At 45.4% G+C, this 72,089-nt stretch overlaps 1 protein-coding gene across 1 annotated transcript; it reads left to right on the top strand.

Annotated features, from left to right (window-relative positions):
- Positions 1 to 37,545: 37,545 nt before the first annotated feature.
- Positions 37,546 to 56,500, top strand: LOC140463779 (probable G-protein coupled receptor 142). Its single transcript, XM_072558089.1, has 3 exons — positions 37,546 to 37,576; positions 42,330 to 42,494; positions 55,716 to 56,500. The coding sequence occupies exons 1-3, from the start codon at positions 37,546 to 37,548 to the stop codon at positions 56,498 to 56,500; spliced, it is 981 nt and encodes a 326-aa protein (XP_072414190.1).
- Positions 56,501 to 72,089: the final 15,589 nt, after the last annotated feature.

Below are 72,089 nucleotides of genomic sequence, written 5' to 3'. Positions count from 1 at the left end.
GGTGAGCTGGGTTTGATGATGTGCTGGGTCTGATGGTGAGCAGGGGCTGATGGTGAGCTGAGACTGATAGTGAGCTGGGTCTGATGGAGAGCTGGGACTGATGGTGAGCTGGGACTGATGGTGAGCTGGGATTGATGGTAAGTTTGGACATGGTGGGCTGGGACTGATAGTGGGCTGGGTGTGATAATGAGCGGGGTGTGATGGTAAGCTGGGGCTGATGGTGAGCTGGGGCCAATGGTGAGCTGGGTCTGATGGTGTGCTGGGCCTGATGGTGAGCTGGAACTGATGTTGGGCTGGGACTGATAGTGAGATGGGTCTGATGCTGATCTGGGACCGTTGGTGAGCTGGTTGGATGATGAGCCGGGGCTGATAGTGAGCTGGCACTGATGATGAGTTGGGGCTGATGGTGAGCTGGGATTGATAGTGAGCTGGAACTGATGGTGAGCTGGGTCTGCTGGTGAGGATGGTCTGATGGTTAGCTGGAACTGATGGTGAGCTGGGACTGATGGTGAGCTGGTCTAATGATGAGCTGGGACTGATGGTACGCTGGAACTGATGGTGAGCTGGAACTGATGGTGAGCTGGGTCTAATAGTGAGCTGGGACTGATGGTGAGCTGGGTCTAATAGGGGGCTGGGACTGATGATGAGCTGGGATTGATGGTGAGCTGGTTGTGATGTTGAGGTGGGACTGATGGTTAGCTGGGTGTGATGATCAGCTGATGCTGATGGTGAGGTGGAATTGATGGTGAGCTAGGGCTGATCGTGAGCTGGGACTGTTGGTGAGCTGGGATTTATGGTAAGTTTGGACTGATGGTGGGCTAGGACTGATGGTGAGTTGGGATTGATGGGGAGCTGGGTGTGATGGTGAGCTGGATCTGATTGTGAGCTGGGGCTGATGGTGAGCTGGGACTGTTGGCGAGCGGCTCTGATGATGAGCTGGGACAGATAGTGAGCTGGAACTGATGGTTAACTGTGTGTGATGATGAGCTGGTGCTGATGGTGAGCAGGGATTAATGGTGAGCTGGGCTGATGATGAGCTGGGACTCATGGTGAGCTGGGATTGACGGTGAGCTGGGATTGATGGTAAATCTGGACTGATGGTGAGCTGGGTGTTAATGGTGAGCTGGGTGTAATGGTGAGCTGGGACTGATGGTGGGCTGGGATTGATGTTGAGCTGGGATTGAACGTGAGCTGGGACTGATGGTGAGCTGGGACTGATGGTTAGCTCGGTGCAATGATGAGCTGGGGATGATGGTGAGCTGGGATTGATGATGAGCTGGGTCTGAAGGTGTGCTGGGGCTGATGGTGAGCTGGGATTGATGATGTGCTGGGTCTGATGGTGAGCTGGGGCTGATGGTGAGCTGGGATTGATGGTAAGTTTGGACATGGTGGGCTGGGACTGATAGTGGGCTGGGTGCGATGGTGAGCTGGGGCTGATGGTGAGCTGGGGCCAATGGTGAGATGGGTCTGATGGTGTGCTGGGACTGATGGTGAGCTGGAAATGATGGGGAGATGGGCCTGATGGTGAGCTGGAACTGATGTTGGGCTGGGACTTATGGTGAGATGGGTCTGATGCTGAGCTGGGACCAATGGTGAGCTGGTCGGATGTTGAGCTGGGGCTGATAGTGAGCTGGCACTGATGGTGAGTTGGGGCTGATGGTGAGCTGGGACTGATAGTGAGCTACGCCTGATGTGAGGTGGGACTGATGGTGAGCTAGGACTGATGGCGGCTGGGACTGATGGTGAGCTGGTCTGTTGATGAGCTGGGGCTGATGATGAGCTGGTGCTGATACTGATGGTGAGCTGGGACTGATGCGAAGCTGGGTCTGATGGTGGACTGGGACTGATGGTGAGCTAGGTCTAATGGTGAGCTGGGACTGATGGTGAGCTGGGATTGATGGTGAGCTGGGTGTGATGGTGAGCTGGGACTGATGGTTAGCTGGGTGCGATGATGGGCTGGTGCTGATGGTGAGGTGGGATTGATAGTGAGCTGGTGGCGAGCTGGTCTGATGATTAGCTGGGGCTAATGGTGAGCTGGACAGATGGTGAGCTGGGTCTGATGGTGAGCTGGACAGATGGTGAGCTGGGTCTGATGGTAAGCTAGAACTGATGGTGAGCTGGGATTGATGGTGTGCTGGGACCGATGGTGAGCTTTTCTGATGATGAGCTGGGGCTAATGGTGAGCTGGACAGATGGTGAGCTGGGACTGATGAGGACTGGGTCTGATGGTGAGCTGGAACTAATGGTGAGCTGGGTCTGATGGTGAGCTGGAACTGATGGTGAGCTGGGTCTGATGGTGAGCTGGGTGTGATGGTTAGCTGGGACTGATGGTAAGCTAGAACTGATAGTGAGCTCAGACTGATGGTGAGCTGGCCTGATGGTGAGCTGGGATAGATGGTGAGCTGGGTCGGATAATGGGCTGGGACTGATGGTTAGCTGGGCCTGATCGTGAACTGGGCCTGTTGGTGAGCTGGGACAGATGGTGAGCTAGATCTGATGGTGAGCTGGGACCAATGGTGAGCTGGGTCTGATGATGAGCTGGTTTGATGATGAGCTGGAGCTGATGGTGAGCTGGGTGTGATGATGAGCTGGGGGTAATGGTGAGCTGGGACTGGTGGTGAGCTGAGACTGATGGTTAGCTGGGACTGATGGAGGACTGGGATTGATAGAGGGCTGGGATTGATGGTGAGCTGGGATTGATGGTGAGCTGGGCGTGATTGTGAGCAGGGACTGATGGTGAGCTGGGGCTAATGGTAAGCTGAGTGTGATGATGAGCTGGGTCTGATGATGAGGTGGGACTGATGGAGAGCTGGGTCTGATGGTTAGCTGGGACTGATTCCTGGGAGGTTCCTGGTTACAGATGTTTCAGTAAGATTAGGGAGGGTGGTAAAAAAGGAGGGGGGTGGCATTGCTAATTAGAAATGGTATAACGGCTGCAGAAAGGAAGTTTGAGGGGGATCTGCCTCTGGAGGTAGTATGGGCTGAAGTCAGAAATAGGAAAGGTGCAGTCACCTTGTTGGGTGTTTATTATAGGCCCCCCAATAGCAGCAGAGATGTGGAGAAACAGATTGGGAAACAGATTTTGGAAAGGTGCAGAAGCCACAGGGTCGTAGTCATGGGCGACTTCAACTTCCCAAATATTGATTGGAAGCTCTTTAGATCAAGTAGATTGGATGGGGCGGTGTTTGTGCAGTGTGTCCAGGAAGCTTTTCTAACGCAGTATGTAGATTGTCCAACCAGAGGGGACGCCATATTGGATTTGGTACTCGGTAATGAACCGGGACAAGTGGTGGGCTTGTTAGTGGGTGAACATTTTGGTGATGGCGACCACAATTCTGTGACTTTCACCTTGGTTATGGAGAGAGATAGGTGCGCACAACAAGGAAGTTTTTACAATTGGGGGAAGGGAAATTACGATGCTGTAAGACAGGATTTGAGGAGCATACGTTGGGAGCATAGGCTGTCAGGGAAGGATGTGGTGGAAATGTGGAACTTTTTCAAGGAGCAGATACGACGTGTCCTTGATATGTATGTACCGATCAGGCAGGAAAGAAATGGTCGTGTGAGGGAGCCTTGGTTGACGAGGGAGGTTGAATGTCTAGTAAAGAGGAAGAAGGAGGCTTACATAAGGTTGAGGAAACAAGGTTCAGACAGAGCAGTGGAGGGATACAGGATAGCCAGAAGGGACCTGAAGAAAGGGATTAGGAGAGCTAAGAGAGGGCATGAAAAATCCTTGGCGGGTAGGATCAAGGATAACCCCAAGGCATCCTATGCGTATGTGAGAAACCTGAGAATGACGAGAACGAGGGTAGGTCCGATCAAGGACAGTGGTGGGAGACTGTGTATTGAGTCGGAAGAGATAGGAGAGGTCTTGAACAAGTACTTCTCTTCAGTATTTATGAACGAGAGGGACCGTATTGTTGAAGAGGAGAGTGTGAAACGGACTGATAAGCTAGAAGAGATACCTGTTAGGAAGGAAGATGTGTTGGACATTTTGAACAACCTGAGGATAGACAAGTCCCCCGGGCCTGACGGGATATATCCTAGGATTATGTGGGAAGCAAGAGAGGAAATTGCAGTACCGTTGGCAATGATCTTCTTGTCTTCACTGGCAACGGGGGTGGTACCAGGGGACTGGAGAGTAGCGAATGTTGTGCCCCTGTTCAAAAAAGGGAATAGGGATAACCCCGGGAATTACAGGCCAGTTAGTCTTACTTCTTTGGTAGGCAAAGTAATGGAAAGGGTACTGAGGGATAGGATTTACGAGTATCTGGAAAGACACTGCTTGATTAGGGACAGCCAGCACGGATTTGTGAAGGGTAGGTCTTGCCTTACAAGTCTTATTGAATTCTTCGAGGAGGTGACCAAGCATGTGGATGAGGGTAGAGCAGTGGATGTAGTGTACATGGATTTTAGTAAGGCATTTGATAAGGTTCCCCATGGTAGGCTTATGCGGAAAGTCAGGAGGCATGGGATAGAGGGAAATTTGGCCAATTGGATAGAAAACTGGCTAACCGGTCGAAGTCAGAGAGTGGTGGTAGATGGTAAATATTCAGCATGGAGTCCAGTTACCAGTGGAGTTCCGCAGGGATCAGTTCTGGGTCCTCTGCTGTTTGTAATTTTTATTAATGACTTAGATGAGGGAGTCGAAGGGTGGGTCAGTAAATTTGCAGATGATACAAAGATAGGTGGAGTTGTGGACAGTGAGGAGGGCTGTAGTCGGCTGCAGAGGGACTTAGATATGATGCAGAGCTGGGCTGAGGAGTGGCAGATGGAGTTCAACCCTGCCAAGTGTGAGGTTGTCCATTTTGGAAGAACAAATAAGAATGCGGAATACAGGGTTAATGGTAGGGTTCTTGGTCAGGTGGAGGAACAGAGGGATCTTGGGGTCTATGGACATAGATCTTTGAAGGTTGCCACTCAGGTGGATAGAGTTTGTAAGAAGGCCTATGGAGTATTATCGTTCATTAGCAGAGGGATTGAATTCAAGAGTCGTGAAGTGATGTTGCAGCTGTACAGGACTTTGGTTAGGCCACAGTTGGAGTACTGTGTGCAGTTCTGGTCGCCTCACTTTAGGAAAGATGTGGAAGCTTTGGAGAGGGTGCAGAGAAGATTTACCAGGATGTTGCCTGGAATGGAGAGTAGGTCGTACGAGGATAGGTTGAGAGTTCTCGGCCTTTTCTCGTTGGAATGGCGAAGGATGAGGGGTGACTTGATAGAGGTTTATAAGATGATCAGAGGAATAGATAGAGTAGACAGTCAGAAACTTTTTCCCCGGGTACAACAGAGTGTTACAAGGGGACATAAATTTAAGGTGAAGGGTGGAAGGTATAGGGGAGATGTCAGGGGTGGGTTCTTTACCCAGAGAGTGGTGGGGGCATGGAATGCGCTGCCCGTGGGAGTGGTAGAGTCAGATTCATTGGCGACCTTTAAGCGGCATTTGGATAGGTACATGGATGGGTGCTTAATCTAGGATAGAAGTTCGGCACAACATCGTGGGCCGAAGGGCCTGTTCTGTGCTGTATTGTTCTATGTTCTATGATGGTGAGCTGGGGGTGATGGGGTGAGCTTGGACTGTTGGTGAGCTGGGTCTGATGGTGAGCTTGGACTGATGGTGAGATGGGTCTGCTGGTGGGCTGGGACTGATGGTGAGCTGGGTCTGATGGTGAGCTGGGACTGATGGTGAGCTGGGTCTGATTGTGAGCTGGGACTGATGGTGAGCTGGATTGATGGTTAGCTGGGTGTGATGATGGGCTGGTGCTGATGGTGAGCTGGGATTGATAGTGAGCTGGGGCTGATGGTGAGCTGGGGCTGATGGTGAGCTGGGACTAATGGTGGTATATCTGATGGTGAGCTGGGTCTGATGGTGAGCTGGGTCTGATGGAAAGCTGGGACTAATGGAGGGCTGGAACTGATGGAGGGCTGGGGCTGATGGTGAGCTGTGGCAACAGGTGAGCTGGGTGTGATTGTGAGCTGGGGCTGATAGTGAGCTGGGACTGATGGTGAGCTGGGATTGATGGTGAGCTGGGACTGATGGTGAGCTAGAACTGATAGTGAGCTCGGACTGATGGTGGGCTCGGACTGATGGTGAGGTGGGACGGATGGTGAGTTGGGGCAGCAGGTGAGCTGGAACTCATAGTGAACTGGGCCTGATGGTGAGCTGGGACTGATGGTGAGCAGGGACAGATGGTGAGCTGGGACTGATGGTGGGCTGGGACTGATGGTGAGTTAGGACTGATGGTGAGCTGGGACTGATGGTGAGCTGGGGCTGATGGTGAGTCAGGATTGATGGTGGGTTGGGACTGATGGTGAGTTGGGACTAATGGTAAGGTGGGACTGATGGTGAAATTGGTCTGATGGAGGGCTGGGACTGATGGTGAGATGAGTCTTACGGTGAACTTGGACTGATGGTGAGCTGGGTCTGATGGTGAGCTGGGACTGACGGTGAGCGGGGTTTGATGGTTAGCTGGGACTGATGATGAGCTGGTGCTGATGATGAGCTGGGATTGATAATGACCTGGGGCTGATGGTGAGCTGGGGCTGATGGTGAGCTGGGTCTGATGGCGAGCTGGGACTGATGGTGAGCTGGGATTGATGGTGAGCTGGTTGTGATGGTGAACTGGGACTGATGGTTAGCTGGGTATGATGATGAGCTGGTGCTGATGGTGAGCTGGGATTGATAGTGAGCTGGGGCTAATGGTGAGCTGGAACTAATGGTGGTAGGTCTGATAGCGAGCTGGGTGTGATGGTGAGCTGGGACTGATGGTGGGCTGGGTCTGATGGTGAGCTGGGGCTGATGGTGAGCTGGAACTAATGGTGGTAGGTCTGATGGTGAGCTGGGTGTGATGGTGAGCTGGGACTGATGGTGGGCTGGGTCTGATGGTGAGCTGGGTTTGATGGTAAGCTGGGACTAATGGAGGGCTGGAAATGATGGAGGCCTTGGGCTGATGGTGAGCTGTGGCAAGAGGTGAGCTGGGTGTTATTGTGAGCTGGGGCTGATAGTGAGCTGGGACTCATGGTGAGCTGGGGTGATGGTGAGCTGGGAATGATTGTGAGCTGGGAATGATTGTGAGCTGGGTCTGATGGTGAAGTAGGACTGATGGTGAGCTGGATATGACGGTGAGCTGGGACTGATGGTGAGATGGGTCTGATGGTGAGCTGGGACCGATGGTGAGTTGGGGCTGATGGTGAGCTGGGACTGATAGTTAGCTGCGCATGATGGTGAGCTGTGCCTGATGGTGAGCTGGGACTGATGTGACCTGGGAGTGATATTGAACTGGGACTGATGGTGAGCTGTGACTGATGGTTAGCTGGTTCTGATGGTTAGCTAGGACTGATGGTGAGCTGGGACTGATAGAGAACTGGAACTGATGGTGAACTGGATCTGTTAGTGAGAATGGTCTGATGGTTAGTTGGGACTGTTGATGAGCTGGGTCTGATGGTGCCAATGGTCTGATGGTGAGCTCGGACTGAGGGTGAGCTCAGACTGATGGTGAGGTGGGACGGATGGTGAGTTGGGACAGATGGCGAGCTGGTCTGTTGATGAGCTGGGACTGATGGTGAGCTGGGACTGATGGTGAGCTAGAATCGATAGTGAGCTCGGACTGAGGGTGAGCTCGGACGGATGGTGAGTTGGGGCAGCAGGAGAGCTGGAACTGATGGTGAACTGGGCCTGCTGGTGAGCTGGGACTCACCATCAGGCACTGCTCAACATTAGTTCCAGCTCACCATCAGTCCCAGCTCACCATCAGTTCCAGCTGATCATCAATCCCAGCTCACCATCAGCCCCAGCCCACCATCAGATCCAGCTCACCATCAGCCCCAGCTAATCATCAGACCAGCTCGCCATCTGTCCCAACTCACCATCAGCCACAGCTCACCAACAGACCCAGCTCACCATCAGTCCCAGCCCACCATCAGCCCCAGCTCACCATCAGCCCCAGCTCATCATCAGACCAGCTCACCATTGGTCTCAGCTCACCATCAGTCCGAACTCACTATCAGTCCCAGCCCACCATTAGACCCAGCTCACCATCAGTCCCAGCTCATCATCAGACCCAGCTCACCATCAGACCCAGCTCACCATCAGTCCCAGCTCATCATCAGACCCAGCTCACCATCAGACCCAGCTCACCTTCAGTCCCAGCTAATCATCAGACCCAGCTCACCATCAGCCCCTGCCCACCATCAGATCCAGCTCACCATCAGCCCCAGCTCATCATCAGACCTGCTCAACATCACTCCCAGCTAACATTCGGTCCCTGCTCACCATTAGTCCCAGTTCACCATCAGTCCCAGCTCATCATCAGCCACAACTTATTATCAGCCACAGCTCACCATCAGCCACAGCTCACAATCTGTCCCACCTAACCATCAGATCCAGCCCACCATCATTCCCACCCCACCATCAGTTGGAGCTCACCATCAGGCGCAGCTCAGTATCAGTCCCAACTCACCATTAGCCCCAGCTTATCACCAGACCAGCTCATCATTAGTCCCAGCTCACCATCAAACCGATCTCACCATCAGACCCAGCTAACCATCAGTCCCAGCTCACCATCTCTACCAACCCACCATCAGACCCGTCTCACCATCAGAACCAGCTCAACATCAGTCCCAGCTCACCATCAATTCCAGCTCACCATCAGCCCCAGCTCACCAATGGACCCAGCTCAACATCAGTCCCAGCCAACCTTCAGCCCCAGCTCACCATCAGACCCAGCTCACCATTAGCCCCAGCTCACAATTAGCCCCACCTCACCATTAGTTCCAGCTCACCATCTGTCCCAACTCACCATCAGCCCCAACTCACCATAAACCCCAGCTCACCATCAGTTTCAGCTCACCATCAGACCCAGCACACCTGCTGTCCCAACTCACCATCAGCCCCGAATCACCATCAGACCCAGCTCACCATCAGTTCCAGCTCACCATCTGTCCCAACTCACCATCAGCCCCAGCTCACCATCAGCCCCAACTCACCATCAACCCCAGCTCACCATTAGTTTCAGCTCACCATCAGACCCAGCACACCTGCTGTCGCAACTCACCATCAGCCCCAGCCCACCATCAGTCCCAGCTCACCATCAGCCCCGAATCACCATCAGACCCAGCTCACCATCAGTGCCAGCCCACCATCAGACCCAGCTCACCATCAGCCCCAGCTCATCAACAGACCAGCTCACCATCGGTCCCAGCTCACCATCAGTCCCAACTCTCTATCAGTTCCAGCTCATCATCAGTCCCAGCTAAGCATCAGCCCCAGCTCACCATCAGCCCCAGCTCACCATCAACCCCAGCTCACCATCAGTTTCAGCTCACCATCATTCCCAGCTAACCATCAGACCCAGCGCACCAGCAGGCCCTGCTCAACATTAGTACCAGCTCACCATCAGTCCCAGCTCACCTTCAGTTCCAGCTCATCATCAATCCCAGCTCACCATTAGCCCCAGCCCACCATCAGATCCAGCTCACCATCAGTCCCAGCTCACCATCAGACCCAGCTCACCATCAGTCCCAGCTCACCATCAGCCCCAGCTCATCAACAGACCAGCTCACCATCGGTTACAGCTCACCATCAGTCCCAACTCACTATCAGTCCCAGCTCACCATCATTCCCAGCTAACCATCAGACCCAGCCCACCATCAGATCCAGCTCACCATCAGGCCCAACTAATCATCAGTCCAGTGTGCCATCAGACTCAGCTCACTATCAGTCCCAGCTCACCATCAGTCCCAGCTCACCATCAGACCCAGCTCACCATCAGCCCCAGCTCATCATCAGACCAGCTCACCATCAGTCCTAGCTCACCATCAATACCACCTCACCATCAGCCACAGCTCACCAACAGACCCAGCTCACCAACAGACCCAGCTCACCATGAGTCCCAGCCCACCATCAGCCCCAGCTCACCATAAGCCCCAGCTCATCATCAGCCCCAGCTCACCATAGGCCCCAGCTCATCATCAGCCCCAGCTAATCATCAGACCAGCTCGCCACCAGACCCAGCTCACCATCAGCCCCAGCTAACCATCAGACCCAGCTCACCATCAGCCCCAGCTAACCAACGGACCCAACTCACCATCAGTCCCAGCCCACTATCTGCCCCAGTTCACCATCAGCCACAGCTCATCATCAGTTGCAACTCACTATCAGTCCCAGCCCACCATCAGACCAAGCTCACCATCTGTCCCAGCTCACCATCAGTCCCAACTCACTATCAGTCCCAGTTCATCATCAGCCCCAGCTCACCATCAGCCACAGCTCACAATCAATTCCAGCTCACAATCAGTCCCACCTAACCATCAGATCCAGCCCACCATCATTCCCACCCCACCATCAGTTGGAGCTCTCCATCAGGCGCAGCTCACTATCAGTCCCAACTCACCATTAGCCCCAGCTTATCATCAGACCAGCTCATCATTGGTCCCAGCTCACCATCAAACTGATCTCACCATTAGACCCAGCGCACCATCAGTCCAAGCTCAACATTAGTCCCAACTCGCTATCAGTCCCAGCCCAACATCAGACCCAGCTCACCATCAGTCCCAGCTCACCATCTGTACCAACCCACCATCAGACCCATCTCACCATCAGAACCAGATCAACATCAGTCCCAGCTCACCATCAATCCCAACTTGCCATCAGCCCCCGCCCACCATCAGATCCAGCTCACCAACAGACCCAGCCCACCATCAGCCCCAGCTCACCATCAGCCCCAGCTCATCATCAGACCAGCTCACCATCGGTCCCAGCTCACCCAGTCCCAACTCACTATCATTCCCAGCCCACTATCAGACCCAGCTCACCATCAGTCCCAGCTCACCATCATCAGACCAGCTCACCATCGGTCCCAACCCACTATCAGTGCGAACTCACTATCAGTCCCAACTCATCATCAGACCCAGCTCACCATCAGACCCAGCTCACCATCAGGCCCTGCTCAACATTAGTTCCGGCTCATCATCAGACCCAGCTCACCATCAGTCCCAGCTCACCATCAGTTCCAGCTCATCATCAATCCCAGCTCACCATCAGCCCCTGCACACCATCAGCCCCAGCTCACCAACAGACCCAGCTCACCATCAGACCCAGCTCATCATCAGACCAGCTCAACATCACTTCCAGCTCACATTCGGTCCTCACTCACCATCAGCCACAGCTCACAATCAATCCCAGCTCACAATCTGTCCCATCTAACCATCAGACCCAGCTCACCATCATTCCCACGCCACCATCAGTTGGAGCTCACCATCAGGCGCAGCTCACTATCAGTCCCAACTCCCCATTAGCCCCAGCTTATCACCAGACCAGCTCACCATCAGACCCAGTACACCATCATTCCCAGCTCAACATTAGTCCCAGCTCACTATCAGTCCCAGCCCACCATCAGACGCAGCTCACCATCAGTCCCAGCTCACCATCTGTACCAACCCACCATCAGACCCATCTCACCATCAGACAAAGCCCACCATCAGCCCCAGCTCTTCATCAGACCAGCTCACCATCGGTCCCAGCTAATCATCAGTCCCAACTCACTATCAGTCCCAGCCCACCATCAGACCCAGCTCACCATCAGTCCTAGCTCACCATCAGCCTCAGCTCATCATCAGACCAGCTCACTATCGGTCCCAGCTCACTATCAGTCCCAACTCAATATCAGCCCCAGCTCATCATCAGACCCAACACACCATCAGTCCCAGCTCACCATCAGTCCCAGCTAACCATCAGTCCCAGCTCGCCATCAGGCCCTGCTCAACATTAGTTCCAGCTCACCATCAGCCCCAGCTCACCATCAGTCCTAGCTCACCATCGGTTCCAGCTCACCATCAGCCACTACTCACTATCCGCCTCAGCTCACCATCAGCCACAGCTCACAATCAATCCCAGCTCACAATCAGTCCCACCTAACCATCAGTCACAGCTCACCATCAGTCCCAGTTCAATATCACTCCCAGGTCACATCAGTCCCAGCTCACCATCAGGCACAGCTCACCATCAGGCGCAGCTCACTATCAGTCCCAACTCACCATTAGCCCCAGCTTATCATCAGACCAGCTCAACATTGGTCCCAGCTCACCATCAAACCGATCTCACAATCAGACCCAGCACACCATCAGTCCCAGCTCAACATTAGTCCCAACTCACTATCAGTCCCAGCCCATCATCAGACCCAGCTCACCATCAGACCCAGCTCACCATCAGACCCAGCTCACCATCAGTCCCAGCTCATCATCTGTACCAACCCACCATCATACCCATCTCACCAACAGACCAAGCCCACCATCAGTCCCAGCTAACCATCAGACCCACCTCACCATCAGTCCCAACTCATCATCAGCCCCAGCTAACCATCAGTCCCAACTCACCATCAGTCCTAACTCACCATCAGTCCCAGCTCATCATCAGACCCAGCTCACCATCAGACCCAGCACATCATCAGACCAGCTCACCATCACTCCCAGCTCACCATTACACCCATCTCACCATCAGCCCCAACTCACCATCACTGATGGTGGGCGGCACGGTGGCACAGTGGTTAGCACTGCTGCCTCACAGCGCCTGAGACCCGGGTTCAATTCCCGCCTCAGGCAACTGACTGTGTGGAGTTTGCACGTTCTCCCTGTGTCTGCGTGGGTTTCCTCCGGGTGCTCCGGTTTCCTCCCACAGTCCAAAGATGTGCAGATCAGGTGAATTGGCCATGCTAAATTGCCCATAGTGTTAGGTAAGGGGTAAATGTAGATGTAGGGGTATGGGTGGGTTACGCTTCGGCGGGGCGGTGTGGACTTGTTGGGCCGAAGGGCCTGTTTCCACACTGTAAGTAATCTAATCTAATCTAATCTAATCTAAACTCACAATTAGTCCCAGCTCATCATCAGACCCAGCTCACCATCAGACCCAGCACATCATCAGACCAGCTCACCATCACTCCCAGCTCACCATTACACCCATCTCACCATCAGCCTCAACTCATCATCAGTCCCAGATCACCATCAGACCAGGTTTCCATCACTTGCAGCTCACCATGAGCCCCATCTGACCATCAGTCCCAACTCACTATCAGTCCCAGCTCACCATCAGACTCAGTTCACCATCAGGCCCAGCTCACCATCAGTCACAGATAACCATCAGACCCAGCTCACCATCAGGCCCTGCTCAACATAAGTTCCAGCTCACCATCAATCCCAGCTCACCATTAGCCCCAACTCACTATCAGTCCCAGCTCATCATCAGACCCAGCTCACCATCAACCCCAGCGAATCATCAGACCAGCTCGCCATCAGACCCAGCTCACCATCAGCCTCAGCTCACCATCAGCCACAGCTCACAATCAATTCCAGCTCACAATCAGTCCCACCTAACCATCAGATCCAGCCCACCATCATTCCCACCCCACCATCAGTTGGAGCTCACCATCAGGCGCAGCTCACTATCAGTCCCAACTCACCATTAGCCCCAGCTTATCATCAGACCAGCTCATCATTGATCCCAGCTCACCATCAAACCGATCTCACCATCAGACCCAGCTCACCATTAGACCCAGCACATCATCAGACTAGCTCACCGTCACTCCCAACTCACCATTAGACCCATCTCACCATCAGCCTCAACTCATCATCAGTCCCAGCTCATCATCAGACCAGGTTTCCATCAGTCCCAGCTCACCACGAGCCCCATCTCACCATCAGTCCCAGCTCATCATCAGCCTCAGCTCACCATCGGTCCCAGATCACCATCAGTCCCAACTCACTATCAGTCCCAGCTCATCATCAGCCTCAGCTCACCATTGGTCCCAGATCACCATCAGTCCCAACTCACTATCAGTCACAGCTAACCATCAGACCCAGCTCACCATCAGTCACAGCTAACCATCAGACCCAGCTCACCATCAGGGTTTGCTCAACATTAGTTCCAGCTCACCATCAGTCCCAACTCACTATCATTCCCAGCTCATCATCAGACCCAGCTCACCATCAACGCCAGCTAATCATCAGACCAGCTTGCCATCAGACCCAGATCACCATCAGCCTTAGCTCACCAACAGACCCAGCTCACCATCAGTCCCATCTCACTATCAGCCCCAGAACACCCACAGACCCAGCTCACCATCAGACCCAGCTCACCATCAGTCCCAACTCACCATCAGTCCCAGCTCACCATCAGCCCCAGCTCATCATCAGACCAACTCGCCATCAGTCCCAGATCACCATCAGCCCCGGCTCACCAACAGACCCTGCTCACCATCAGTTCCAGCTCACCATCAGTCCCAGCTAGCCATCAGACCCAGCTCACCATCAGGCTCGGGTCAACATTAGTTCCAGCTCACCATCAGTCCCAGCACACCTGCTGCCCCTGCTCACCTGCTGCACCAGCTCATCATCAGTCCCAGCTCACCATCAGTCCCAGCTCACCATCAATCCCAGCTCACCATCAGCCCCAGCTAATCATCAGACCAGCTCACCAACAGACCCAGCTCACCATCAGTCCCAGCCCACCATCAGCCCCAACTCACCAACAGACCCAGCTCATCATCAGACCAGCTCAACATCAGTCCCAGCTCATATTCGGTCCCTGCTCACCATCAGTCCCAGTTCACCATCGGTCCCAGCTCACCATCAGCCGCAACCTACCATCAGCCCCAGCTCACCATCAGCCACAGCTCACAATCAATTCCAGCTCACAATCAGTCCCACCTAACCATCAGATCCAGCCCACCATCATTCCCACCCCACCATCAGTTGGAGCTCTCCATCAGGCGCAGCTCACTATCAGTCCCAACTCACCATTAGCCCCAGCTTATCATCAGACTAGCTCATCATTGATCCCAGCTCACCATCAAACTGATCTCACCATTAGACCCAGCTCACCATCAGACCCAGCTCACCATTAGACCCAGCACATCATCAGACCAGGTTTCCATCACTCCCAGCTCACCACGAGCCCCATCTCACCATCAGTTCCAGCTCATCATCAGCCTCAGCTCACCATCGGTCCCAGATCACCATCAGTCCCAACTCACTATCAGTCACAGCTAACCATCAGACCCAGATCACCATCAGTCCCAACTCACCATCAGCCACAGCTCACAATCAATTCCAGCTCACAATCAGTCCCACCTAACCATCAGATCCAGCCCACCATCATTCCCACCCCACCATCAGTTGGAGCTCTCCATCAGGCGCAGCTCACTATCAGTCCCAACTCACCATTAGCCCCAGCTTATCATCAGACTAGCTCATCATTGATCCCAGCTCACCATCAAACTGATCTCACCATTAGACCCAGCTCACCATCAGACCCAGCTCACCATTAGACCCAGCACATCATCAGACCAGGTTTCCATCACTCCCAGCTCACCACGAGCCCCATCTCACCATCAGTTCCAGCTCATCATCAGCCTCAGCTCACCATCGGTCCCAGATCACCATCAGTCCCAACTCACTATCAGTCACAGCTAACCATCAGACCCAGATCACCATCAGTCCCAACTCACCATCAGTCACAGCTAACCATCAGACCCAGCTCACCATCAGGCTTTGCTCAACATTAGTTCCAGCTCACCATCAGTCCCAACTCACTATCATTCCCAGCTCATCATCAGACCCAGCTCACCATCAGATCCAGCTCACCATCAACGCCAGCTAATCATCAGACCAGCTTGCCATCAGACCCAGATCACCATCAGCCTTAGCTCACCAACAGACCCAGCTCACCATCAGTCCCAGCTCACCATCAGTCCCAACTCACTATCAGCCCCAGAACACCCACAGACCCAGATCACCATCAGTCCCAGCTCACCATCAGCCCCAGCTCATCATCAGACCAACTCGCCATCAGTCCCAGATCACCATCAGCCCCGGCTCACCAACAGACCCTGCTCACCATCAGTTCCAGCTCACCATCAGTCCCAGCTAGCCATCAGACCCAGCTCACAATCAGGCTCGGGTCAACATTAGTTCCAGCTCACCATCAGTCCCAGCACACCTGCTGCCCCTGCTCACCTGCTGCACCAGCTCATCATCAGTCCCAGCTCACCATCAGTCCCAGCTCACCATCAATCCCAGCTCACCATCAGCCCCAGCTAATCATCAGACCAGCTCGCCACCAGACCCAGCTCACCATCAGCCCCAGCTCACGAACAGACCCAGCTCACCATCAGTCCCAGCCCACCATCAGCCCCAACTCACCAACAGACCCAGCTCATCATCAGACCAGCTCAACATCAGTCCCAGCTCATATTTGGTCCCTGCTCACAATCAGTCCCAGTTCACCATTGGTCCCAGCTCACCATCAGCCGCAACCTACCATCAGCCCCAGCTCACCATCAGCCACAGCTCACAATCAATCCCAGCTCACAATCTGTCCACCTAACCATCAGATCCAGCCCACCATCATTCCCACCCCACCATCAGTTGGAGCTCACCATCAGGCGCAGCTCACTATCAGTCCCAACTCACCATTAGCCCCAGCTTATCATCAGACCAGTTCATCATTGATCCCAGCTCACCATCAAACCAATCTCACCATCAGCCCCAGCCCACCATCAGATCCAGCTCACCATCAGCCCCAGCTAATCATCAGACCAGCTAACCATCAGACCCAGCTCACCATTAGCCCCAGCTCACCATCAGTTTCAGCTCACCATCAGCCCCAGCCTACAATCAGTCCCAGCTCAACATCAGTCCCAATTCACCATCAGTCCCAGCTCACTATCAGCCCCAACTCACCATCAGCCCCAGCTCACCATCAGCCCCAGCTCACAATCAGTCCCAGCTCACCATCAGTCCCAGCTAACCAACAGCCCCAACTCACCATTAGTCCCAACTCACCATTAGTCCCAGCTCATCATCAGACCCAGCTCACCATCAGACCCAGCACATCACCAGATCAGCTCACCATTAGACCCATCTCACCATCAGCCTCAACTCATCATCGGTTCCAGCTCACCATCAGTCCCAGCTCACCAAGAGACCCAACTCATTATCAGTCCCAGCTCACCATCAGACCCAGCTCACCATCAGCCCCAGCCCACTATCAGCCCCAGCTCACCATCCGCCCCAGCTCACAATCAGTCCCAGCTCACCATTAGCCCCAGCTCACCATCAGACCCAGCTCACCATCAGGCCCTGCTCAACATTAGTTCCAGCTCACCATCAGATCCAGCTCACCATCAACCCCAGCTAACCATCAGACCAGCTCGCCATCAGACCCAGCTCAACATCAGTTACAGCTCACCATCTGTCCAAGCTCACCATCAGTCCCAGCTCTCCTGCTGGTCCAGCTCACCAAAGGTTCCAGCTAACCATCAGACCCATCTCACTATCAGACCAGCTCACCATCATTTCCAGTTCACCATCTGTCCCAGCTCACCAACAGTCCCAGCTCATCTGCTGGTCCAGCTCACCATCAGCTCCAACTTACTATCATTCCCAGTTCACCATCAGTCCCAACTCACCATCAGTCCCAACTCACTATAAGTCCCAGCCCACCATCAGACCCATTCATCATCAGTCCCAGATCATCATTAGACCAGCTCACCATTTAACCCAGCTCACCAACAGTCCTGGCTGACCATCAGTCCCATCACACCATCAGCCCCAGCTCACCATCAGCCCCAACTCACCATCAGTCCCAGCTCACCATCAGTCCCAGCTCATCATCAGCCCCAGCTCACCATCAGCCCCAACTAACCATCAGTCCCAGCTCACCATCAGTCCCAGCTAACCATCAGACCTAGCTAACCATCAGCCCCAGTTCACCATCAGTCCCAGCTAACCATCAGACCTAGCTCACCATCAGTCCCAGCTAACCATCAGACCTAGCTCACCATCAGCCCCAGTTCACCATCAGACCCAGCTAACCATCAGACCTAGCTCACCATCAGTCCCAGCTAACCATCAGACCCAGTTCACCATCAGTCCCAGCTCACCGTCAGCCCCATCCCATCATCAGACCTAGCCCACCATCTGTCCCAGCCCACCATCAGACCCATTACACCATCAGACCCAGCTCACCATCAGTCCCAGCTCTCCACCAGCCCCAGCTAACCATCAGACACAGCTCACCATCAGGCCCTGCTCAACATTAGTTCCAGCTCACCATCAGTCCCAGCACCCCTGATGCCCCAGCTCACCATCAGATCCAGCTCACCATCAGCCCCAGCTAACCATCAGTCCCGTCTCACCTGCTGCCCCTCCCCTCATTCACTGTCTTTATTTCCTCTGACCCCCCTGGTTTGCGCCTCCTCAAAACACGAGCTTATCCAAACCTCTGCTGCTTTTATCCTAAGAGTCCTGCTCTGTTGCCCCATCAGCCCTGGATTACTTTGATTCCTAGTCTGGCAATGCAACACTCTTTAAATTTTCATTTTTGTTCCTCTCTATTCCTGTGATTCTGTAAAACCCCACAGAGTCTCTGCACTTTTCTCCCTCTGGCCATTCGCACAACCCTAATTTGTATTGATTTATCTTTAGTTACCTATGCCTCTAGGATTTGGAACCCTTCCTAAACCTTCCCAAATCTCCAAATCTTTCTGCTCCTTTAGGAGACTCCTTAAACAGTAACTCTTTGACCAAGTTTTTGGACATCTGTCCTAATATCTCCTTACCTAATTAGCGCCAAATTTCTTTGCTAGAATACCTTTGAAAGACTTGGAATGCTTCAATCTGTTAAAGGTGGAATATAGATGTTTGTGTGTTTGCTTTGGCCCTCTCCTTGACCCTCTCTCTCTCTCCTTGACCCTCTCTCTCTCTCTCTCTCTCTCCCCCCTTGACTCCCTCTCTGTCTCTCTCTCTCTCTCTCTCTCTCTCTCTCCTTGACACCCTCTCTCTCTCTCTCTCTCTCTCTCCTTGAGAATTCATTTGGGATTGGTGAGCAAAGCAGACTGGAAAATGCTTCCAAGTGAATGGTAGCCATATATTATAGTGTGTCTGTGTAATACCAATGTAGGATTTGAAATACATCGTGAGATGTGTCCACAGCACCTTTTTTCTTATCGTGTTCTGTCAGTATGAAGTAAAGAGATGAGTTCATTGTATCAGAGATAGAAATGAGCAGGAACAATCCTTGATCTCAATATTGACATTTTGGAGTTTTAATGGCTATTCATCAATTCATTTGAAGAGAAGCAAGGTCATTACTGACATAGACCCTCAAGTCAGAATTCCTTTCCTACAACAAAGGTAAAATACTGCAGATGCTGGAAATCTGAAATGAAAACACTAAGTGCTGGAGAAACTCAGCAGTTAATGGGGGGAAGAATAGTGGTAATATTTCAAGCCTATTAAGTGGGTAGCAGGGTGGCTTGGTGGTTAGCGCTGTTGTCTCACAGCGCCAGGGACCCAGATGCAATTCCAACCTTGGGTGACTGTCTGTGTGGAGTTTGCACATTCTCCCCATCTCATGTGTGGGTTTCCGCCCACAGTCCAAAGATGTGCAGGTTAGGTGGATTGGCCATACTATTGTGTCCAGGCATGCCAATGGGAAACATAGTGTTGGGTGATGGTCTTTGTAGGGGTGGTGTGAACTTGATACGCTGAATGGCCTATTCCCACACTATAGGGATTCTATGATTCTAAGTCTTTTCTTCAGAACTGATGACAGAGCTAGAAAGGTGATGGCCTTTATACTGTAGAGAAAGTAGGGGGAGATGGTGAGGTGGTGGAAGGATCAGGTGGAACGGATGAGAAGGTCAGGGCATTGTACAGACTGAGATAGATTAAAGATCATAGAGGAGACTAGGTGTACTGATGGCTGTAGAGGCATGAGATGGGTCTGGATTAGGTGTTAATGGCAAGATATTCATCAGGTCTGCCAAAAGCAAAACCAAGAAAACCAGACACATGGAACAACATTGGGAGACAATGTTCATGGACTGAAATTGTTGACCTTAATGTTGGATGCTGAAGGTAGTAAAGTGCTTCAGTGGAAACTGAAGAGTTTTTCCTCCTGCTTGTGTTCAGCTTCACTGGATGGAGCAAGATGGTGTTTACATTGACAAGCAACCAGAAGCTGAGGACCAAGCTACTGGACTGAGGCAGAGGCTGCACAGATCAGTCACCCAGTCTCCATTGTAGAGAATCGCCCGCTGTGAGCAGTGAGTGCTGTAGAATCGCCTGCTGTGAGCAGTGAGTGCTGTAGAATCGACTGAAAGACACACAAGTAAATCACCTAGAAGGAATGTTTGGGGATTTGCACAGTGAGGACAGAGGAAGTAAAAGGTCAAGAATCCACTTCATCCTGAGCTTATTACCTTTGAAGTTCTGCTTTTTCCTTTGGTGCCTTGTTCCTCAAGCTGCCAATGCAGAATCAGTTATATTGTCCTGTTTCTTACCTATTTGGACCAAAATGACTGAATCGTTCCTCTCCATTTCTAAGCTCTTCTCCAGACCTGAGCACGGTGCGGCACGGTGGCACAGTGGTTAGCACTGCTGCCTCACAGCACCAGAGACCTGGGTTCAATTCCCGCCTCAGGCGACTGACTGTGTGGAGTTTGCACATTCTCCCCGTGTCTGCGTGGGTTTCCTCCGGGTGCTCCGGTTTCCTCCCACAGTCACAAAGATGTGCAGGTCAGGTGAATTGGCCATGCTAAATTGTCCGTAGTGTTAGGTAAGGGGTAAATGTAGGGGTATGGGTGAGTTGCGCTTCGGCGGGGCGGTGTGGACTTGTTGGGCCGAAGGGCCTGTTTCCACACTGTAAGTAATCTAAGTAATCTAAAAAAAAAATTTGTTCCAAAGCCTGGCATCAAGCAGGCGATGCAGCCTCCTGAAGCCTCAATGTGGAGAACAGCAGTGTCAATCCCATTCTCTATACTTTCCCCTCCCACCACCAGATCCCTTTTCTCTCCTCCACCTTGAATAGTGTCCTGTACCACAGCACGGTGTTAGGTTCACTCAGCCACTCTGCAGCCCCCATTCTCAGCGAAACAAGCTGAATGAATCTCAAAGCAGTCAGATGATAGCAAGAGCGGATGCTGCTACACTCAGGGTTGTTGAGTCCACTACCTACCTCAGCTGCAATCCCCTTTTCCCAACAACTGATCACATCAGAAGACTCTGTCCTAAGTGGTGTGATGCCTTGGATCTGACCAAATCCCTTTAAAATATATCAAAAAGATAGCCTAGATTCTAACTTTTATCTTATTTAAAGGTGTGAGACACTGTCTTCCAGATATAATTCGATTGGTCAAACTACTCAGCTTTACACTTTTTATTCTTACACACAGTTAACATAAAAACACAAAACGAATTGGCATAATTTCAATCCTATTGAAATACTTAACAAAATAATATATAATTTAAATATTAATCATCAACTGTTCCAATATAGCAGTGTGCCAAAGACACACCGTTGGCAAAGGCAAATTCAGCAAAGCCAGATTTACCTCGTGTGCTGGCTCACTTTCTTGTCCAGGGGACAGAAACACCAAAAGAAACAATCTAGCAGCAGCGAGAGATCGCACGCACTTGACTGCACCAGAGAGAGAGAAAGAGAGAGAGCTCTATCTGAAAACTGAAAGAACTACGGCTGCTGTCTAAGTCAGAAACACAAACAGAAATTGCTGGAAAAACTCAGCAGGTGAGGCAGCATCTATGAAGAGAAATCAGAGTTAATGCTTTGGGTCTGGAGACCCCTCCTAAGAACAGAAGGGTGTGTTCTGAGGCAGATGCTGCCTGACCTGCTGAGCTTTCCCAGCAATTTCTGTTTTTGAGAGTGATATCCATCAGCTTCAACAGTTAATTCCAAACCCCAACTGAAGGCAACACTTAAAACCTGGCTCTGTGAGAGCCTGATTCCACCCACTCATGCTGCTTTGGGCTAATTTTTTTAAAAACTCAGGGAGCTCAAAGCTGTTTACCCACTGCTTCAAAAGCAGAGATTCTGTCGCCATTGTAACAATATCTCTCTGCAAGAGAAACAGCACAGAACCAAGCCTTCTTAAAGGCACAGTTCCATCCTGGTATAAAATATCCATGTACCCCACTCGCTCTCTGATGTGGCGCAGTGGCCTCCAGCTCAATGACTCCCAGCCAAAGCTCTTTGAACTGCAAACCTCTACTGCAGACACGTTTGCCCTGGACTTCACAGGCATCCAGGAGATCCCACCCACTGCAGCCTTGCGACATGATGTTTTCTGCACCTTTAATGCAATTTAATTAAATTTATATTATTCCATCTTTTGAATTGTTTTTTACACTAAATGTCAGCTTCTGTACTGTTTTAAACCTTAGAAATCAAAGAGAACTTTACTTTTAAGGTATTCACCAAATAGCTTCCTTCTTTCCTGTAAGGAGCATAAAGGCAATTCCTACAGAATAGAGAAGTGAAAAAAAAAAGGAACACCCTACACATTTTCCTTGACCTCATTTAACTCCCAGCACTTGGTTGAAAGTCACACTTAGTGCTACATTTTGCTGAGATGAACAAAAAGATTGTGAGCTAGTTGTCTTAATTAATTAACCAGCTGTTCTCTGGGGGCGGGGGGGGGGGGGGGGGGGGAGCGGGGTGGGGGATGTGGAATTTGTACATTCTTGCTTAAGCCTTGATGAAATTCAGAATTTAAAAAATAAATTGCAGCTAAGCATTAAGTAGATGTAATACAGCACGGAAACAGATCCTTCAATCCAACTTGTCGTAGTGTGGAATCTAAACAGACAGGGATTACGATTTCCCTTATTCACTCACTTCCTTGCATCCTGATCGAAATTGCATAAGAAATGATTTTTTCGTCCTCAACCAGTGTATTATATCCAGTTCTGTGGAGCCAACTTTACAAAAGATCAAGACAAGTGCTGAGGGTACAGAGTGGATGAGATTTATCAAATTGGTACAGGCTTGATGGATTCAGTTAGATCGACAGCTGAGTTGGTTCGGCTTCAGGCAAGAACAGTTAATGGGACATTTGACAAAAGGGTTCTCAATTACAAGAAACTTGAGGAGATGGTAGTGAGCTGCCTTCTTGAGGAGATGGTTGAGAGCTGTCTCCTTGAGGAGATGGTTGAGAGCTGTCTCCTTGAGGAGATGGTTGTGAGCTGCCTTCTTGGGGAGATGGTTGTGAGCTGCCTTCTTGAGAAAATAGTAGTGAGCTGCCTTCTTGAGGAGATAGTAGTGAGCTGCCTTCTTGAGGAATGGTTGTGAGCTGCCTTCTTGAGGAGATGGTAGTGAGCTGCCTTCTTGAGGAGATGGTTGTGAGCTGCCTTCTTGAGGAGATGGTTGAGAGCTGTCTCCTTGAGGAGATGGTTGAGAGCTGTCTCCTTGAGGAGATGGTTGTGAGCTGCCTTCTTGAGGAGATGGTAGTGAGCTGCCTTCTTGAGGAGATGGTTGTGAGCTGCCTTCTTGAGGAGATGGTAGTGAGCTGCCTTCTTGAGGAGATGGTTGTGAGCTGCCTTCTTGAGGAGATAGTAGTGAGCTGCCTTCTTGAGGAGATGGTAGTGAGCTGCCTTCTTGAGGAGATGGTAGTGAGCTGTCTCCTTGAGGAGATGGTAGTGAGCTGCCTTCTTGAGGAGATGGTAGTGAGCTGCCTTCTTGAGAAGATGGTAGTGAGCTGCCTTCTTGAGGAGATGGTTGTGAGCTGTCTTCTTGAGGAGATGGTTGTGAGCTGCCTTCTTGAGGAGATGGTAGTGAGCTGCCTTCTTGAGGAGATGGTTGAGAGCTGCCTCCTTGAGGAGATGGTTGAGAGCTGTCTCCTTGAGGAGATGGTTGTGAGCTGCCTTCTTGAGGAGATGGTAGTGAGCTGCCTTCTTGAGGAGATGGTTGTGAGCTGCCTTCTTGAGGAGATGGTAGTGAGCTGCCTTCTTGAGGAGATGGTTGTGAGCTGCCTTCTTGAGGAGATAGTAGTGAGCTGCCTTCTTGAGGAGATGGTAGTGAGCTGCCTTCTTGAGGAGATGGTAGTGAGCTGCCTTCTTGAGGAGATGGTTGTGAGCTGCCTTCTTGAGGAGATGGTTGTGAGCTGTCTCCTTGAGGAGATGGTAGTGAGCTGCCTTCTTGAGGAGATGGTTGTGAGCTGCCTTCTTGAGGAGATGGTTGTGAGCTGTCTCCTTGAGGAGATGGTAGTGAGCTGCCTTCTTGAGGAGATGGTTGTGAGCTGCCTTCTTGAGGAGATGGTAGTGAGCTGTCTCCTTGGGGAGATGGTTGTGAGCTGCCTTCTTGAGAAGATAGTAGTGAGCTGCCTTCTTTAGGAGATGGTTGTGAGCTGCCTTCTTGAGAAGATAGTAGTGAGCTGCCTTCTTGAGGAGATGGTTGTGAGCTGTCTTCTTGAGGAAATGGTTGTGAGCTGCCTTCTTGAGGAGATGGTAGTGAGCTGCCTTCTTGAGGAGATGGTTGTGAGCTGCCTTCTTGAGGAGATGGTTGTGAGCTGCCTTCTTGAGGAGATGGTTGTGAGCTGCCTTCTTGAGGAGATAGTAGTGAGCTGCCTTCTTGAGGAGATGGTTGTGAGCTGCCTTCTTGAGGAGATGGTTGTGAGCTGCCTTCTTGAGGAGATGGTAGTGAGCTGCCTTCTTGAGGAGATGGTTGTGAGCTGCCTTCTTGAGGAGATAGTAGTGAGCTGCCTTCTTGAGGAGATGGTTGTGAGCTGCCTTCTTGAGGAGATGGTTGTGAGCTGCCTTCTTGAGGAGATGGTTGTGAGCTGCCTTCTTGAGGAGATAGTAGTGAGCTGCCTTCTTGAGGAGATGGTTGTGAGCTGCCTTCTTGAGGAGATAGTAGTGAGCTGCCTTCTTGAGGAGATAGTAGTGAGCTGCCTTCTTGAACCACTGCAGTTCCTGGAGTGTAGAGACACACACAGGACTGTTAGGATGGCAGCTCCAGAATTTTGCCCAAGCAACACTGAAGGAACAAAATAACGACAAGGAACAATAATGTTCAAGAGTTCATTTGCTGACCAAAGGGACATATTTAAGGTGATTGTAAAACAAAAGCAAAGAGGGAATGAGTTGTGATATAGAATGCATTGTCTGAAAGGTTGTGGACTTAGACTCAATGCTAACTTTCAAAGTGGGTTGGGGTATGTTCTTGAGAAATAGAAAAAATATAGAGCCATGGGAAAAGGCCAAGGGAAGGTCAATATTGAGAGTTTTTTCCAAGAGCAGGTAAAGGCTTGATGGGCTGAATAATCTCCTTCTGTGTAGTTTCATTCTATCTATAAATAATTAATATTTATTGGTTCTATCTAATATATCTGACTGTAGAAAACCATCCAAAGCACTAATAAAGTTCCAGTCAAATTTTCTAGTTTGATTTTCAGAATTTGGTTCAGATGGTCAAAACTTCACAAGTTACCTTCAGTGACATAAATCCAACATTGTCAAGGGAAACAGACACATATTGGGTGGCAAGAATGCGAGATTATCAGGTACATGTGTCCATTGACTGCATTGTCAAGAATTGCCGTAGTTCCTAATTACTGGATTAGTGGTGCTGGAAGAGCACAGCAGTTCAGGCAGCATCCAACGAGCAGCGAAATCGACATTTCGGGCAAAAGCCCTTCATCAGGAATTATTCCTGATGAAGGGCTTTTGCCCGAAATGTCGATTTCGCTGCTCGTTGGATGCTGCCTGAACTGCTGTGCTCTTCCAGCATCACTAATCCAGTATTTGGTTTTCAGCATCTGCAGTCATTGTTTTTACCTTGTAGTTCCTAATTACTCTAATTGCTACACAACTTCTCCAAATCAATTTCAATTACTTTATATATGCAAAAAGATTATCTATGATCAAGTTTTAAACAATAAAACCAAAATCCTTTTTATTATATTCCTGTATTCCTGCACTTGCATACACGTGAGAATAAAACTCTAAATCTAAATCAGAGTGGGTGTGAAATTTCCGTTGTTTTGTAGCCAGCATTGCTCCTGTGAAATATTCTGATGTTGACCACAGCAGTGTCATACCAAAAATATGCCACTTATATAAAATATACCCTGTGGTGGGGTGAGACTTTAATCCCCACATCCTCATTAATTTTGCTGGCACGTTCTGGCATTTCCTGTAGCTTTATCAAGTTAGCTAAAGCTAAGGATGTCCTGAGCTTCCATAGGGGACTAATGCTGTCCTATACTCTCAGAATACACCAATGCACTTCATAGCTAATAAAGAACTTGTCAAATTTGTTCGCCTCAATCAAACTCCCTTTAAATTCCCTGCAAATTATAATGCTTGCCTTAGGATTACTTTCTACTTCATTTGGATCCCCTGTGACCTTTATATCGGTGGTGCTTCTAAGTAAATTGAGATGGGGAGGGATTATGGATCATTTTCCAAAATGGTGTTTCACCAAGAAGCCTATCCACACCATTTTCATTGTTAGTCTGCATCTCAATATCAGATTTTATTTTGTTAATCAAGGAAGATCCAGGCTTTGTGTCTTTCTGACATCCTCAGCTGTGCATGATCTTCAGCACTCTGTTCACTTTCGGAATAGTAATTTTCCATCCTTGCAAATAACATTGAAAAAAAAACAGACATGCATTAATGTAGTGCCTTTCCCTAATTCCCAAAACACTTTCTGGCCAATGAGGCACTTCTAACGTGTAGTCACTGTTGCAATGTGGCAACAAGGTGACACACAGTGAGCACCCATAAAAGCAATGTTATAATTGCCAGGTCATGTGTTTCTGTGTTATTGGTTAAATATTGGCCAGAGCGTTCTAGTTAACTCTCGAATTCTTTCATGTGCATCTGCAAGGTCAAATGAAGCCTCGGTTTAACATTGCATTCAGCGGATGGGATCTCTGACAGTGCAGCACTCCCTTAGTATTGCACTGGAGTGTCCAGCTGGATTGTTGGGTTTAAGCCCAGGACTAGATCTTGAACTGACAACGACTCAGGGACAAGAGTGCTGCAAACTGAGCAATGGCTGATAACGTATGTTTCTGATTAGAATTTCTTGGTTTGTGCATCAAAATAAATTGGCACATTGTTTCAAGATACAATTTTAGAAGTCCTTTGGGCAATGTGATTTCCATTCATGAGTTGTGTCACAAATCAATTGACCTCCAACTGGAAGAAGAACTGGAGAAGGAAAGTTGCTTAAATTATTAAATGGGTTGAGGAATATGTGCAACTTTTAAAGAATAGATAATAACTGGTTTCCATGCTTTTCTTGATACAATGAAGACCTTTGGGTGAACTGTTGTCTAAAGATAGCAACATGTAAAATAGGTGATGGACGAGGCCATTCAGCCCATCAGGCCTGCTCTGCCATTCACTATGATCAAAGCTGACCAACCAACTCAGTATCCTGTCCCACTCAGACACTATATAATCTGTGGCACAGTGGCTGAGTTGTTAGCCCGGCTACCTCACAGCACCAAGGACCCGAGTTCGAGTCCAGCCTCACGTGGAGTTTGCACATTCTTCCTGTGTCTGTGTGGGTTTCCTCCCACAGTCCAAAGATGTGCAGGTCAGATGGATTGGCCATGGTAAACTGCCTATAGTGTCCAGGGATGTCTAGGTTAGATGCATTAGTTAGGGGTAAATGCAGAGTAATGGGAAATGGGTCTGGGTGGGTTACTCTTCAGAGGTTTGGTGTTGACTTGTTGGGCCAAATGGCCTGTTTCCACACTGTCGGGATTCTATCATGAGAGCAGATTAGACAATACTTGAAGATGGAAAAGAATAAAAAGCACAGATCAAAAGAATAAAAAGAACATATCAAAATAATGGAATGGATTTGTGGAGTGTGATGGACTGAAGACTTCTTCTGTGCTGATAACTCTATGACTGTAAATGACACTTGCCACTAAGAAACAAAACAATTTTTCTCAGTTCTGTAAAGCACGACTCTATAAGTGTGTAAAAACAATTATAAATCACAAAACTCAATTTACATATCAATAATGCCATGTGGATGAAAGCACTATCAAATTATACGTAATTTAAATTGCAAATTTACAGACACTTTAAATATGGGAAATAGACTCTCACTTTCTTAAATTTGTTTTATTTTTGTGGCATACAGTGTCAAGTTTTAATTGTCCCTTAATGGCCAATGATGACAGCCTTTTCTGATTTATGAAATTTCAGCTTGTTTCACATTTGCTGATCCATGCTCAGGGGCTAAACTAACATGAACCCTCTGCTTGATTGACCTGTCCCTTGGTGACAGCATGTATTCATGCTGCAAATTGCATTCAGCCTCATTTATGGTACTGTGTGGACTCTCACCTTTTTAACGTTTAATTGCCTGCATCTTTTCACCCTCCTTTCGCTTATCATCATTACAGGCTAGTGACGAAGACAGCAGAGAGAGAGAGAGTTGCTGTGCTGATTTAGCTCAGTGTCTCCCACACTAATTTTGTACAGCACCCAACCATCCATACCTCAGCTGCCAGCTACAATTGCAGCAGCACTTGATTGCCCCACAACGGAAACCTTTCAAAACCCACGGAGCTTTCAACTTTCCCTTCCACCTCAGACGTTAAAGCTGAGATGCACAGCTCCTTGAAAAGATTGCTGCAGCGAAGCTGTTAGTTAACGAGAAAAACTATGAGCCACAGAAACTTAACAAAAGATTACCACTGGCGAGCAGCAGAGGTAGGTGGCTTCCACGTCTTTAATAGATCGTCTTTTATTGAGAGCGTGCCTTTTCTACAGACACTGTTGAAAGAAGAAAGGGAGACCACTTGGGAAATAGTGGGTCTGAGTACCATGTCTTCAACTCTGGTTAATTATGAAATGTTATAGCCCTCTCAAATATGGATTTTCACTGTTGTGATGTAGAAGTATGTATGAGAAACATCAAACCTGTCTCTTTGAGTCTCTTTTTTTCAGCTATTAAGTGTGAAATGGTGCATTTCTTAGAAATTCACCTACAGGCTATAATCAGAATTTCAAATTAGTGGCTTGCTTCTGATTAGCTTGTGGGGAGAAGTTGGTGTACAAACATGAAGCACATCCAGAGCAACAGGTAAATTTACCAATTTCCAGCAGATTTTACTGCAATTTAACAAAATAACTTGTGGCAATTGAACATCAGGCAAAGTGAGATGATATCATTTTCAGGTCTCTGAAGGCAGTTTAATCATTATTTTTCAAAACACAGAATACAGTTGAAAGCTCTTGTGTGCACTCTGCATTCGCAGCTAGTTAGGTTTACCATTTACTCTTATTTTGCTATGTCTACTTTTCGTTTCAACATGATGTCTGCATTTCTCTCAAAATCTACTGAGCCTGTTGTCCCTTTTAACACACTGTGTCTGTCTGTCCTTTGCACTTTGTTATTTTTCAAGTTCCCACTCACCAGAGTATTTATTGATCCGGATTTCTTTCTCATCATAACATGTTTACGCTTCCCTTCCCATCAGGTTGTGTCATGTTAGCTCGACTCTTGTATCTCACTTCAGCAGTTTGTGTGAATTACTGTGTCTTTCCACAAGGTAATAAGACACTGAAAACAGAGGGAATTTTCTCCTCCCTGTGTAATACTCATTTCCACATTAAGGTTTCTTGGTTTGATTTGAGTGAAGATTTCACTCACCTCACAGAGTCATAGATTTTTTTTACAGCCAGGAAAAAGGCCCTTTGGCCCATTGTATTCATGCTAGGCATCAAGCATCTATCTATTCTAATCCCATTTTCCAGAATTTGCCCTATAGTCAATTATTAACAATTATAAAGAAATACTTCTTAAATGTCTTGAGGGTTCGCACCCCCACTACCTTTTTAGGTAGTGGATTCCAGATACCCACTACCCTCTGGGTGAAAAAGTGTTTCCTCAAATACCCTTTGCAACACTTGGAAGGAGAAAGTGAGGACTGCAGATGCTGGAGATCAGAGTCAAAAAAAGTGTGGCACTGGAAAAGCACAGCAGGTCAGGCAGCATCCGAGGAGTAGGAGGGTTGATGTTTCAGTAAACTTGAGATGGTGCAGAAAAGATTTACAAGGATGTTGCCAGGGTTGGAGGCTTTGAGCTTTAGGGAGAGGCTGGACAGGCTGGAGTTGTTTTCCCTGGAGCATCAGACACTGAGGGATAACCCTATAGAGGCATTTGAAATCATGAGGAGCCAAGGTCTTTTCCCCGGGGTAAGGGACGACAAAACTAGAGGATATTGGTTTAAGGTGATAGGGAAAAGATTTAAAAGTGATCTTAGGGGCAATTTTTTCATGCAGAGGGTGGTGCACGTATGGAATGAGTTTCCAAAGGAAATGGTGGAGGCTGGTACAATTACAACATTTAAAAGGCATCTTGATGGGTATATGAATAGGAAGGATTCATAGGGATATAGGACTGGTGGTGCTGGAAGAGCACAGCAGTTCAGGCAGCATCCAAATAGCTTCGAAATCGACGTTTTGGGCAAAAGCCCTTCATCAGGAATAAAGGCAGTGAGCCTGAAGCGTGGAGAGATAAGCTAGAGGAGGGTGAGGGTGGGGAGAAAGCAGCATAGAGTACAATGGGTGAGTGGGGGAGGGGATGAAGGTGATAGGTCAAGGAGGAGAGGGTGGAGTGGATAGGTGGAAAAGGAGATAGGCAGGTAGGACAAGTCCGGGCAAGTCAAGGGGACAGTTACTGAGCTGGAAGTTTAGAGCTAGGGTGAGGTGGGGGAAGGGGAAATGAGGAAACTGTTGAAGTCTACATTGATGCCCTGGGGTTGAAGTGTTCCGAGGCAGAAGATGAGGCGTTCTTCCTCCAGGTGTTTGGTGGTGAGGGAGAGGCAGTGAAGGAGGCCCAGGACCTCCATGTCCTCGGCAGAGTGGGAGGGGGAGTTGAAATGTTGGGCCAAGGGGCGGTGTGGTTGATTGGTGCGGGTGTCCCGGACTTGTCCTACCTGCCTATCTTCTTTTCCACCTATCCACTCCACTGAAACGTCGATTTCGAAGCTATTTGGATGCTGCCTGAACTGCTGTGCTCTTCCAGCACCACTAATCCAGAATCTGGTTTCCAGCATCTGCAGTCATTGTTTTTACCTCATAGGGATATAGGCCAAGTACTGGCAAATGGGACTAGATTAGGTTAGGCTAGCTGGTTGGTGAGGACGGGTTGGACCGAAGGGTCTGTTTCCTTGCTGTACAACTCCTTCCGTTAAAACTGTGCCTCTGACACAGTTAAGACTGGGTTACTGACCACTCTACATAGAATCCCTATATATCTTTTCCATGTCCCTCAGAACTTTATACATTTCAATCAGATCTTCCCTCATCCTTCTCTGTTGTAAGGAAAACTTTAGCCTATGTAGTCACTTATCATAGGTGAGTTACTCCAGTCCAGGCAACATCCTGGTGAATCCCCTCTACATGCCCTTCAGTGCAATTATATTCTTCCTAGAGTGAGGTGACCAGAATTGTACTCAGTATGCCAAATGTGGCCTAACTAACATTGTGCACAACTAGTGAGTTTTGAGAAGATTTGTAGCTCAGGTTGAGTTTCTGAATGTAGGTTTGCTCGCTGAGCTGGAAGGCTCATTTTCAGACATTTCGTCACCATACTGGGTAACATCATTGTGAGCCTCCGGATGAAGTGCTGGTGGCATGGCCTGATTTCTATTTATGCGTTTAGATTTCCTTGGGTTGATTTGGATCCCATTTACCACTCCATGGGTAAAAAAACAGGAAATGATGTCACCACAGGAAATGGCATCACTACATGAAATGACATCAGCAACCCAAGGAAACATAAACACATAAATAGAAAGTGTGCCATGCCATCAGTGCTTCATCTGGAGGCTCTCTGGTGATGTTACCTAGTATGGTGATGAAACGTCTGAAAATGAACCTCCCAGCTCATCAAGCAAATCTATATCCAGATCGTATACAGCTCCACCACAACCTCCCTGCTCTTGTATTCGATGCTTTGACTAATAAAAGTAAACATCATGTATGCCTTCTTAAGCACCATATCTACCAACCCTACTCCCTTCAAGGATCTATGGATATACACACCAAGTCCCCTCTGTCCCCAGTGTCTGGCCTCTCAGCCTATACTCCCTTGCCTTGTTAGTCCTTTCCACAAGCAATAACTACAAGTTTCTTCAAGCAGTTCTATTAGCAAGTAATATTCTAAATGAACATAAGAAACTTAGTACTGCAGAGTTTCAGGAGTCTTGATTTCCAATCAGGATGGGACCTGAGGGTGTGTGGAGGGTCAAAATGGGGAGCAAACCACCTCACCTCTACTTGGCATGTGATGCTTGAGGGATGACACAATGTCACTAACATAGGCTGAAGAAGTGGGAATGACACCAACACAAATGGGCAGGATAAAATCCACTGGGATGGGAGAAGGGTCTGGGCAGGAGTTCAGGCCTCCACTGCTGCTCCATGGAAGCTTACACCAACATTTGGGTTTGGGTTACAGAGTCTGTGATTAAGGATCAGCAGGTTAAATTACCATCTCGGCACTGGTGATGTTGGTCAGCATAATGGAACCAAGGTATGTTTCTAACAAAATAGCAGAACAGGGCAGAAGGGCTGAATGGTCTATTCTTCATGTCTCTACATTACTACATCCTGAATTATTAGTATTGATGATGGGATGGGAATGATGCTGAATGCCTTTCTCCCAGTGGGAATGGTGCAGGTGGCTGCCTTCAATTCATTCCCATGTCAGTGAGCTGGACTCCTGTCCACACCCTCCAGCCACTACCACTTAGGGCACTCATCCTGCATTGGGAATTTGCACAACTCAGCCCTCCTGACTCAGGGAGTGAAAATTTGACCTGATGTTTTACGCGGTTCAGAGTCGCAATTTTTCTGAAAGGTGCTCCTGTAAATTTTGATGTATCAAAGGTGCCATGTAAATGTTGTTGAAGTGAGCATACTATTGTGGGCTGCAGCAATATGTCTTCACTTCACATGACACAATCGATTTCAGGAGGATCTCTATCTGGTTAATGAAAAAGTGAAGAGCACGAATTCTTGATTCAGGCTGTGTAAGGAGAGGAGATGGCCTAGTGGTATTATCACTAGCCTGTTACTCCGGAGACCCGGATCATATTCTGAGGAATGGCGTTCACAATCCCACCACAGCATATGGTGCAACTTGAATTCAATGAACATCTGAAATTAGGAATCTAATAGTGTCAGGTGAGCTAGTTTGTAGTTCATTAACATCCTTTAGGAAAGAAAACTGCCATCTTGACCTGTCCTACATGGGACTCCAGACCCAGAGCAATGTGATTGACTCTTAACTGCCTGGTGGGCAATAAATGTGAATGAACAAAAAAAAATGTAAAACAAATTTTGAGCTTTCAATTAGCAAAATTTGAATGATAAGAAAATAGTCCAAATATTGGGAGATCCATACTGAAAATCCATCATGTGGCTCACCCAAATCAGCAGCTTAAATTACCATCTTGGCACTTGTGATATTGGTCAGTGTAATGGAACTGGGTATGTTTCTAATAAAATAGCAGAACAGGGCAGAGGGGCTGAATAGCCTATTCTTCTTGTCTCTACATTACTACACCCTGAATTATTAGTATTGATGATGGGATGGGAATGTTGCTGAATGCCTCTCTCCCAGTGGGAATGGTGCAGGTGGTGGGGGGGAGTGGACTAATGTTCATGCCAAATGATTCGGAAAAACGGCACATCAGTGCAATTATATTCTGCTCGTTTTAACCTACATCTGTTGACGTGTCTCAAAATCCCATTCCTGTAGCCGGCGAGGGAACTCATTTCCATAGTAATAGGTTAGCTTCTTGCTGAAAGACAGCAAGAGCATTTCGTAGTCCACACTGAAATGGGCTACTTACATAGTTTCAGTGTTCATGAACGGTTGTTTCTGGGCATTTCTGCATTGCAACAATTCGTACTGTTCTTTTTGCGGAGCCAAGTTTATCATTTGGAGAGTCTACAGATTGCAGACTGCCTCCATTGGCACTCATAGTTTGTCCTGTACTTTGTGTTATGCAATAAAGAAGTTATTTACACTACACAAGGAAAATGTCTCATGTGCAAATGATTATCAAGAGCAAGGTTTTCAACGTTGCTGCCCAGAGGGGAATTCTTCACCGGTATTCTTCGTTATGTCAGCTTTTGAATGTTTGTGAAAGAATTTAGTTTAACTACTTTGTGATGTACCATCAGTTTGGATTCAAACCCTTTGCAGTTTTACTGGTGCAAATTTGATAATGGGTTAAAATGGTCAAAAGTAGTAACCTATTTATAATGAGGTAAACCTGTTACAGGTATCATTACTGTTGTTATGGGTCGGACAATCCTAAGCTATGCATGAGATGTGAATTCAAATTCTACAAAGAATCCAAAAGAAATGCAATAAAATGCTGATGTTAGCATTGGAGATTGCAGGTGAAATCTTGTGCTGTTCCCAGATGTCAGAAAAAAATGAGTAGGGGATCTTAATTGTGCGGGAGGCCAATATCAGAATCCTGAAATCAGGATGGAAGTTTGCAATTCAGGTCTGACAGCTCAAAGGTAGACCAAGTTAAAAATCACACAACACCAAGTTATAGTCCAACTGGTTTATTTGGAAGCACAAACTTTCAGATCACTGCTACCTGACAAAGGAACAGCGCTCTGAAAGCTAGTGCTTACAAATAAACCTGTTGGACTATAACCTCGTGTTGTGTGATTTTTGACTTTGTCCACCCAGTCCAACACTGGCTCCTCCATATCACAACTCAAAGGGAACTTGAGCTTCCCAATGTCAGACATGCTCAGTAGAGGTGGGGCTGTCAGGAAAAATGAAGGTCCAATCTGGGATATCACGGATATAACAGCCATGGCGGATGGTAGATCTGGGCTAGCACTGGTCAAGAGGGACACCATAGGATGTGCTGGGTTGTTAATGAGGCGCGTTTGGAACCTTAGTGAGACAAAACTTGCCAGACCTTGCAGAGAGAAGTTCTCCATGATACTGACAAAAATGACACTTTGTGGAAGTATTAAGTTTCAGCCCAACACTTATCAAGAGAGCTTTTCCATTGTTAGTTGATCACAGATGTGTGAGGCAAGACCAGTTTCTAAATCATGCACTTCACAGAATCTTGGTCTTTGTTACTTGCTTATGCAGCAGCATAAGTAAAGCATCAGTATCTCACGAAATGAAACAGCACTCACCCCACCCTCCAAGACATCATTCCCCATCTCCATCTCCTTACCTCTCCTCTTCATTGTTAACCTTTTCTCTCTCCTGTATCTCATTATGCTCCATTTCTTCATGAGTACTTTACCATACTCCCACAATATTCCATCCTGACCAGAGAACTGCTTTTACATGCTGTTGATGGGGATCCCTGTTTCTGTAACAACACTCACCCCTACAATTTAGCATCATAATCTTCTAAATTGACAACATAGAGCACTGAGGGGAGCACAGGGTGATGAGTTTTATTAACATGCTCTTTCCAGTGGATCCAAAACTACTGCTGCTTGGTAAGTAGGAATGCGTTAGTGAATGTATATACTTGAGCTGTGTAACCAGTATTTGTGATAAATTGTGAGTTGAGAAACATTCATAGGAAAACCATGGGACCTGATTCTAACTGTGTATAAAAGTAATGTTACCATAGTCCTGCTCTCTCATTATAGACACACAGATAGCTGTGCTTTAACCTGAGGGTCACCACACCTCAGGTGAGGGGAGAGGTTGAGAAAAGCAAAGCTTCATAGGTACCTCAGCCAGTGCAATAATTGAACCCATGTTTTTGGTATCATTGTGCAGAGTAAACCAGCTATCCAGCCAACTGAGCTAACCACGTAAACTTGACAAGGTCTTGAGAGAGTTAGAATTAGGCCTGATGGTGGCTGAGAACAATGAAAGGTTTAATAAACATCTTGGTTTAGTTTGCATGAACAACATCTATTTACAAATCTAATTTTATTCAGAATACATCATTCTTTACTTTGCAAATGGGATGTGTGCACTGCTGGCTGGGCCAGCATTTATTGTCCGTTCCTAATTGGCCTGGAGAAGGTGGCATTGTGGTGATTTCTGGAACTGCTGCAGTCCTTGACAGTCCTTGGGTATAGGGACACCCACACAGCTGTTAGAAAAGGAGTTCCTAGACTTTGACTCAGTGACTGTGAAGGAGCCGTCATTTGTTTCCAAGCCAGAATGGATGACTTGGAAGGGAATTTATAGGTAGTGTTGTACCCCTGTATCTGCTGAACCTGTCCTCTGAGGTGGTAGAGGTGTCAAAGGAACCTTAGTGAGTTGCTTCAATGCATCTTGTAGACAGTACCCATGCTGCCACTGTGTATGACTGTGAAGGGAGTAAGGTGGAAGGTGATGGAGAATGTGCCAATCAATTGAGCTGCTTTGTCCCAGATAGTGTTGAGCTTCATGAGTGTTGTTGGAGCAACACTCATTCAGAGAAGTGGACAGAGTGCTACCCAAATCCTAATTTATGCATTTATATGACATGATTATTACTCATTATTTACCAGTTCAAACCCTAGATATTGTCAATGTCTTGTTGCACTTGAACATGGACTGCTTCAGTATCTGAAGAATCATGAACGCTGCTGAACATTGTGTAAGTCATCGGCAAACATCCCTACTTTATGACAGAGGGAAGGTCATTGATGAAACAGCTGAAGGTGGTTAGGCCTAGGACACTACCCTGAAGGACTCCTGCAGGGATGTCCTGGAGCTGAGATGAATGATCTCCAACAACCACAACCATCTCCCTATGTGTCAGGTATGACTCCAACTTTCAGAGAGCTTTTCCCCTCCTTCCCATTCATTCCAGTTTTGCTAAGGGTCATTGATGCGATATATTACTTTGATAAATACTGTCTTGATGTCGAGAACAGTCCCTCTCACCTCATGTCTTCTCATGCAATTCAGATCCTTTCTCCATGTTTGGATCAAGGCTGCAATGAGACCAAAAGCTGGCCTTGGTGGTCTCCAACGAGGTGTCACTGAGCAGGTTATTTCTGAGCTGGAGTTGCTTGATAGCATGGTTAATGACACCTTCCATCTCTACTGATGGTCTAAAGTAGATCAAAGGAGTGGTAATTGGCTGGATTAAGTTTGTCCTGTTTTTTTGTGTTCAGGACATACCTAGGCAATTCCTCACATTGTCGGGGAGATGCCAGTGTTGTAACTGTACTTGGGAGAGCTTAGCCAGGGGAGCAGCAAATTCTGGAGCACCAGTCTTCAGTACTATCCCTGGAATGTTGTCAGCATCCATAGACTTTGTGGAATTGAGTGCCTTCAGCCATTTCTTCATATCACTTGGAGTGAATCAAATTGGTTGAAGTCTGGTATCTGTACCTTCTCTTTTGCTGTGCAATAGCCCTGTCTATTTGACGTGCAAGTTGTGCAGCATTGTATCTTCATCAGGTTGACACCTCATTTTTCACTACACCTGGTGTTGCTCCTGGCATACCCCCCTGCACTCAATCCTGAATCAAAGTTGATCCCCTGACTTGATGGTACGGGGATATATATTGGGTCATGACGTTGCAGATTGTGTTGGGAGTACAATTCTGCTGCTGTTGATAGCCCACAGTGCCTCACAGACGCCCAGCCTTGACTTGCAAGATCTGTTCAAGGTCTGAGCCATTGGCATAAAGATAGTGCCATACAACATAATGGAGGTTATCCCCAGTGTGAATTGTCTGGTGATCACTCTTACCAATACCGCAATGGATGGATACATCTGCAACGGGCAGATTGGTGAGCATAAAGACAAGTTGGCTTTTCCTTTTTGTTGGTTCGCTCGCCCACTTGCCGCAGACTAGTCCAGCAGCTACGCCCTTTAAAATTTGAACAACTCAGTCCGTAGTTGTGCTGCTGAGCCACTCTGGTTTGTGAACATTTAAGTCCCCCACTCAGACTGCATTCTGCGCTCTTGCCACCTTCAGTGCCTCATCCAAGTGCTGTTCAACATAGGGAAGCACGGGTTCATCAGTCAAGGGAGAATTGTATGTGGGATTCAGTAGGAGGTCTCCATGCCCTTGTTTGACCTGATGCCATGAGAATTCATTGGCCCAGAGTCAATGTTAAGGTGCACCCGAGAACTCTGTGGGAAGCTAGAGAAGTGATTGCTGGGCCTCTTGCTGAGGTATTTGTATCATCGATAGTCACAGGTGAGGTGCTGGAAGACTGGAGGTTGGCAAATGTGGTGCCACTGTTTAAGAAGGGTGGTAAAGACAAGCCAGAGAACTATTGAATGGTGAGCCTGACCTCAGTGGTGGATAAGTTGTTGGAGGGAATCCTGAGGGACAGGATGTCCATGTATTTGGAAAGGCAAGGACTGATTCGGGATAGTCAACATGGGTTTGTGCGTGGGAAATCATGTCTCACAAACTTGATTGAGTTTTTTGAAGAAGTAGAAAAAAGATTGATGAGGGCAGAGCAGTAGATGTGATCTATATGGATTTCAGTAAGGCATTCGACAAGATTCCCCATGGGAGACTGATTAGCAAGGTTAGATCTCATGGAATACAGGGAGAACTAGCCATTTGGATACAGAACTGGCTCAAAGGTAGAAGACAGAGGGTGGTGGTGGAGGGTTGTTTTTCAAACTGGAGGCCTGTGACCAGTGGAGTGCCACAAGGATCGGTGCTGGGCCCTCTACTTTTTGTCATTTACATAAATTATTTGGATGCGAGCATAAGAGGGACAGTTAGTAAGCTTGCAGATGACACCAAAATTGGAGGTGTAGTGGACAGCGAAGAGGGTTACCTCAGATTACAACAGGATCTGGACCAGATGGGCCAATGGGCTGAGAAGTGGCAGATAGAGTTTAATTCAGATAAATGCGAGGTACTGCATTTTGGGAAAGCAAATCTTAGCAGGACTTACACACTTAATGGTAAGGTCCTAGGGAGTGTTGCTGAACAAAGAGACCTTGGAGTGCAGGTTTATAGCTCCTTGAAAGTGGAGTCGCAGGTAGATAGGATAGTAAAGAAGGTGTTTGGTATGCTTTCCTTTATTGGTCAGAGTATTGAGTACAGGAGTTGGGAGGTCATGTTGCGGCTGTACAGGACATTGGTTAGGCCACTGTTGAAATATTGCATGCAATTCTGGTCTCCTTCCTATCGGAAAGATGTTGTGAAACTTGAAAGGGTTCAGAAAAGATTTACAAGGATGTTGCCAGGGTTGGAGGATCTGAGCTACAGGGAGAGGCTGAACAGGCTGGGGCTGTTTTCCCTGGAGCGTCGAGGCTGAGGGGTAATCTTATAGAGGTTTACATAATTATGAGGAGCATGGATAGGATAAATCGACCAAGTCTTTTCCCTGGGGTCGGGGAGTCCAGAAGTAGAGGGCATAGGTTTAGGGTGAGAGGGGAAAGATATAAAAGAGACCTAAGGGGCAACTTTTTCACGCAGAGGGTGGTACGTGTATGGAATGAGCTGCCAGAGGATGTAGTGGAGGCTGGTACAATTGCAACATTTAAGAGGCATTTGGATGGGTATATGAATAGGAAGGGTTTGGAGGGATATGGGCCGGGCGCTGGCAGGTGGAACTAGATTGGGTTGGGATATCTGGTCAGTATGGACGGGTTGGACCGAAGGGTCTGTTTCCATACTGTACATCTCTATGACTCTATGATTCTATATTAGTAAGGAGAACTTTGCAGGATCAACAAGGTGGTGTTTGCCATTATCATGCCAGGAAACTAGGTCAATGTCAGGTTGGTTTGGCTTGGTTTAGATTCCGTAGCAGTTTGACAAAATAGAGTGGCTTACAAAGCCATTTCAGATGGCAGCGAAGAGTCAACCACATTGCTATTGGTCTGGAGTCACATGTAGATCAAGTAGGGATGGGAGATTTGCATCCGGAACCAGATGTCAAAATGGGCTTTTACAACAATCAATGATAGTTGTCATGGTCACCGTCACTGAGGTTAGTTTAATATTCCAGATTTATTGATGGAATTGTAATATAACAGCTGCTGTGTAAGGACTTGCACCCATTTCCTCTAACCATTAGAGCTGGACCTTTCACGTACTAGTCCAGGGACATTATCACGGTGCCATCTCCCTTTATACCATGCACTACAAACAAAAATCAGTGTGCCTGGACAACTAAATTGTAAAATTGAATGTGACTCAATGGTAACAGCCTGCATTAGAATAACCTAGAAAATGATATCTGACCCTCACCATCTGGGGAAATTTTGATCATTTTCAGATGTACAGCATTAACTATTCCTCAGAATTCCTCTTTTGTATTATCTTAATCATTCTAGATATTTTGTTACTTAGTCGTTTCGCTGAAATTTTGACTTTCAAATTCTGACTGTCATCTCTTGCTCCTTAAATGGGGATCCATTCCATTGTCGATAAGATGACTTTATCTCTTGCAGACATTTTACTGTATTACTGTCACCAAAGCTTACAACAGAGATTTGCAGCTTTCACTTCCGACTAGTGTAAGGCATCAACATTTCTACCGCAAATTTAGTGCAATTGTGACAAACATTGAAATCTAGGAGCTAATTGCCCCATTGGTGACAATAATGAGGAGATGTCTAATTCCCAGGGACTTGGATTCATACCAACATTCACAATTGCTGAGAAAACTGTCTCTGTTGCTGTTCTGCTGAATGCCTGAAAATTAATATCATTCCAATATATGGATTCCTGACTGATATTAAAAAAAATGAGCCTTACTTTTGTGACTGAGCTTGGCAATTCATAATATTAAGCGATTAATATGAAAAAGATTCTGCTCAAAGAACATCATTGTCCTAAATACATGTGGAATTTGATTGAGCGAATGTACCTGTCTAAGTAGATTACCAGTGAGAGATTCTGGAGATGCAGCCATTTAATACACATCGTGTAATGATGCAGGAAAAATAGGGCATTTCCTCATTTCCTAATGTGCAGTCTTCACTGAGTGAGCTTTGAAATTATTATTCTGACTTAATGCATTTTAAGAATAGCTCCTGCAATATTGAGTGGACGAACTTCAGTAGTAAAACCTTGTGGAGAATTTTATTAATTAATGTCATCTGATTAGATAGATTAGATTACTTACAGTGTGGAAACAGGCCCTTCGGCCCAACAAGTCCACACCACCCCGCTGAAGCGCAACCCACCCATACCCCTACATCTACCCCTTACCTAACACTACGGGCAATTTAGCATGGCCAATTCACCTGACCTGCATATCTTTGGACTGTGGGAGGAAACCGGAGCACCCGGAGGAAACCCACGCAGACACGGGGAGAATGTGCAAACTCCACACAGTCAGTCGCCTGAGGCGGGAATTGAACCCGGGTCTCTGGCGCTGTGAGGCAGCAGTGCTAACCACTGTGCCACTGTGCCACCGTGCCACCCACTACAATAACAATACAATAATACCTTACATTTATTTAGCCCCTTTAACGTGGTGCAACATTACAAGACACTTCACAGGACAGTTATAGAGCAAAGTGTGACAGCCAGCTATACAAGGAGGTCCAACAGTAAATGACTAAAATGAATTAAAGGTGTAGGTTCTAGGGAGTTTTTCATAAGCGGGGAAAGGTCGGAGAGGTAGAGGATTTTATAGGAACATAGAAGTATATTAACAAGACTAGGTCATTCGGCCCCCACCATTCAAATCAAGGCTGATATGTCACCTAACTCCATCTACCTGCCCTGGCCATATCCCTTAATGCCTTTAGTAACAAAAACTTATCCATCTCAGATTTAAAATCCACAGCAAATCGAGCATCAACTGTCATTTGTGGAAGAGAGTTCCAAACATCTACCATCCTCTGTGTGTAGAAATGCTTCCAAACATGTCTCTTTAACTGTCTGGCCCTAATGGTTAGGCTCTGCCCTTGTTCCCAACCAGAGGATCTAGCTTATCTACCCTGCCTTTTCCTGTTAATATCTAGAAGACTTTGATCAGATCATCCCTTAACCTTCTAAATGTGAGGGAAGACAGGCATAATTTGTATGATCTCTCCTTCTCACTTTACTCCTGAAGTCCAATAATCATTTTCGTAAAACTATGTTGTGCACCCTCCAAGGTCAATATATCCTTCCTGAAGTGTGATGCTCAGATCTGCTCCCAGTACTCCAAGTTCCAGAGTATCAGACCTTGGCTGTCAGTGATGAAGCAATTGACATCTGGGAATGCACACTGGGAATATTACATCAAGAAAAAAGAACATGAGAAAAGTAGATACCTCAAAGGAGCACAAGGTGATTCGAGAGAAAGAGACAGGAAGAAGTGATAGGGAAGGATGAGAACATGAAGGGTTCTGAATTTTAAAATGGAGGCATTTCTTTAAAAAGTGTCATTGCAGGTCAGCAAGCACAGGAGGGATGGGTGAATGGGACTTGGTGCAACTTAGCAGAGGGGCTCCAGAGACCTGGATGGTTTCATGTTTACAAATTGCAACAGTCATTAAATGCACCAATAGACTCTCCCATCTGCACAAGTTAGAATGGAAAGGCAATACCGAATATTCTTTACTTTGCAGATCTTCTGATGCGCTTCCTGACAAAGAACATGATTGAAGAGCACAATAGAACATTCTCAGATCCTTGGCAGGAATTGGGTGAAGCAAGTGCTGAGAGATCACCATGTGTTCTGGGAGTTGTCCCAGTCATTTACTACAGTGTCCTGCTCTGTCTGGGGTTACCTGGTGAGTGAAAACATCATCTCTTTCACATCAATCATTCCTGCAGTATTGAGAATTTATTCTCGTTCAAATGAACATTCGCAACTGCAATTTAGCAGTGTCACTGGTTCCGTTAAAGAGAGGATAGGCTGTTCAGCAACAAAGACTTGCATTTATGTAGCCTCTGCAATATAGAGACATCTTCCAAGATTCTTTAATGAAGTAAAATTAGAAGAAACAGTCAAAAGACATATGGGGGCAAATTAATCAGATTGACTGGCAAGAGAGTCAAGGGTTAAAGGAACAAGCTGGGGAGTTGGACATGAGATGATGTTGGATATTTTTAAACTTATAAAGAAAGATGCTTCCTTGTATCTTAAGTATAAAATTGCTTCTACTGAACAGTAAGAGGAAAACATAAATTCAAATCATCACATCAGCATTAAAAGGGAGATTTAGAAAAGAATTGCTTCTCAGCATGTGGAATCTTTTGCTGGGAAGGGGTATATAATTATAAGATTTGTGCCTTATTCTGTCCAATGAATCTGCAGCATTCTTATTAAAAATATCACATTAGTGCATCAACAGTGAGGCAATGATGTTCTGTGTTCCTCTAAGGCATGGTAGCATTTGTTTGCTGATGACTTTTTAAACTGATGGACGTTAATGCATCATTTAAGTACTGGACTCACGTGTGCTGGAATATTAAATTTGTCTGTAAATCCAATTTATTGCAAGTGCTCCACTGAGCCAATGGCAGCACATGCGGTGAAGCCAAATCGATAGCTTGCCAAGTATCAGCCATTTGAAATAGGTCACAGATGATGTGAAGCAATAAAATAAATCAAGGCAGCAATCTCAGCCTTCAGACAAATGGATAAAACAATGAACACTCCAATTCTTTCTAAAACTTTATTTTTTCTTCAGGCTGTTAAAAGCCATAATTGTTGAGGCATACTTATCAACAAACATCTTGTTGGAACAACCAGTCCTAACGTTCATGAAATTAGATTTGAGACCTTACCGAGATGTCTTTGACTTGGTGGATAAGTGCTAAGGTGTCCCAAAGCACGGAACATGTATAATGGATCCAAGAATCACATTATGTTCCAGATTCGGACAGATACATTGTTAATTTCCTTTACTTAATCTATAATTCAATTTATATTAGCAGCTCACCGGTGTAAGATCTCAGACCCAACCAAGATTAATGAAGAATGAGCTCCATTTAATGATTCACTGTATTATAATAGATTCCAATCTACAGCCGGAGCAAACATCAATTGTGTTGCAATTCAAGATTATAATATAGACTATACAATAAGATAATATATGTACAACTATTTAACTGATCAATTCATTTCCAATTTAATCCTTTCTTGCTGAGATAGCTAACTTCCCTCTGGCTGAAGCAACATGTGCCCTTTTTTCAATCGTTTTTCAGTTCATTCTTGGGGTCGACTTTGGTCGTTAAATTATTTTCTGATTGTCTTCTTTAATCCAAAATGTCCAATGGGACTTTTTGAGATTTTTCTTTAAACCATGGAGTGAAAGCCCATCCTGACTTGCTGACACAGTCTAGGTTTCTGGAGCCCTAACCCCCAAGCTTTCTCTTAGCTTGCACCTTCCCCCATGCATTTGAGATTCCCTTGTAACATTACATCCTTAATCTTTTATTGACAGAGGGAGAAGTGGAGCAACTGGCCCATTTCACATTCCCATCTCTCTTTCACCATAAATAGCAACTCCTTTCTCTTTTGTTCGGATACTCGCACAGTCTCTTTCACTCACTCCTCCTCCCCCTCGGTCAACAGCATGAAAGCCATCATTTTTGGTTCTGAAGAAGAGCCAAACTGGACTCCAAATACTAACTCTGTTTCTCTCTCCACAGATGCTGAGTTTCTACACTAATTTCTATTTTTATTTCAGATTTGTAGCAGCTGCAATACTTTGCTTTTATACTACTTTCATGTTCAATCCCTCTCATACTAAAGAATAGAATACCATTAGACCATAAGGCCATAAGACATAGGAGTGCAAGTAAGGCCATTCGGCCCATCGAGTCCACTCCGCCACTCAATCATGGTTGATGGGCATTTCAACTCCACTTACCCACATTCTCCCTGTAGCCCTTAATTCCTTGTGACATCAAGAATTTATCAATCTCTGCCTTGAAGACATTTAGCGTCCCGGCCTCCACTGCACTCCGCGGTAATGAATTCCATAGATCCACCACTCTCTGGCTGAAGAAATGTCTCCGCATTTCTGTTCTGAATTTACCCCCTCTAATTCTAAGGTTGTGTTCACGGGTCCTAGTCTCCTCGCCAAACGGAAACAATTTCCTAGCGTCCACCCTTTCCAAGCCATGCATTATCTTGTAAGTTTCTATTAGATCTCCCCTTAATTTTCTAAACTCCAATGAATACAATCCCAGGATCCTCAGCCATTCCTCGTATGTTAGACCTACCATTCCAGGGATCATCCGTGTGAATCTCCGCTGGACACGCTCCAGTGCCAGTATGTCCTTCCTGAGGTGTGGGGACCAAAACTGGACACAGCACTCCAAATGGGGCCTAACCAGAGCTTTATAAAGTCTCAGTAGCACAACGGTGCTTTTATATTCCAACCCTCTTGAGATAAATGACAACATTGCATTCGCTTTCTTAATCACGGATTCAACCTGCATGTTTACCTTTAGAGAATCCTCGACTAGCACTCCCAGATCCCTTGATTACATGCTGCACCTGCATACTAACTCATGGTAACTCATGAACCAGAATATCTAAATCCCACTCAGAAGTCGTTCTTCATTAAAGTAATACTTTGCTTTTTTCTATTCTTCCTGCCAAAGTAAATTTCACACTTTCTCTCATTATATTTCAACTGCCCACTCACTCAACCTATCTATCTCCATCTGCAAACTCCTTGTGCCTTCTTTTCAACATATCTTCCTACCTCTAATAAAAACTGCAAGTGTTGGAGAAACTCAGCAGTTCTGGCAGCATCTGTGGCGAGAGAAACAGAGTTAATGTTTCGAGTCCAATGATACTTCTTCAGAACTTTTACTTTCCTCCCCACCTTGGTGTTTTCTGTGCATTTAGCTGCCATGCTTTCACTCCCCTCCTCCCGGCCACTGACGTAAATTGTAAAAAGTTATGCCTCAACACAGACAGCTGTGGGATGCAACTTATTACCCCCTGCCAAATCAGGCAAAAACCCAAAGCCAGCGAGCCAATCTTCTACCCATGCCAAGTGTTCCCTTTATATCATACACTTGTATTTTCCACAACAGTGTTCTATCTCATCAAATGGTCTTCAGGAAATCCAAGTATAGAAGGTCTACAGGTTTCCCTTTATCCTTTATCAAGATGGCAGCTGAGTTAAAGCACAATGTCCGGGTTCTTTAGCCCAAGAGCTTGGAGCTCATCTACTCTGCCCATTTTATTTTGTTTTCTTTCTATGCTTTTTCTTAATGTTTCCATTTATTATGGTACCTTACCTTCTTTTAATAACTTCAGTGGAAAGCGTCTTCTCCCGACCCAGGCTCAGCAATAACGTGGCTTCCAAAGGCCCAGAATGGCAGTATAGGCTTGGTACCTGGTGTGGTGGTCTCTCAGTGTGTCAGTCTCTCGGTGTGGTGGTCTCCCAGTGTGTCAGTCTCTTGGTGTAGCAGTGTCTCAGTCCCTCGGTGTGGCAGTCTCCCAGTATGTCGGTCTCTTGGTGTAGCTGTGTCTCAGTGTGGCAGTCTCCCGGTGTGACGGCGTTATCCAGGAGGGTTGGTGTTGGCCTGATGTGGTGGTGTTGTTGCAGTGTAATGTTCTAGTCCCAGCATAGAGGTCTCACCTCAGTGTGGCAGGGTAGTCTCAGCTCAACCAGGTGTGGTGGTCTCAGCCTGGTCCAACCCAGCGTGGTGGTCTCAGCCCACACTGGCCCGTCCCAGTGTGGTGGTCCTGGCAAGGCCCAGCTCAGCTCGGTATGATGGTCTTGGCCCAGCTCGGCTCAGCGTTGTTGTCTCGGTCCGGCCCAGCCCGGCATGGTGGTCTCGGTGCGGCCAGGCCCTGTTTGCCAGTGTACCCTGACTGCAGGAGCTGTTAATTAAACTGCAATGAGCTTTTACTTTTTTTTTCCTTCTTATTTCTGATTTCTGTCATCAATTCAGGGACCATGGTGTGGTGACATATAAAACTTTTCACTGTATTTTTGCAAAACTACACATGACAATAAATTGCTATTCTATTTTATTATTGTTATTCTACTCACAGCGCATATTAATCCATGAAAGAATTCCAAAAAATTGGTTAAACATGATTTCCCTTTGAAGAAACCATGTTAATAACTCTTTCCAACTACTGTGAGATTTTCTAAGCCAAAATCTCTTAAAGATTGATTCTAACACAGCTGTGACCTCTCTTTTTTTTCAACAAGAGAGTGAGTGCTCACAAATGTTTCTTCTCCAGATTATAACACTTTGGTCTTTGTTCACTTCAACTCCAAAATCAGGTCAATGATGAGAAACAACTGTCACTTTTTCAGCCTTTAAGTACCCACTGGCTGCAACGATCTAGCTGTGATCATGAGCTTTTAATGTCCTCTGGCTGTGATTATGACATGCTGTCTTGGGTTAAACATCCCTGACAGTTTGAAATGGAGTGAATGCAGTCCTATCTGTTAGCCCATGTAAGATTTACCACCAAGACTGGGTTCTTGATTAGATAAATGTCTTGGAATTCATTTTAACAACATTAATAACACATATTGCGATAATATCACAGAATTGCACATTGTCCAGGTTCTGTGCTTACTGATAGTGTTGTACATAACATACACACAATTAACTGAATAAACACATTGCACTGAACCCAATGCTTTGGAACAGTGACTGAGGGTGAGGATGGTTACCTTTATACCAAAATATCACATGTCGGGATGTCATGTAACTGATTAAAGGTACACTGCCTACCTGGTCTGGGATCTATACAGTAACAAATCAATCATCAACCAGTCAAAGCTGGTTGGCAAGGACCCAAGAGGTGACAATAAAAAATTAAGACACAGATAGCAAGACATTGATGTGTACATTGTGGCACTTCCTCTGCCTGGCCTGGAGTCCATCTGAGTTGATAGAATCTTTCGGCAGAAAACACTGATCAGACTCACTGTTAACTCAGAAACAGTGAAGAGACTCCCCATTTCTGTTGCCAACATAATGTCTGTAAACTGCAGAACAAGGCATCAGCTTGGTTAGTGAACAATCAGCTTTAAAATTACATATACTCACAGAAACAGTCAGCCAAACAAGTTTGTACTCAATGTAATCCCTGCTCATTACATCAACTTTATCCCAGTCTTTTGGTGATATTGTTCTGTTCCCTGTCCTTTTTCATAGATACTCCGAGAATCCCGACAGTGTGAAAACAGGCCATTTGGCCCAACAAATCTACACAGACTCTCTGAAGAGTAACCCACCCAGATCCCAACCACTCTAATTTACCCCGGACTAATGCACCTAACCCACATATCCCTGAACCCTGTAGGCAATTTAGCATGGCCAATTCACCCTAACTGCACATCTTTGCATTGTGGAAGTGAGCAACTCCTATTTCTTTGGTTCTATTGTATATACTGCTGTGCTCATTTTCTTTTGAAAGAGTTTAAGCAATTTGCCTCATTCATTTTCCAGATGATGGTCAATTTGTCGTGTTTTCCTTCATTCATATTCAGTCCTGGGAATATAGCTAAAACACAAGTATACCTGGATGCTGCCTGAACTGCTGTGCTCTTCCAGCACCACTAATCCAGAATCTAGTTTCCAGCATCTGCAGTCATTGTTTTTACAAGTATACAAAGACAAACAAGCATTTTCCTTTTTCTCTCTCTCTCTCCCCCTCTCTATTATGCTCAATAGCATTGAAATGGAGATAATGTTGACACCAAAGAGTGATTTCTGTAAAAAATGTATGGTTCCGCCCTGTCTCTTTAAGGTACAAAAAAAGTTACATTACAGTTTGACAGCGAGTCCCCAGTAGAATTACAGATGCTGAATGACATTGGATGAAACTACTATTCCTCAAGATGTACTAGTCTCGATATTGCTCAACTAAATTTAGATCTATCTCTTGTATGTTTAAACAAATCAGTTGTTGTTTGTTCAAATTGCACTCTGGACCAATGGAACTTCTGACTCAAACAAACAGAAGATTTCTAAATGACCTTTGCAGGATGACATATATTTCATTGGTTAATGTTAAATTTCAGGCAGTACAGAATAAGGTGCTGCCTGAAAAGGGCAATTTAAAAGGGCAATAATATTTCCAAAGAGTGTCCTTTATGAGTTCGCAGTTTACAAACCAAAATGCAGAGGAAAGTCATCTCAACAAAGTGGCCAGCATTTGTAGAAATGATTAGGAACAGTGTATAAAGCATCAGCTAATACTCAGGGAAATATTTCCTAAGTAACTTCTATTCTTTGGTTCCACTCTGTAAACTTTTGCACAAATTGAATTTTTGAGACCAAACTTTTAACCATGAAGTAGGGGAGGTCAGCCTTTACAATAATATTGGCATAGGCACTGACGCCCACGTTGAGTCTTTGGAATTGCTGAACCACCAACAATGACACTGACATTGATTACTGGCCGTGGTTTGGAATTCAACAGGGAATGGCTGTTCCAGTCTTTTTTCCATTATTTCTGTAGGTTAAAAAGAAATGAGCAATTGTGATGAAGAGTCATATTCACCGTAAAACGTACATGGAAAGTGAAGGATTTGGAGTAAAAGGGGAGTGAAATTAATTTTTATACACAATAATTTTTGTATGGAAAGCTACAGAATCTAGGACCAAAGGTCAGGAGTCGGTTCTTGATGAGATAGGCCATTACAATGAGTATATTAGGCCTATTTACGAAATGGTGAAGCCATGCTGCTGATTTTAAGTTCCACTGTCAGCCGAAAATTGCATTTCCGATGAGGAACTAAAGGCATCTGAGTTATGTTCTTACGGAATTCAACATCAATAGTGGTCACATTAGTGCATCAGAGTGTCAAGTTTGGTCTTGTTGGCTTGTGTCTGCATGAGACTGATCTTCATTCTTTGCTGTTGAGTCCACATAGAGCCATAGAGTCTTACAGCACAAAAACAAACCTTTCTGTCCATGCTGACCAGGTTTCCTAAATGAAACTAGTCCCATTTGCCTGCATTACATCCATATCCCTCTAAACCTTTCCTATTTATGTACTTGCCCAAATGCCTTTTAAATGCTGTAATCGTACCCGTCTGTACCACTTCATTTGGCAGCTTGTTCCATACATGCACCACCCTCTATATGGAAATGTTGCCCCTCAGGTCCCTTTTAAATCTTCCCATTCTTACCTCAAACCTGTGCCCTGTAGTTTTGGACTCCCTATCCTTGAAAAAAGACCTTGGCTATTCATCCTTTCCGTGCCCCTCATGATATCATAAATCTTTATAAGGTCACACCTCAGCCTCCAACACTCCAGGTAAAACAGTCCCAGCCTATCCAGCCTCTCCTTATAACTCAAACTTTTAGTCCTGGATGCATCCTAGTAATTTCTTTTTTGTAACCTTTCAAGTTTAGCAACATCCTTTCTATACCAGGGCAACCAGAATTGTATGCAGTATTCTATGCAGTATTGGCCTCACCAATGTCTTGTGCTGTTGCAACATCAGTGAGAGAGCCATAAAACCAAGGAAATAGTCAGAAATCACATGGCAATTTCCACACATTTAGCTTCTGCTGCAATATCTTCAGGCTATATATGGTGAAAGGAGTTTTATTCTGAGAAAGGAATATTTCTCCACTTGCCCTCTTTCACAGATGACAATGTTTAGTTTTATGTTCTCACCACCTTAGTTTTTTAAGCTGTCTAAATGACTTGTTGAATTCCTGCTGTTTACAATGCTCCACCAAGACACTCAAGCCAGAAAGGCTCAAAGACCTCACTAGTGTTGAAATGTTCATAGTTTTTATCTCTGCAGACCTGCTGAGTCTCTCCAGTGATTTTTGTTTTCGTTCCAGGAAAGTACAAGCTAATTCCACACTCTGTGTAGTAGCTGATATGGTGTAGGGCTGTGGCAGTACAGCTGGCCTCAGCCTCCCTGATCTATCTGCTTTCTGGTTTGGGAACCACATGCTTGTGATAGTCAGGTGGGGATGGGCTTGTGTTCAAGAGTGAAAGTTGCAACTGTAGCTTAGTTTGCACAAACTTAAGGCCAGACCTTTGGAGGAGTGGGCTCAGAGATTTACCAGGATATTGCCTGGGTTTGGAGCATATTAGCTATGAAGAGAGTCTAGATAGGCTCGCATTGCTATTTTTAACGCAGAGAATTTTTAGATTAGATTAGATTACTTACAGCATGGAAACAGGCCCTTCGGCCCAACAAGTCCACACCGACCCGCTGAAGCGCAACCCACCGAGACCCATTCCCGTACATTTACCCCTTCACTGAAGGGCTGAAGGGGGAGCCTGACTGAGGTCTACAAAGCTTCCAAAGGGCACACACAAGGTGGATAGGAAGCAGCTTATCCCTATAATTGAAAGGGTCAATAATGAGGGCCAGGACGTTTAGAGGAAAACACTCTTTCAAGTTTAGCAACATCCTTTCTATACCAGGGTGACCAAGAGGGTGGTGGGATGAGGAATGCACTTCCTGGGAGGCAGGAAACCACACAGTCTTAAGATATGGATGAGCACTTAAGATGTCATAGCATTCAAAGCCAAGGGTCAAGTGCTGGAAAGTGGGATTAGTATGGATAGGTCAGTGCAGACTCGATGGGCCAAAGAACCTCTTCTCTGCTGTATTACTCTCTAACTCTATATAAGATTTTTTTTTAAATCCCTGCTCTTTAAGAATTGAAAAAGAAAGGAAACTTAAGTTGTAAGTGAGTTAAAAGAAAATACTATGTTGGACTGAAATTAAATAAAGATGGCACACTGGTTAGCACTGCTGCCTCACAGCACCAGGGACCTGGGTTCGATTCCAGCCTTGGACAACTGTCTGTGTGGAGTTTGCACATCCTCCCCGTGTCTGCATGGATTTCCTCTGGGTGCTCTGGTTTCCTCCCACAATCCAAAGATGTGCAGGTTAGGTGAACTGGCCATGCTAAATTGCCCATAGTGTTCAGGGATATGTAGGTTAGGTGCATTAGGGGTAAATGTAGAGGAATAGGGGAGGACAATGGCTCTGGGGAGGGTTGGTATGGACTTGTTAGGCCTAATGGCCTGTTTCTACACTGTGGGAGTTCCATGAAAAATACTGTAGATGCTGAAATTGAATAAGAAAGTGCTGGAGAAACTCAACAGGTCTTAACTTCACCTCTACTTGCACAATGGGGTCTACACTGGGTACTTTCTGAGATTCACTAAACATATGTGATCTTAGGTTCCAGAATTTGAAGAGATGCCAGACCAATACCATTGGGTCAGTCAGCAGACATGTCCAACTGTCTTACTGTAATTGTACCACGTTTGACAGCTTGAAGTGAGATGTCAGTGTGACAGGGAAATGACTAGATTTTTAAATCTATATAGATGTACACGGCTATGGAAATTCCAGCAGACCTAAATTTCAAACAAAATGCTGTCTGACATTAATATCAAGAACAATTATTTCCATTTACATGATATCTTCAACATAGCAAACCTTCCAAAGAGCTTCAGACAAAATTGTCAGACAAATCTTGACATCGAATCACACAGAAGGAAATAAAGACAGCTGACCAAAGGTTTGATCAGAAGCTTTAAGGAATATCTAGGAGGAGTAAAAGGCACTGCCATTAAGGAAGAGAATTCCAGAGTTTAGGGCAGTACTTCCCAAATCTTATCATACTGTCACATCATTTCAAGCCTTGGAATTTATCAGTGAGATCTATGAGCCCAGCTGGGGATGTGGTGAGGGGGCTGTGAGAGTGAGGGCCTGTTTGGGGAGAGGAGCTGTTATAATTCATTCGCAGCTCTGACTGAAGCTATTGCATCCTCAGAACCCACGACCCCTAAATTTTAGCTTGTGAATGCATTCAGGGCCCTATCCACCATCTCCCCCATCCCCCCACTTTAGGGATTCCTGGTTTGGGGTCTAGATGGCACTGGAGCCAAAATGGCAATTGGGACTGTGAAAGAGGCAAGAACTGGATGAAGAGCGCCATTGATTTCTACAACAATTCTATATTAAGACAGATCAAGGGGGTTAAACTGGCAAAACAGCCAATCTTTCACATGCTCTTTTCTGTTTTACATTCACATGGAAGGTATTGTCAAGATTTTTAACTGCGACCCACATAAAGGTGAGATGAGGAAACAAATCCCCAAAAAGACTTGTTTTTGCAAACTCCAATGAGAAGGAGGTCAGGACAGTGAAAAGAATTGACTGACAATTCCCTTCAAGCCCGGTTCTTCACATGGTTGGTGTCGTGCAATTTCAGCCCCTGTGTGGCTTACAGGTGATAATATGGCATGGTGCCACTTGCAGCACTTGAAGCTTCTGTTGGAACTGCCCTGTGCTTCTTGTTCCTGTGTTGATCTTTTTCTTGTCCATTCATTCCCCCAAATCCACTGGAGCGCAGATCTGCCAAGTCTGCAATGCAATAGAAAAATATTTTTTTTAAGGGTTTGGTTCTCTCCATCACACACAATATACAATAGACAATAGGCAATAGGTGCAGGAGTAGGCCATTCAGCCCTTCGAGCCTGCACCACCATTCAATATTGATCATGGCTGATCATTCCTTATCACTATCCTCTTCCAGCCTTATCTCCATACCCCTTGATTCCACTATCTTTGAGAGCTCTATCCAACTCTTTCTTAAATGAATCCAGAGACTGGGCCTCCACTGCCCTCTGGGGCAGAGCATTCCACACACCCACCACTCTCTGGGTGAAGAAGTTTCTCCTCATCTCTGTCCTAAATGGTCTACCCCGTATTTTTAAGCTGTGTCCTCTGGTTCGGCACTCACCCATCAGCGGAAACATGTTTCCTGCTGCCAGAGTGTCCAATCCTTTCATAATCTTATATGTCTCAATCAGATCCTCTCTCAGTCTTCTAAACTCAAGGGTATACAAGTCCAGTCGCTCCAATCTTTCAGTGAAAGACTTGGAAATGCTAATCTTTACAGCTTATCATTTGCTTCTTTTTACAAAAAGATGTGAAAACTGGACATTTTTAAGTGAAATTTGCTACAGTTAACTAAATGGAAACAATCAATTAATCATCATGCACCTAACACAATGACATTTTAATACTTTTTAAGCAACTGCAAGCTATTTGATTCGTACAATCCACTAAATCCTGATTTTTTATGACTGTAGAGGAATTTGAATTGTATAAAAGGAGGCCACTTGGTCCATTATAATTGTGCTAGCTCCTGAAATAGCTATTTAGTCCTAACCACTTGCTCATGTACATAATAATCCGGCATATTTTTCTTTCCAAATGGATAGTTACATGAGGATTGACTTTAAGCCCAACACGTGAATAATCATTTTGTTTATTTCTTATCATAAAGTCATCAGTCTTAATGTTTAGAATGGTGCTACTACAGGGAGGCAACAGACTAGTGATATTACTGCTGGACTGTTAATCCAGGTAATAATCTGGGGACGCAGGTTCAAATCCTACCACAGCAGATGGTCAAATATGAATTCAATAAATATCTGCAATTAAGAGTCTAATGATGACCATGTGTTGATTCTCGGGGGGAGGGGGGGGGGGGGAGGGAAAAATTCACTAATGTCCTTTGGGGAAGGAAACTGTCATCCTTACTAGACCTACCCACTCCACCCTCCTCATCCACCTATCACCTTCACCTCCATCCTCATCTACCTATTGCACTCCCAGCTGCACCCCCTCCCATTTATCTCTGGGCCCCCCTTTGCCCACAAGCCTCATTCCTGACGAAGAGCTTATGCTTAAAACGTCGATTCCCCTGCTCCTCGGATGCTGCCTGATCTGCTGTGCTTTACCAGCACCACTCTCTCGACTCTGATCTCAAGCAACTGCAGTCCTCACTTTCTCCATGTAACTCCAAACCCACAGTGATGTGGTTGACTCTTAACTGCCATCTGGGCAATTGGGGATAGGCAATGAATGCTGGTCCAGCTAGTGACCATCCTCATTCCATGAATGAATTTTTTTAAAAACTAAGTTTATCTAAGGTAGGCATGGAGGGAAAAATCCATTGCCTGTAAAGAGAAATGGTGCAGGAATTAATGGTGGAAGAGTGAGGTTGGTGACTTTCTCAATATCCTTAGGAGAAGCAATAATCATTTGTAAGCAACTTTCCCTTTGAAGATAAAAGGAATGGAATAAAGTCACTGGCAGTGTACACAAAGCGGTGATTGGGGAAAGAGCAGAACTAATAGAATAAAATGCTTATTGAGTGCACTCTTATTTTTTATTTGAAATAAATACTGTTGTATATTTCCAGTTAGTAGTAGAAAATATTTTGTCAATTCAGATTCACAGAATAGATGTGCATCTTAACTTATCGAAGAACCAAGTCACATTTTGAATGGAATAAAGTCACCTCCTTTCTTCCAACAGCTACTTTGGGTTTGTTTTGCAATCACGAAAATTCTTGCATTTCAAGCTGTAATACCAAGACATTGACTACAAGGTAATTATTCTGAAGCTAGTAACTCACTCAAGCAGCTCTGCTTAGAGGGGTAGAATTAATCTTCAGCCAGGCATTGATAATGGGCTGCAGGAGCACTTCCACAGTGGAGACATTTATCAGATGCCTAGTGACAGTCACTGACTGAATTAATTGCACACCTCAGCACAGCAGATGTAATAGATGACTTAGATGGTATTGGTGCAGGTTGTAAATTATGGAGGATGAACATCAGAAAGGGCAGAAAGTGACTGCAAGGGAAGAAAAACGTACATTAGAAGTGATGAGGCTGGAAAGCCCATTGTGAAAAGGATGAAAGCTCATAAATTTTGAATGAAAATGGCAACTGGTTGGTACTGAGAGCAGTTTGCAGTTGGTAAATACGCAATTGGAGTTGAATGGAACTGAATAAGTGACAATATTGAAGTTTTAAATCCCTTACTTAAAATCTGTTGCCCTTGCAGTTTGGTAATGCCTGGAGTTTTCTGGGTGATTGCCCATGACCCTTTAATGTCTATTCCAAGGTGATAAAATGCCAGCTTATTACATACCAATGGCATCATCTGCCCTATTACACAAAGTGCAGAATCATTTGCTAACATGTTGTTTTTGCTTTCAGTAAACATCCTGAATGTAATCGTCCTCTCACGTCTGGCCAACAAGACACAGAAATCCTCTTATTGCTACCTCCTGGCCCTCTCAGCTTCAGACATCCTCACTCAATTTTTCATCATATTTGTCGGCTTCATTTTGGAGACAGCCATTCTTCACCGAGAGATCCCAGCTACAATGGTGCATACCGTCAGCATCCTGGAGTTTGCCGCCAACCATGCCTCCATCTGGATCACAGTGCCGATGACAATTGACCGTTATTTTGCTCTGTGCCACCCACTGAAATATCGTATGGTGTCATACCCTGAACGCACTCAAAAAATAATAGCAACTGTTTTTGTCCTGTCCTTAATCACAGGTGTGCCATTTTACTGGTGGTCTGATCTTTGGCGAGTGAGTAACCCACCCACCGTTCTCGATCAAGTACTAATATGGATGCATTGTTTCATTATATACTTTATTCCATGCACAGTATTTCTGATTGTCAATTCACTGATCATCTACAAACTGAAAAAGAAGAGAGCACTGACAAGTCGTTCAGGTAAAACCACAGCCATTCTTCTCGCAGTTACTACCGTCTTTGTCATCCTATGGGCACCTCGGACTATTGTCATTATTTACCATCTGTATGTTGCATCTGTCAACAAGAACTGGAAGGTTCATCTGATGCTGGATTTGGCCAACATGTTGGCACTGATGAGCACTGCAGTCAACTTTTTTCTGTACTGCTTTGTGAGCAAGCGATTTCGCACCACAGTGAAAGAGGTCATCCAGTCGTTCTGTAAACAGTGAGGGGCACACAGCCCTTCTGTCACAACCCTTCTGTCACAATTGTAATCCATGAGCAAATTTGGGAAGATGACTTACCTTGAAATTGAAGACTTTACAAAAGATGATGAAGGTGTATTTAAACTGATAAACGATGCTTTAAGATAAAATATTGTAACAAGTGGATGGTTGCATGTTAATCAAAACAAAAATCACTGTTACATTTTAAAACTTCTCCAATGCTATATGCCTTCTGGGAGTTAGTACAGTGAGATTGAAACAGAATGCATTTGCAACTCTGAATTTTAGCAACCTCCCTAACAAAGGAGATGGGGAAGCTGAGTGAATTTTCGCACAGGGAGAAAGTGAGCATCGCAGATGCTGGAGATCAGGGTCAAGAGAGTGGTGCTGGAAAAGCACAGAAGGTCAGGCAGCATCCGAGGAGCAGGAGAATCAATGTTTTGGGCATAAGCCCTTCATCAGGAATTGAATTTTCCCACATCCTATTTTGTAACTGACTGTCAGCTTGCATGCAACCAATATATTTTGGCAGATGTTTAACTAATGGAATAATTTACATCAACCTAATCAGAATTTTAATGGTTTCCCTCACTTTATTGAAGTGCCATTGCTAATAAAACTGAAAGTTGAGAAATCCCAGTTCTTCAAAAGAAGCTTGCATGAGTCTTTGCATGTCAAACCATCTCCCGAGGCACTTAATTAACAATCACACAGTTGGCAGTGTCATAGCTTCTTGGTAAAGTAGGACAAAAACTGAACTGAATTACATTTAGCAAACAGATTGGCTGCAAAGTTTTTTGGTGTGTTTCCAAGGAAGCAAGATAAGCCCGGAAGAGAGAAAGCTGGAGGAAGTTATGTTCATAGGGTTAGTTGAAGGAGAATGGGAGGAGCTTTGTGTGAAGCATAAGCACTGACATAGACCATTTAACCTGATGTCCGATTTCTGTTCTGTACATTTGTTGTAGTTTATGCAACATCTCTTCGAGAGTCCTCCTGGTCAACAAAGATGAATAAAAGACAAAAGTTCTAAAAACTGAATGTCTTTTCCTTGGTGAGTAACTCTTTATCGTTCAAAGCTCTGGCATGATCTGCTCGCCTTTTAAGACAGCTCGGCATTACCATTGCGATTAATGGTCTGAATGTCTGTGTGAACATCGCACGGTACAACTAGGATCTGCAGTACACCTGCACACATTTGGGAATGCAGTCCCAACAGTGCCACTTGCCTCACAGTCTTTGGAGATAAGATTCCCGCTCCTCGCTGGACAGGAGATTCCAGCCTCTGAGATCAACTGGCCAATTTGATTGGCCAGGAGGTCTGATTCTGGATTTATGCTGGGGTGGTGGCCACTCCTTAGACTACAAAGCAGTCCCTTGAACCAAAAGTGCCACAGCCCAAGGGACAATCCTCTCCCTTCCAGGAGAAGCGGGGTAAGGATTTGTGCAAACAGAAGCCATTTGGAGGGGAGCAGGCCTGTCTGCATATTCTGATCTCCACGGTAAAGATGGTGGTGGCCATAATTGGTGCAGCTATTGCTAAGGCCAAGCCTAGTGGCTGGGGCTGAAGCCATTGGTGCTGAATCCCCTGTGACACATCCCACCACCATTATCCTGTCATCATTGGATAGTCCTTGTTGCCCTGCAGCACCCCAAGCTTTGTTTTGGTGACTCAAAGGCAGGTTGCACAGCAGGGTGCCTTAAACACTGGCATCATGGATCATGATGACCCTTGTGATTTGCTGCCAGGGTTTCCTACCTATTGCACATTGACACAGTGTACAGTGTGCAATTTTGCAGCTAGGGTGGCAATTAGCACCTTCACAACCATTAGCACCTCACCCTGCTCTGGGCTTACAGTGCTGGAGACAAACAAAAACTACAGATGCTGGAATCCAAGATAGACAATTTGGCTTGCTGTGTTTTTCCAGCTTCTTGCTTGTCTACCTTGGGTTTACAATGTGGCACCAGTGGATGGTAGGTTTAGGTGTGGATGATTTTACTGGATCATAGGCAATGTGTAACACTGTTCTTCACTGAGCTCAAGTTTACATTGGAGAAATTGAATAATCTGACCCAATGTGACCCCTGCTCTTCCTCCCTCCCTTGTCCTGACCTGCATCATACCTGTTCATCTCCAAGTCATGCTGTTGTGGTGGGGTGACAATGTCCCTGCCTCTGAGTCAGGAGCTCTGGGTTAAAGTCCCACCCTACTCAGGAGGCATGCAATAAAATCCCTGACCAAGTTGATTAGAAAGTATGTGTAGTCCCAGGGGAATGGCTGCTAATGCAACCATGGTTGGGAGTCACTAGTTTGTGCCGAAGTCAGCAGAAACTCCTTCAGCTCCTACCACACAATTCTGAAGTTTTTGTATCTTTACCGAAAGCTGCAAACATATGTCCAATCAAAGCAACAGCCAGAGGAAATCAAACAGCAACTAATCAGCAAGGACTTGATGCTCCCTTGAAACATTCTGACATTCTGTCTGTTACTTCCTGCTGCTGAACATATTTTCAGACTTGGATGTTGTGGGAGGGTGTCAAATAGAGCACTGGGCTGTCAGCTGACATTTTGTTCTCAAGACATCGTTGCACATTAATTAGCATCATGATCTGCTCTGCATCAACTTATTACCTGCTAACATCCTCATGAAGGTGGCATACAGTATGGTGTTCTATACAAGTGCGTGTCAAAATCACCCTTCTGGAGCTTTAACATGACAAAAAAAATTGGTGCATAATTTCTAATTTCTCACCAACCAAGTCTGATTCTCTCTCTGAGGTAGTTGAATTAAGGGCTTGGGAAGAGATAACACATCAGGGTTAGCATTCAGAGAATCATAGAATCCCTACAGTGTGGAAAAAGGCTGTTACGCTCATCAAGTCTGCACCAACCCACCAAAGAGCATCCCACCCAGACCTCCACACTATCCCAATCCCTGTAACCCCACATTTATCATGGCCAATCCACCTAACCTGCACGTTATTGGACAACGGAAGAAAATCAGAGCACCCAGAGGAAACCCACACAGACACAGGGAAAATATACAAACTCCACACAGACAGTCACCCCGGCTGGAATCAAACCCGGGTCCCTGGTGCATGAGGCGGCAGTGCTAACCACTGAGCCATTGTGCCACCCCAAGCTACACTGGATTACCATCTGTGTGGATCGCATTGGTTAGGTGCAGAGTGAGGAGGTCGGGACCCCAGCTCTGCAAGCAATGAACCCTCCAGCACTCACTCTGATGGCGTATGTGTGAACACTAGCCAGATGGATGACAGACTGGAGGCTTGCTGCTCTTGCGGAAACACTGAAACGTGATTCAGTCACTGTCAGGAGAAGTAACAAGAAAAGGGACCTTACAGATAGAGGGGCTTCACATGGAGCAATATCATTAAAAGGTTGTTAGTGGCCTTGCAAGAATGGTTGTGAAAAGATTTTACTAGCAAACTCAGTTATCTGATCAGTTATCGCCTGTTTGATTAACTATATAACACATCTCAGCCTCAAGCACTGAACCATAGCTAAGACATACAGTATACTTTAGAACAATGAAATGTAGCTGTCACAAACATCACGGTGTTTTACTGAAGTTGCCTATCTTATCATTCCATTGACTAATCAGTCAATTAGTGGACCCATTAATTAAATGGACTGAAAGAATGACAGCTCGTGCATGGCTTCATGGACAGTTCTTACTTATTGGCTGTTGGCTGTCTAGTTTGTTCACTGCTCAGAGGCTCCTCCATCCCCTGTATCTGTGCTAATGTATCATTAGGCACTCAATCTGCACCTTCACTAGCTTTTACATTTTAACGTCATTAGCGCATGCAGAGTACACATGCACACAACTACATGTTTAGCTAACTCTCAAAAGCTGACTACTGCTGTATTTCTGGACTAGTCGGATGCCTGAGAAATTTGAGATAGCTTAATGCAAAGTCGCACTAAACTCCCAATTGCAAGACTTGCTTTCAAATCTGGTGTCCATGCTTTTCTCCCATTAATGTTGATGAAAAAAATCAATATATCCTCAAATACCTATTAATAATTATTTTTAATCAACCTGCCTGAACTTATGGTGACACAGATTCAAGACCATGGGACTTGCACATAAATTTGGTGACACAGAGATACCACTGCACCACATAATCCGAGAGCTTACTGCACCTGTTATTTTCAGGTGGTCTTCCATTCAAACACTAACCAGCCTTCAGGCTGCTTGGCTTCTAAGACCAAACATTTGCTGAGGACTGCGTGATATAAAGGTAAGGCAAAATCATCACAGTCTTACCAGACTATAGGGCTGCTCTCCCATCAGAGAGAGCTGACTGGTAGTGCTTTAACTTGAGGGTGACCACACTTCAGGTGAGGGGTGAGGTAGAGAAGGGGAAATCCTCATACTAACCTCAGCCAGTAGCAGGAATTAAACCCACACTGTTGGCTTCACTCTGCATTGACAAACCAGCTGTCCAGCCAACTGAGCTAACAACTAAGAACACATCTCCTTTCATTCAGGCAGTATAGCACAAATATCGAGTTAAGCCATGGGATCAGATGATAAGACTCATCGAGCTTACATGCTATACTATATTCTTTGACACCTTAATAAGGTTTAATGTGATTAAAATTTGATTAAAATGTTTTATTTTAGTAATGTTTGATATTTTAACTTACTGGTAATATGACTTTCCCTGTGCTTGAACTGATGCAGAATTGTAATTTCACTTGTTAAGTCTCTTTATCTCTTGGGTTCCTCTCTGAGTGAAAGATTGCTTCATTAGAGACATTTTGCTTTTCAGACACTATTTCTGCATTAAAAAAGCAATCCTTAGCCATTAGTTCCATGCCTCTCTCACTAGCTTTTATTTTTTATTTGTTCAATATATATTTACAATGAACGAACTTACATTGCCTGGAGAACACTTTGGTTGAACAAAGTTATTTAAAAGTGGATTTAAATGGCACAATTAACCCTAAATTCTTTGAGTTCTCCATCTTGATCCAAATGTGTTCAAAAGTTGTATGTGCCTCCTCAATTATTAAAATCTTTTCTCCGTCCCATTCCTCACAGTAACTTAATAACTTCTGAAGATTTGATGATTGTTTACAAATTAGGAAAGTTAATCAGAATTTTTTCACATACTATTTAATTTCAGTTTTTCAAACAATATGGAGACTAAATGTTATCAGTGGCAAATAGATCTTCTTGCAAGTCCCATGCACTGAGGAGCTTCTCTCTTATTTCCCATTCATCCTTGCTGTGCTGTGACAATCAGCAACACCAATTACACATTTAAAAACAGGCTTTTCTACTCCAATAATTTACTTTCCTCCATTGTGGTCAAAAATAGTGAAAGACAACTCAAAAGCAAAATGCTGCAGCTTCTGCAAAACTGAAATGAAAACATTTGCATCCGTTCCCAACATTTTTAACACTAACTTTTTTTTTGATTCATTCATTCATGAGATGTGGTATTGCTGGCTGGCCAGTATTTATTGGTTGTCCCTAGTTGACCTGGAGAATGTGGTTATGAGCTGCCTTCTTGAACCGCTGCAGTCCATTTGTTCTGGGTCCACCCACAATGCCCCTAGGAAGAGAATTTCAGGCAATTTTGACCCAGCAACAGTGAAGGAAAGGCAATGTATTTCCAAGTCAAGATGGTGGTTGGCTTAGAGGGGAACTTGCAGGTGGTAGTGCTCCCATGAATCTGCTACCCCTTGTCCTTCTAGATGGAAGTGGTCACGAGAATGGAGGGTGCTGTCTAAGGACCTTTGGTGAATTTCTGCGTGTATCTTGTAGACAGTACACACTGCTGCTATTGACCGTCGATGGTGGAGGGAATGGAAGCTTGTGGATGCAGTTCTCAATCAAGCAGGCTGCTTTGTCTTGGATTAGTTGAAACCTTTTGAGTGTTGATTGAGCTGCACACATTCAGACAAGTGGGGAGCATTCCATCACACTCCTGGCTTGTGTGTTGTTGATGATGGAATGGTTTTGGGGAGTCAGGAGCTGAGTTACTCACTGCAGTATTCTTTATAGACTCCCCACAATGTGGAAACAGGCCATTCAGTCCATCAAGTCCACACCAATCCTCCAAACAGCATCCCACCCAGACCCATTCCCCTACCCTATCCTTGTAACTCTGCATTTCCCATGGCTCACCCACCTAGCCTGTACATGCCTGGGCACTATGGGACAACTTAGCATGGCCAATTCACCTAACCTGGACATCTTTACATATTCCTTACCTCCGACCTGCTCTTGTAGCCATTGTGTTTATGTGGCAAGTCAGTTGAGTTTCTGATCAATGGTAGCCTCAAGGATGTTGATAGTTGGGGGGGGTCAGTGATGGTAACACCACTGAATGTCAAGGGGCAGTGGTTAGATTATCTCTTATTGGAGATGGCCATTGCTTGGCATTTCTTTGGTGCAAATGTTACTCGTCATTTGTCCACTTGAAATGGACTGCTTCAGTATCTGAGGAGTTGTGAATAGTGCTGAACATTGTGCAATCATTGGTGAACATCCCCACTCTCTTGATCGTATGGTGGAGGGATAGTCATTGATGAAGCAGCTGATGATGGTTGGGTCTAGGACCCTTCCCTGAGGAACTCCTGCAGAGTTGCCCTAGAGCTGAGATGACTGATCTCTAACAACCACAACCAGCTTTCTATGTGCCAGGTATGAGTTTGCCCACTGATACTCATTGATTCCAGTTTTGTTAGGGCTCCTTGATGCCACACTCGGTCGAAAATCACATCACTTGACAAAGAAGCAGGACTCCGAAAGCTTGTGATTTCAAATAAACCTATTGGACCACAGTCCCAGGTGTTGTGTTGAATGTAGCCTTGATTACAACAGCTGTCACTCTTACTTCATCTGAATACCTTTAATTAATTTAATTGAATAAAAATGTTACAAACTGGATCATTTCTGGTCCCTAACATTGAGTCCTGATTCACTTGAGCAACATGACTATGACCTGAACCCTTCTTTGAACTTTGCATTATTGTTAATTTTTTACAATACAGAACTCTTATTATCACTTCAAGAGTATGAGTTTCATCTTAACTATCAAAGAATACAGCAGTCTGTGCTACAAAACATCATTGGCTGTACTTCAAATATCATTATATTAAATGAAGAGTGAGCTGCCCTGAACACTTGATCAGTGATTGTAGTAAATGCAAAGCCTTTACAGGAGCATTGTAATAGATTGGAAGTCAGGCATCAACCAACAGTTCTCTGATGTAAACTGGAGCTAAGGACACTATCAAATTAATGTTATTATAACTTGGGGGCTGTCATGATATGATTTGTTTCATTCTGAAAACTGCAATGTCATAACCACTGTTATCTACTTGACATTGGACATGATGTTCTTCCAGTTGTTTAATGTTGAATGGATAGATTTAAAGTACATTTGACTCAATCTGTGTATATCTTAATGCAATAGAATGATTTGCCTGACAGCATTATATCTCTTTTGTAAATGGATTGTAATGATGTCATGTTCTTTAATGTTCTCTAAAATGTTGAATGTACAGGTGTGAACTGCTCACTGATTTGCACGCTCTTGTGCACAAGTCAACAAGATGTAAATCAAGAAATCAAATGGCCAGTCACCCCATTAACACAGGAGCCCATTTTAGCATTAAGTAGTTCAATTTGAATAGGTAATGCAGACTGAATGTGTGAATATTGGAGAATAAAGGAATCAGACTTCAATTGAAATATTACAAAGAACATTTTTGTATTTCTTATGTGGTGTGGACAGAATTTATTGCCCATCTCTAATTACTCTTAAGAAGATGGTGATAAGCAGCTTTCTGAAACTGGTACAGTTGATGGGGTGGGGGCAAACCCATATTGCAGTGAGAAAAGAAGTCCCAGGATCCCTTCATTGACAAACAAACTCTTCATCAACTTAGGGTGTAAGTAGAAGTACACCAATAGTACCCAAAATAGGGTCTATTTCAATTTAAAATGAATTATAGCTTCCGACATCGCTCTTAATTAGCAGTTCCTAATGCAAGGCTGCTTTGCTCACCTGAGAATCTAAATTGGGCAGTGTTTCTACCTAGACCTTTGAGGTAATGATGCAACAGTAGGCATCAATCACCGATAGAGAGTTGTTACAGTGAACAGTAGGGCCTCCAAAATCAGTAACTTTCCAACTGCAATCCAATCCTCCAGGATTGTCCGGGAATACTTGAGGTTAATAGCAAAAATGCATTTAAGGAAAAGCTAGATGAGTGCATGAAGGAGAAAGTAATAGTATAATATTCTGATGGGTTTATCATCGGTGTACACTCCCCGAAACCATCAGATTTAATATCATGTGCCAATTTCCTTGTGACTATTGGTCACTGGTTGTACTCTCCTGATAGGGCATCCCATTTAAATCAGGTATTACTCATATTTCCAACTACAATGTGTAAACATATTTTAAAATGAATATAAAGCATAAAAATCTGCAACCCACACTTGTTGAGGAGTCAAATGACTGCTTCTTTCAAAGGAAAGGAATGGAACCAGAGAAAGATGTGACTTCTTAGGTTATCCAATAAGAGTTACAGATATACCACAAGATATAACATCATCTTGTGTGTTTGTGAATGCCATCAACTGATGGACTTCTCAGCTTTCAGAATGTACTGTCTGTCAATTGTCATGACATAGGAAGCTGATCGGCTAACCTGTGTGTGGACATTGTAAAATGGTGGAATTTCAATAAGATACAAGTAAGGTTCGTGCACACTTTGTAACAATATTTATGACTTAGACATCAGCCATTCAGTATGAGACCCACCCACCTGTTTTAAATAAAATGTGATTAAAGATAATCCATTTTGACAAATTTCTCACTGATAAAGAAACACATCTCAGGAGAATGAATTTGGCTTAACTTTGGTCCTCATATGAAATAATTGTGTTTTCTTCTATTGTTCTGCACACGTTTCTTTGGTCCCGCAATTGGCTATCATTCAGGTCCATAATCACATCACTTCTCAATCCTTTACTCCACCAATAACCGCATTCTTAAAGTCTGCTTCATTGACCAAGCTTTTAGACACGCCTTCTAATATCTCCTTTAGCTCATTTAAAATGTCCCTTTGATCACATTTGGATAATGTACCTTGGGATGTTTTAAATTAGAATTAGAATTAAAGTTATATGTATTCAAATGAGTCATAGTCATACAGTCATATTGATGTACAGCGTGGAAACAGACCTTTCGCTCCAACCAGTCCATGCCAACCAGATATCCTAATCTAATCTAGTCCCATTTGCCAGCACTTGGACATGCTGAGGTCATTGCAGGAGAGAGAGAGAGAGAGAGAGAGAGAGAGAAAACCTGCACAGTTACTGCCTTTGCTGTTTGAATTCATGTATCGCTGGACATCGGAATGCATCTGGGAAAATTATCAAACAGTTAAATTCACAACTAATCTTGGAGGAACTGTTGGGCAAAGTTCACAGCACAGAATCAGATAAGTTAATTGTTGTTTTACATGAGGCCTACAGAGAATCTGCAGCAGTGAGTAGGGTGGGTTCTTTGTTGATTATATGTTTTTGGAGATATGTCTCTTGATTAAACTTAAAATATAAGCCATAACTATTAATTTAACCTGGGACAATGTTTGTAGAGGAATAAGACGGTGTTATTTTCTGGGTCTGTAGATTGTGAAGGCACAAAAATGACCTTTGCAGTGATATGTACTTCTTGTCAAATGTGCAAGTTTAAAGAGAGTTTAAGTGTTACTGCGGATTATATCTGCCATAAATGCTTTTGGCTGTGAATCTTATCAGATCGAGTGGATCGTTTGGAGAGACAATTAGAAGCAATGAGGAATTTGCAACAGCAACAGTATGTGATGGATGGCAGTTATAGGAAGGGTGGAAAGTCTTAGATACAGTCACATAGATGAGTTAACTCCAGGAAGAGTAAGAGAGGTCGGCACCTAGGGCAGGAGTCTTTTGTGGATATACTCATTTCAAACAGGTAAGCTGTTTTGGAAAATGGAGGGGGTGATGGATTCTCAGGGGAACATAGCACGAACAGCCAAGTTTCTGGTATTGAGACAGGCTCTAATGCAATGAGGGGTACGTCGGCTTCCAAGAGATCAATTGTGTTACAGGATTCTGTAGTGAGACAGACGTTTCTGTGGCCAGCAGCAAAAAAGCAGAATGGTGTGTTGCTTCCCTGGTGCCAGGATCAAGGATGTCTCAGAGAGGGTGCAGAATGTTCTTACGGGGGAGAGGGGTCAGCAAGAGGTTATTGTCCACATTGGAAACAACGACATAGGAAGGGAAAAGGTTGAGAATCTGAAGGGATATTACAGAGAGTAAGGCAGAAATTTAAAAAGGAGGTCCTCAAGAGTAGTAATACCTGGATTACTCCCAGTGCTATAAGCTAGTGAGGGCAGGAATAGGAGGATAGAGCAGATGAATGCATGGCTGAGGAGCTGGTGTATGGGAGAAGGAGTCATAGTTTTGGATCATTGGAATCTCTTTTGGGGTAGAAGTGACCTGTACAAGAAGGACAGATTGCACTTAAATTGGAAGGGGACAAATATACTATCAGGGAGATTTGCTAGAGTTGCTCGGGAGGATTTAAACAAGTGACGTTTGGGGGGGAGGTGAGACCCACGGAGATATTGAGGAAAGAGATCAATCTGAGACTGGTACAGTTGAGAACAGAAGCGAGTCAAACAGTCAGGGTAGGCAGGGACAAAGTAGGACAAATAAATTAAACTGCATTTATTTCAATGCAAGGGGCCTAACAGGGAAGACAGATGAACTCAAGGCATGACTAGGAACATGGGACTGGGATATCACAGCAATTACAGAAACATGGCTCAGGGATGGGCCGAACTGGCAGCTTAATGTTCCAGGATACAAATGCTACAGCAAAGGTAGAAGGGGAGGCAAGAGAGGAGGGAGAGTGGCATTTTTGATAAGGGATAGCTTTACAGCTGTGCTGAGGGAGGATATTCCTTGAAATACATTCAGGGAAGTTATTTGGGTGGAACTGAGAAATAAGAAAGGGATGATCACCTCATTGGGATTGTATTATACACCCCCCAATAGTCAGAGGGAAATTGAGAAACAAACTTGTAAGGAGCTCTCAGCCAACTGTAAGAAACATAGAGTGGTTATGGTAGGGGATTTTAACTTTCCAAACATAGAGTGGGACTACCTTAGTGTTAAGGGTTTAGATGGAGAGGAATTTGTTCACTGTGTACAAGACAATTTTCTGATTCAATATGTGGTAGTACCTACTTGAATTACTCTTGGGAAATAAGGCCAGCGACCTTCATTCTATTAGATTTAAAATAATGATGGAAAAGGATAGACCAGATCTAAAAGTTGAATTTCTAAATTGGAGAAAGACCACTTTTGACGGTATTAGGGAAGAACATTCGAAAGCTGATTGGGGGCAGATGTTCACAGGTAAAGGCATGACTGGAAAATGGGAAGCCTTCAGAAATGAGATAACAAGAATCCAGAGAAAGTATATTCCTGTCAGGGTGAAAGGAAAGGCTGGTAGGTATAGGGAACGCTGGATGACTAAAGAAATTGAGGGTTTGGTGAAGAAAAAGAAGGAAGCACAGACAGGATAGATCGAGTGAATCCTTAAAAGAGTATAAAGGAAATAGGAGTATACTTAAGAGGGAAATCAGGAGGGCAAAAAGGGACATGAGATAGCTTTGGCAAATGGAATTAAAGAGAATCTAATGAGTTTTTACAAATACATTAAGGTCAAAAGGGTCACTAGGGAGAGAAAACGACCCCTCAAAGATCAGCAAGGCAGCCTTTGCGTGGAGCCACAGAAAATGGGGGAGATACTAAATGAGCATTTTGCATCAGTATTTACTGTGGAAAAGGATATGGAAGATATAGACTATAGGAAAATAGATGGTGACATCTTACAAAATTATAAAGGAGGAAGTGCTGGATGTCTTGAAATGCATAAAAGTGGATAAATCCCCAGGACCTGATCAGGTGTACCCTAGAACTCTGTGGGAAGCTAGAGAAGTGATTACTGGGCCTTTTACTGAAATTTTTGTATCATCGATAGTCACAGGTGAGGTGCTAGAAGACTGGAGGTTGGCTAACATGGTGCCACTGTTTAAGAAGGGTGGTAAGGACAAGCCAGGGAACTATAGACCAGTGAGTCTGACCTCAGTGATGGACAAGTTGTTGAAGGGAATCCTGAGGGACAAGATGTACATATATTTGGAAAAGCAAGGACTGATTAGGGATCTTCAACATGGTTTTGTGTGAGGGAAATCATGTCTCACAAACTCGACTGAGTTTTTTGAGGAAGTAACAAAGAGGATTGATGAGGGCAGAGTGGTAGATGTGATCTATATGGATTTGAGTAAGGCGTTCAACAAGGTTCCCCGTGGAAGACTGATTAGCAAGGTTAGATCTCATGGAATACAGGGAGAACTAGCCATTTGGATACAGAACTGGCTCAAAAGTAGAAGACAGAGGGTGCTGGTGGAGGGTCTTTTTTCAGACTGGAGGCCTGTGACCAGTGGAGTGACACAAGAATCGGTGCTGGGTCCTCTACTCTTTGTCATTTACATAAATGATTTGGATGCGAGCATAAGTGGGACAGTCAGTAAGTTTGCAGATAACACCAAAATTGGAGGAATTGTGGACAGCAAAGAGGGTTACCTCAGATTACAACAGGATCTGGACCAGATGGGCCAATGGGCTGAGAAGTGGCAGTTTAATTCAGATAAATGTGAGGTGCTGCATTTCGGGAAAGCAAATTGTAGCAGGACTTATACACTTAATGGTAAGGTCCTAAGGAGTGTTGCTGAACAAAGAGACCTTGGGATGCAGGTTCATAGCTCCTTGAAAGTGGAGTCACAGGTAGATAGGATAGTGAAGAAGGTGTTTGGTATGCTTTCCTTTATTGGTCAGAGTATTGAGTACAGGAGTTGGGAGGTCATGTTGCAGCTGTACAGGACATTGGTTAGGCCACTGTTGGAATATTGTGTGCAATTCTGGTCTCCTTCCTAAAGATGTTGTGAAACTTGAAAGGTTCAGAAAAGATTTACAAGGATGTTGCTAAGGTTGGAGGATTTGAGCTAAAGGGAGAGGCTGAACAGGCTGGGGCTGTTTTCCTTGGAGCGTCGGAGGCTGCGGGGTGACCTTATAGAGGTTTACAAAATTATGTGGGGCATGGATAAGATAAATAGACAAAGTCTTTTCCCTGGGGTCAGGGAGTCCGGAACTAGAGGACATAGGTTTAGGCTGAGAGGGGAAAGATATAAAAGAGACCTACAGGGTAACCTTTTCACGTAACATTTAAGAGGCATTTAGATGGGTCTATGAATGGTTTGGAGGGATATGAACTGGGTGCTGGCAGGTGGGACTAGATTGGGTTGGGATATCTGGTCGGCATGGACGGGTTGGACCGAGGGGTATGTTTCCATGCTGTACATCTCTATGACTTTATGACTCTATATCCCTCCAAACCCTCCTATTCATATACCCATCCAGATGCCTTTTAAATATTGTAATTGTACCAGCCTCCACCACTTCCTCTGGCAGCTCCTTCCACACATGCACCACCCACTGTATGAAAAAGTTGTCCCTTAGGTCCCTTTTAAATCTTCCTCCCTCACCCTAAATGTATGCCCTCTAGTTCTGGACTCCCCAACCCCACTTATCCACTTGGGAAGGGACCTTGTCTATTGTTCCTATCCATGCCCCTCATGATTTTATAAACCTCTATTAAGGTCACCCCTCAGTCTCCGACACTCCAGGGAAAACAGCCCCAGCCTATTCAGCCTCTCCCTGTAGGTCAAATCCTCCAACCCTGGAATCATTCTTGTAAATCTTTTCTGAACCCTTTCAAGTTTCACAACATCCTTCCAAAAGGAGGGAGACCAGAATTGCACACAATATTCCAAAAGTGGCCTAACCAATGTCGAGTACAGTCGCAAAATGACCTCCCAACTCCTTTACTCAGTGCTCTGACCAATAAAGGAAAGCATACCAAACACCTTCTTTACTATCCTATCTGCCTGCCACTCCACTTTCAAGGAACTACGAACATACACTCCAAGGTCTCTGTTCAGCAACACTCCCCAGGATCTTTCCATTAAGTCCTGCCCTGACCTGTCATTCCAAAATGCAGCATCTCACAATGATCTATGTACAGGGAAAAGTAGACAAGTCACCACTTAACGGCACCATCTTCGGTACAAGGTACTAGGTACAGCTTCTTCAGCTACAGTTCTTAGAAAAATAGAGAAGTAAAAATTCCAGCATTGCAGATCTTAGGAATTTGTTATTAAATGTAGAAAAACAATTCTCAGTGCAATGGTCTTCCAACACAGTCCATGCTGGGACAAGGCCTCCCTTCTGAACCAACTCTTCATTCTAGACTGTGTCAGGCTTCACCTCAGGGTTCTCGAGACTGGGAGATCATTCTGGAATCACCTTGAGATTGGACATCCACACCAAACTGAGTGACCGCCACGATGGGCCTCCATGCCAGGCCGCTATGCTAGGCTGAGAGGACACTTCATTAGGTGTGAGTGGGGGGCCAGGAGTTCTGTGGCTGTGGGGTCGGAAGCTAGGAGTTCAGAGGCTGTAAGGTCAGACACCACGAGGGTTGGAAGTCTTAAGGTCAGAGGCTGGGAGGATCATACGCTGTAAGGTCGGACGTTGCCATAGTTGGAGGCTGGGAGTTCTGGATGTTACTATGTTAAGTATACAATAATAATGTAAATTATTGTTACCCAGCATCTTCATAGAAATTAACAGATCTAGCGAAGTCAGTTCCTTGATTTTTTTTCACTGGTTTTGTTATCAGTGAGTGAGCAGATCCTCAACAACATGCTTAAGTGATGTATAAGCTAATGGTCCTGCACAGAACATTAACCTGTGTTTCTAGGATGTTCAGTGTGTTACTGCCTCCCCAAATGTAAACAATTTGAGGCAAGAATCTAGTAGAAGAAAAAATGAGTAGAAAAGTAAATCTTTTAGAATATTGGGGCACTCAGTATTTAAAGCATGATTTTGTTGTGTAAAGTTATGAGGGCAGCGGTCATAGAAACTTATCTACAGAATTGTACATTGAGACTCACTTTACATTTAGATCTTCAATAAGGGGTTCGAATTGGTTTTACCTGGAAAAACCTCCATCTTAGCTTCAGAAGGTGGGAAAATATCCCAGAAGGTGGCCATTACCATTTTGATCATATAAAGGCGGGTAAGCAGCATAGAGATACATTATTGATATTTAACAGACTTAAAACTTTAAAAGAAGCTGATTAACAGAATTTAAAGATTTTCTGTAAGAACAACAAATGATATTCCTCAATAACAAAGTTTAAAACTCTGAACACAGAGTTTAAAAGTTTGAATGAAGGCAATGAAATTTAAAACAGCACTGATGTACTGCAAGGATACAAGTTTAAAACCAGCAGATTAATGTTGAGATGCTACAGATTTAAAACAGCTCTAAAAGAATAAGAATAAATACACACATTCAGAAGAAATTAACAGAAATAATACTTCCAAAAGTACTTCATGTCATTAATAGGCCAAACATA

This window comes from Chiloscyllium punctatum, chromosome 39 (assembly GCF_047496795.1).
Source record: "Chiloscyllium punctatum isolate Juve2018m chromosome 39, sChiPun1.3, whole genome shotgun sequence".
In the NCBI taxonomy this organism is placed as follows: Eukaryota; Metazoa; Chordata; class Chondrichthyes; order Orectolobiformes; family Hemiscylliidae; genus Chiloscyllium; species Chiloscyllium punctatum.
The sequence above is the reverse complement of the archived record's forward strand: the minus strand, read 5'-3'. Positions and strand labels throughout refer to the sequence as shown.

Excerpts from the sequence above, each read along its gene's own strand:
- LOC140463779 (XM_072558089.1), top strand. The coding sequence starts at position 37,546 with ATGGATGGATACATCTGCAACGGGCAGATTG. Across the intron at positions 37,577-42,329 it reads CATCTGCAACGGGCAGATTG|ATCTTCTGATGCGCTTCCTG; the intron begins GTGAGCATAAAG and ends TTTACTTTGCAG. Across the intron at positions 42,495-55,715 it reads GCTCTGTCTGGGGTTACCTG|TAAACATCCTGAATGTAATC; the intron begins GTGAGTGAAAAC and ends TTTTGCTTTCAG.